At 39.1% G+C, this 72089-nt stretch overlaps 1 pseudogene; it reads right to left on the reverse strand.

The window, feature by feature from the left end:
* Positions 1–14682: 14682 nt before the first annotated feature.
* LOC105745024 (olfactory receptor 1C1-like) lies at positions 14683–40992 on the reverse strand (annotated as a pseudogene).
* Between the last annotated feature and the right edge of the window lie 31097 nt (positions 40993–72089).

The raw sequence follows: 72089 nt of genomic DNA on the forward strand, positions 1-72089 counted from the left end.
CTGTGCTAAATTCCTAATTTATTCCATTCACAGTTATCTATTTGGAAACCTAAGATTTACACAATGAATCTTACCAATGACATGAGGTTAGAAGTGTCTTTCCTGCAGAGAGGTTGAATGAATATAATTTCCACCATTTCTTCCTTTTAAGTTCACTTTTTCTGACTGTAATAGTTGGAAGAACACAATAAATTGTTAGAGTAACATTAGGGGAAGAAAACTTTGGAAAGTTACAAACATCCCTGACCTTATGTTTCAAACATTCACACTTAGCTTGCAAATAATATCAAATTAATGAATACTCGAGGCAGAAGAAAACATTGATACATTAAAATCAGGAAAGAATGTCAGGATTGAAATATGAGAAAAATAAAAAGAAGGTGATATGTCAGTGTGGTAAGAATGAGGGAAAACCTCCCAGGAGTAGGACCAGGACAAGGTTCATTACCTTAAATTTTAATTCTAGTAGCAAATCAATATCCCTTTCCCCAAGCAAAAGACACTTGATTAGAGATTGAGAGGTGTATGGAATAATGACCATGTGTATCAGATGTGTCCCCAGTATGCTCACCTACATTTCAGAAGTCATAACTCATAACTCAAGATCAAGTTGATATTTTTCAGCACCTACTCACTATCGTAGGGGGCATTTCTTCTACTGATGCACAGGCTTTTAGAGCTCACCTGGCCTCTGGTTTTGGGGAAGCCCTATTACTTCTTCTTCTTCTTTTTTTTTTTTTTTTCAAATTCTACTCAATTAAAAAAAATATTACATTAAAAAAATATGAGGTCCCCATTCACCTCCACCTCCCCCACCCCACCACTCCCCCACAGTAACACTCTCACCCATCATCATGACACATCCATTGCATCTGGTGAGTACATCTCTGGGCATCGCTGCACCCCATGGCCTGTGGTCCACACCATAGCCCACACTCTCTCACGTTCCATCCAGTGGGCCATGGGAGGACATACAATGTCCGGCAATTGTCTCTGGAGCACCACCCAGGTCAACTCCAAGTCCCGAAAATGCCTCCACATCTCATCTCTTCCTCCCATTCCCCGCACCCAGCAGCCACCATGGCCACTTTTTCCATACCAATGCCACATTTTCTCGATTATTAACCACAATAGTTCATGAATAGGATATCATTAAGTCCATTCTAATCCTTACTGTATTCCTCCTTCCTGTGGACCTTGGCTTGGTTGTGTCCATTCCACATCTATGTCAAGAGCGGGCTTAGATTCCACATGGATACTGGATGCAATCCTCCTGCTTTCAGTTGTAGGCACTCTAGGCTCCATGGTGTGGTGGTTGACCTTCTTCAACTCCATGTTAGCTGAGTGGGGTAAGTCCAATAAATCAGAGTGTAGGAGATGAAATCTGTTGAGGCTCAGGGCCTGGCTATCATATTGTCAGTCCAGAGATTCAAATCCCCTAAATATATCTTAAACCCCAACACCAACTACAATTCCAGTAAAGTATCATGAAAGTCTTGTGAAAAGAGATCCCATCTGAGTCCAGCTCCACCACGCAGAAACACCAGCCCCAAAGAAGGGCCATCTGACATGGCAGTGAACCCCATCTGCTGTGACCATAGAACCTGTGGGTCTCTTTAGCTCTCAAAGGAACGAACCTGGGGTTGTATCTACTTTATCTGTCTCTGAGACTCTGCTCAGTTGTGCATAAGGGCAATCCTTCTGACAACCTCCAGACTCTTTTTTAAAAACTTGTAGCCATATAAACTCATTTCTCCTTTCCATTTTCCCCTTACATTAGGTCAAACAGCATTTTGAAGTCATGTTATTATATGTAGACAGGGATATTCTGCTGATCCACATTGAACCTTTAATTCAAGGTCATTTTCTAGTTGCATCATCAGTTGGTACTTGGTAGTGATCCCTCAGTGCCAGGGAGGCTCATCCCCGGGTGTCATGTCCCACGCCGGGGGGGAAGGTATTGGATTTACATGCTGAGTTTGGCTTCGAGACTGGCCACATTTGAGTAACATGAAGGCTGTCAGGAGGAAATTTCTAGACACAGTGCTGCTCTAGGCCTTATTCTTATTTCAGGCATATAGGCTACAAGCATAGTCATTAGTATCATGGTCTCACTGTTGGATCCTCATTCCTTCCTGGTCCTTACCATTGCACCTGGGGGACTGCTGATGCTCACCTAGGGACCAAGACAGAGCACCCCCGACCAGGAACCCAGTACCCCCCCCAGCTGTAGTTTTTAATTGTTGCCACAAGAGTATATCCAAACATTACCATGCACCCTGGACATATGCCCTGTCAGCCATATATCACCTGTCAATAGTATCCTATACCAGTATTCCTCCACTGCCATTGTTGAACCACTATGTGACCCAAAACTTCCTGAAAAGTGAAGCCCAATATAATGTCAGGATCCCTTACTAGTAAAATGGAATATAGCAATGAGTTTAAAGGTTAGATATAGAATGCGTAGTGATTTGGAAAAATTCTACATCCTATCTTTTTCTTTTCTTTTTTCCTTATTATTGAGCTTCTCTTCACAAGAGCCTTAGAACACAGTAATTCATATATACAATATACAGTACTCCCACATATCCATTATAAAACATTTTCCCTTCCACAGTGATAATCTTTTAACTTATTCATATCATATTTACTGAAACTGATGTACAGATATTGAGACAATAGCTTTCAAACAAGGTAACATTTGTGTTTACATTGTGGTTTATACTTTAGGCTATACAGTTTTCTAAATTTTTTAGTTATCCTATGTTTTGCATTATGGTTTACATTATTAGTCTGTCATCCCATATATGTTTTTGGTGTAATATTACATGTTTTATATGCATCCTTGTGTACTCTTGTGAAACACTTCTTTTGCCCTCACATTTACTTTGGTTCCATCTATTCAATATCTATTTCCCCCTCCCCTTGGGGCCCACAGTGACAGTCAATCTTCATTTCTTGAGGAGCCATGTTCAGAGATACTTGCAACAGTGTTGACGGCTTGACTTGCTCAACTGCCCAAAATGCCCTGGGAGCCACCCTTTCTCTTGAGAGATACAGTTCCCTCTATTTGATGGCATTAGTCCTCCCTAGGATGTGGGTCTATCTTCACTCTCATTATATGGGTCTCTACCCAATGGTATAACCAACTCTGGCAAAATGAGCATTCAGATATTCCCTAGGAGTCTGTCCTGCATCAGATTATCCCCTTTGAGTACCTTAAACAGGTAACTTTCCTAATTATATTTTGAAAAGGTTTTCTTAGCATTTTACTTTCAACCAACACCTGACACTCTCCTATGTTCGTATGTTGCCCCTCCCTCCCCCCAATTTCTTGGGCAATATTGCCCATCTGCCCATCCCTAGCCCCCCTCAAACCCGCAAAACCCCACCCAAAGGTAACCCTATGCCCCCATTTCATCTCTTCCTTGTGCACATACTTACCTCCAGCTTATCATAGATTTCACCCATGTAGATGTCAGCTTACATCCTTCCTCTACCCCCCGATTTCCTGTAAGCCTATCTTCCAGTCTCTAGCTCTCTGAGGCAGCTTGCTTATTTCATATCATTGAGGTCATGTAGTATTTGTCCTTCAATGCCTGGGTTGCTTCACTCAACATAAGGTTCTCAAGATTCATCCAGGTTATCACATGTGTTTGTACTGTATTTGTTCTTAAAACTGAGTAGTATTCCATTGTATGTATATACCACATTTTATTGATCCACTCATCTGTTGATGAGCATTTGGGTTGATTCCAACTTTTAGCGATAGTGAACAATGCTGCTATGAACATTGATGTGCATATATCGGTTTGTGTCCTTGTTTTCAGTTCTGCTGGGTATATACCCAGTAGTGGTATTGCTGTGTCATGTGGCAAATCTATGGGTAGCTTTTTGAGAAACCGCCAAACTGTCCTCCAGAATGTTTGGATCCTTCTGCATTCCCACCAGCAGTGGATGAGTGTTCCCATTTCTTCACATCCTCTACAGCATTTGTATTCTTTTGTTTTTTTCATAGCTGCCAATCTTATGGGAGTAAGATGGTATCCCATTGCAGTTTTGATTTGCATTTCCCTGATAGCTAAAGATTTGAAGCATTTTTTCATGTGCTTTTTAGCCATTTGTATTTCTTCTTTGGAGAAGTGTCTGTTTAAATCTTTTTCCCATTTTTTAAATGGGTTGTTTATTTTTTTATTTTCAAGATATAGAAGTTCTTTATATATGCAAGTTATAAGTCTCTTATTGGATATATGGTTGTCAAATATTTTCTCCCATTGTGTAGATTCCCTTTTTACTTTCTTGACAAACTCCTTTGAGGTGCAGAAGGTTTTAATTTTAAGGAAGTCCCATTTATCTATTTGTTCTTTTGCTGCTCATGCTTTTGGTGTGATGTTTATGAGGCCATTTCCTATTACAAGGTCTTGTAGATGTTTCCCTACACTGCTTTCCAAGGTCTTTATGATCTTGGCTCTTATATTTAGGTCTTTGATCCATCTTGAGTTGATCTTTGTATAAGGTGTGAGATGGTAATCCTCTTTCATTCTTCTACATATGGAATCCAGTTCTCTAGGCACCATTTGTTGAATAGGCCATTCTCTCCCAGATGAGAGGGTTTGGTGGCTTTATCGAATATTATATGGCTATATATATGAGGTTCTATATCAGAACTTTCAATTCGATTCCATTGGTCTGTGTGCCAATACTATGCTGTTTTCACTACTGTAGCTTTGTAGTATGTTTTGAAGTCAGGAAGTGTGATTCCTCCAATTTCGTTTTTCTTTTTCAATATGTCTTTGGCTATTTGGGGACTCTTTCCTTTCCAAATAAATTTCATAGTTAGTTTTTCTAGTTCCTTAAAGAAGGCTGTGTTGATGTTTATTGGGATTGCATTGAATGTGTAGATCAGTTTGGTAGGATAGACATCTTAATAATATTTAGTCTTCCTATCCATGAACAGGGAATATTCTTCCATTTATTTAGGTCTACTTGGAGTTTTTTGAACAGTCTTGTATAGTTCTTGGTGTATAAGTTTTTTACATCTTTAGTTAAATTTATTCCTAAATATTTGATTTTTTAATTTACTATTGTGAATGGTATTTGTTTCTTGATTTCCTCCTGATCTTGCTCATTATTGGTGTACAGAAATGCTAGTGATTTTTGCGCATTGATCTTATAACCTGCGACTTTACTAAACTCATTTATGAGTTCTAGAAGCTTTGTTGTACCCCTCTCAGGGTTTTCTATCTATAGGATTGTGTCATCTGCCAATAATGAAATTTTGACTTCTTCCTTTCCAGTTTGAATGCCTTTTGTATCTGGTTCTTGCCTCAGTTCTCAAGCAAGTACTTCTAAGATAATGTTAAAATAGGAGGGGAGAGAGTGGGCATCCTTGTCTTGTTCCTGACTTTAGAGGGAAAGATTTTAGGATTTCTCCATTGGAAACAATGTTGGCTGTAGGTTTTTCATATTTACTCTTTATCATGTTCAAAAAATTTCCTTGTATTCTGATCTTTTGGAATGTTTTTATCAAGAAATGGTGCTGTATTTTGTCAAATCCTTTTTCTGCATCTATAGATATAATCATATGATTTTTTCCCTTCAAGCTGTTTATATGGTGTATTACGTTGATTGATTTTCTTATGTTGAACCATCCTTGCATACCTGGAATGAATCCCACTTGGTCATAGTGTTTAATTCATTTAATGTGTTGTTGAATACAATTAGCAAGTATTTTGTTAAGTATTTTGTGTCTAGGTTCATTAGAGAAATTGGTCTGTAATTTTCCTTTCTTGTGGTGTCTTTGCTTGGCTTTGGTACTAGGGTAATGTTGGCATCATAGAAGGAGTTAGACAATGTTCCTTCTGTTTCGATTTTTTGGAAGAGTTTCAGCAGGATTGGTGTTAGTTCTTTCCGGAATGTTTTGTAGAATTCACCTGTGAAGCCGTCTGGCCCTGGGCTCTTCTTAGTAGGGAGGTTTTTAATAACTGATTCTATCTCTTTACTTGTGATTGGTTTGTTAAGATCATCAATTTCTTCTTTTGTCAATATAGGCTGCTTATGTGTTTCTAGGAATTTGTCCATTTCCTCTGAATTGTCATTTTTGTTGGAATATCATTTTTCAAAGTATCCTCTTATGATAGTCTTTATTTCTGTGGGGTCAGTGGTGATATCGCCTTTCTCATTTCTTATTTTGTGTATTTGCATCTTCTCTCTCTTTTTCTTTGTTAGTCTTGTTAAAGGTTTGTCAATTTTGTTGATCGTCTCAAAAAAACAGCTCTTGGTCTTGTTTATCTTTTCAAGTGCTTTCTTATTTTCTATTTCATTTAGTTCTGCTCTAATCTTTGCTATTTCCTTCCTTCTTCACATGTTGGATTACTTTGTTGTTGTTGTTTCTAATTCCTCCAAATGTGCAGTTAGTTCTTAAATTTTTGCTCTTTCTTCATTTTTGATGTATGAATTTATGGCTATAAACTTCCCTCTCAGTACTGCTTTTGTTGCATCCCATAAATTTTGGTATGTTGTGTTATCATTATCATTTGTTTCAAGGTAGTCATTGATTTCTTTTGAGATTTCCTCTTTGACCCACTGTTTTTCTAAGAGTGTGCTGTTTAATTTCCAAATCGTGGTGTGAAATCTGGGTCTCTGGCCCTTGCAGATTTCCAGCTTCACTTCACTGTGGTCAGAGATATTATTTTGTATGATTTTGATCTTTCTGAATTCATTAAGCCTTTCTTTGTGGTCTAGCATATGGTCTATCTTGGAGAATGATCCATGTGCACTTGAGAAGAATGTATATCCTGCTGTGTTTGGGTGCAATGATCTGTATATGTCTATTAGATCCAGCTCCTCTAATACACTGTTCAAAGTTTTTGTTTCTTTAGTGATTCTCTTTTGAGATGTTCTGTCCAGAGTTGGTAGTGGTGTATTAAAATCCCCCACTATAATTGTAGATGTATCTATTCTTTCACTTAGTTTTTCCAGTGTTTGCCTCATGTATTTAGAGGCACCCTTGTTAGGAGCATAAATATTTATGATTGTTCGTTCTTCTTGAGAGATCGTCCCTTTCACTAATATGTAGTATCCTTCTTTGTCTCTCACAATTGTTTCGCATTTAAAGTCTATTTTGTCTGATATTAATATAGCTACTCCTGCCTTTTTTTGTTTATTGTTTGCTTGTAAGATTGTTTTCCAACCATTCACTTTCAGCCTCCATGAGTCTCTGGGTCTAAGATGTGTCTCTTGTAGACAGCATATAGATGGGTCATATTTCCTTATCCAATGTCCCAGTATGAATCTTTTGATAAGTGAGTTTAATCCATTGACATTCAATGTTATTACTTTCAAGGAATTATTTATGTTAGCCATATTTTGATTGGACTTGTGTTTGTCATATTTTGTTTGTTTGTTCATTTTCTTCTCTTTTTGTCTTTTTTGTTGCTCTTACACTGTCCTCCAACTCTGCCTGCCCTGTTTTTTCCTTTCTTCCTGCAGAACTCCCTTTAGAATTTCTTGAAGGGGAGGTTTCTTGTTGGCATACTCTTTCAGTTTCCATTTATCTGTGAATATTTTGAACTCTCCATCATTTTTGAATGCTAGTTTAGCTGGATAGAGTAATCTTGGTTGGAAATTTTTTTCTTTTAGTACCTTGACTATATCATACCACTGCCTTCTTGCCTCCATGGTTTTAGATGAGAAATCAGCACTTAATCTTATGGAGCTTCCCTTGTATGTGATGGTTTTCTTTTCTCTTGCTGCTCTTAGAATTTTCTCTTTGTCTTGAGCATTGGATAATTTGACAAGTATATGTCTTGGGGTGGGCCTGTTGGGGTTTATGATGTTTGGGGTGTGCTGTGCTTCTTGGATATGTGCATCTGTCTCTTTCAGTAGATTTGGGAAGTTTTCAGCCATTATTTCCTGCAACATTCCTTCTCACCCCTTTCCCTTCTCTTCTCTTTCGGGGATGCCTATAATACATATGTTTGTGCGTTTTGCAATGTCATTCCGGTTCCTAAGTCCTAGCTGGATTTTTTCTCTCTTTTTATCGATCAATTCTACTATCTGTTTGATTTCCGTTGTACTGTCTTTCACATCACTAATTCTCTGGTCTGCCTCTTCTAATATGCTGTTATTTGTTACTAGTGTATTTTTGATTTCTTGAACTGTGGTGTTCATTCCCATCATATCTGTTATCTTTTTGCATAGGTCTGCAATTTCCCCTCCAAGTGTTGTCTTCATGTTGTTAACCTCTTCCGTTACTTCATTCAGTTTGTCTGTGATATGTGTTCTGAGATCTTTAATTACTTGTGTGAAGTTCTGCTCCCCTTCCTGTTTTTAGTTTGTTCATTGGATTCAGCCATGTTTTCCTGATAACTGGTTTGGTTTGTAGATTTTTGTTGCTGTCTGGTCATCATTGTATCTTGACAGGTTTAATCAGTTCCTTAGCTTTTTTGTCTAGTCTTGGGGATTAATTACCTGTTGTTTTTGCATAAGTGTTATATCTTCTCTTTGTCACTTTGTTCTTCTTATTCTAATTTCTTATTGCTGGCTGAGTTCACTTTGAAGGAAAGTATTAGGGCCAGGGAAAGGCAATTGTGTAAGGAAGGAAAATGTGTAAAGTAGTATTGGTAATAAATGTTAACAGAGCAATAATATGGGATCTGGGAGGATGGATATTAGATTCATGTAAATTGTGAAGAGTTATAGCAGTAGGTATAGTACCTATAATGAGGTAGTCGACTGAATATGGGAGGAATATGGTATGAATAGGCTGGTGTTTTTGTGAGAGAGGGAAGAGAAAAGAAAGGTAATAGCTTCAAGAGTGGATAAAAGTCAGAAAACAAAACAAAGGTATTAGAAATTAAGAGTTAGACATGTTGTGGATCAAAGAAAGGGAGGTGGAATATAGGAGAGACAGTAGATGATGGAGGATATCAAGATGTGGGGCAAAGGGGATAGTGTAGGTAGCCAAAATCAATTCACACAGAAATGAAGCAACGGAGGATGAGGAAACTCAGCAAATGTGAGTTGTTCCCTACAGGACCTATTGTATAATTAAGATAAAATAAAGTAAGAAGAAAATGAGGGACAAGAGAGAAGAAAAAAAAAGAGAGAGAGAAAAGAAAGAAAGAAAAAAGGGGGTGGGTAAAGGGAGGGGAACAAGTAAGGAAACGAAAAAAAGATATAGAACAACCACAACAGCAACAACAAAAAACCCCCTAAATAACTGGGAGAAAAAAAAAAAGACTTTGGGGGATACGATGGGAGAAAAGACTAGGAGATAATGCAATGTTAGCAATCAGACAATAAAAAGTAAAAGAAAAATAAAAAAACAAAACAAAACAAAAACAAAAAAAGAAATGCAAACATTGAGGGCTAGGACATTCAACGACCTCAGATGGACCTCAAGGCATGATGGATTCAGGGATGGAAAGTCTGTGATATTGCAGACTCAAGAGGTGTGAGTCTCTGGGGTGTGGGCCACCAGGGTTTAGGGGACTCAGACCTGGCATCCTCAAATCTGGTTAACAGGGAGCCTGGGAGCACCGCAGTGCAACACAGCCTTCAGGGATCCCCGCAGCTGGGTGTCAGCTGCGGCGGCTTGCTCGGTCAGTAGAGGTGGGGTCTGGCTGCGGACGAGGGGTCGGTCCAGCTCAGGACGAGGGGTCGGTCCTGCTTGGGACAAGGGGTCGGTCCGGCAGCAGACAAGCGATCGGTCTCACAAGGGGTTGCGCGGTTCGGCTGACGGGGTCGCCCGGCGAAGCCGGCGTCGAAGGGGTCGCCCGGAGAAGCAGGCGATGAACTGGGGACAAGGGAGGCCAGGCCCTTGTCGGGGGCTCTCAGGACTGGAGGGCGCACGGCAGAAGAACTACCGCGGAGACAAGGTAAACACGCAAGTCCACTTTATTGAGGGAGAGGCAACAGTTTTATAGGGACTGGGGAAGGCTGATTGGTCGAAGCCACGCCCTGTTCTGATTGGTTGCCAGCGAAAGGTCAGTGGGCGGTACCGGACGGGGGAGGGGTGGTGGTTAGGGATTGGCTGTCGCTGTTGCTGGGGGAAGGGGCAGGGTTTAGGGATTGGTGGCGGCTGTTGCTGGGGTGGAGGGCAGACTGGAGTTTCCCCGCCCACACCTGGCTGTTGCTGCTGTCGGGGGAGGGGAAAAGGGCAGACTGGAATTTTCCGCCCTGCGCCTGCGCAGGGAGAAGGAAGAAGAAGGGTGCTGCCCCACCAGGCATCGGGTGGCGCCATCTGGGAGGAGGGGTGGCCGCGGAAGCATGGCTGCTGAGAAGGGGAGACCCGAGGGCACTCTGCGCCCATGCCGAGCTTTCTTCAGGGGTGGCGGTGGGCCCGACCAACCACCCTATTATGGGGGCAGCGGAATTAGGCCTACCGCGGCCGCTCCCCTCGCCAGGCCAGCAAACCACACTTCAGCCCGAGGGGTGACCGCAGTCAGCCTTATGGGGGAGGTCACATCCACAAACTCTGACCTATATGTCAGAACCCCGCACTTCATCCTCTCACTCGGGTCTCTTCTGTGGCTGTATCACCAATTCGACTTCAGGACACCTCCCACCCTGTAAGCCCCTGAAACGGCCACCTGGGGGCGCCTCTACACTGCAGCTGATTTAATGACGCTGCATATCAGTAGCCAGGCCCTGGGGGTGGGGCTCCAGCCAGAAACGCAGATATCAGAGTCCAAGACCAAAATTCCCATGCTTCTCAAAATATTCCCTTAATCGGCTTTCAGATGTCTCCCACCCTGCCAGTCCCTGAAACAGCCTCCTGGTGATGTCTCTTTATTGCGAGCAATTTAAGGCTGCTGTAGATAGGCAGCCGGCCTTGGGGGCGGGGCTGTAGCCAGAAGCGCTATTATTTGTGTCCGCAATCAAAACTCCCGTCCGCAATAAAACTCCCGTCTGTCTCCCCAAATTGGTCTGCGAAGGCCTCCTGTCCTGTTAGCCCCCCAATAGCCCGCTCAGGGCTTATGAATTCCCCTGTACCACAGAGCCTCCAGGAATCACCACCACAGCGCCGGTGCCACGGCTCCGCCCACCCCAGGAGGGAGCATCTCGCTGGCAGCCCCCACCTCCACGTAATAGAGCCTCAATTTTATCTTATACACAAATTTTCTCTGTTACCTTCCCACTAGATTGATGTCCAGACACCTCCTGCCCTGCAAAATCCTGAAACAGCCTGGTCCAGAAGAATTTCCAATGCTGCCCAGCCGCTTCTTTGCAGGAGAGATTATCAGGTGCGCTCACTCAGCCACCATCTTGCCCCACCCTGCCCTATTACTTCTTTCCATACTTCTTCTCCTTGTTCCATTTTGGAAATAACATCTTTGCAGAGCTGATATCCTGTTTGGAGGAAAAAAGATACATGGAAATTGAGTTATGCTATTTACAGTGCAAGATTGTCAGTCCATGGCCAACTACCAAAGGAAAATTAAGCACTGAAGGTCAGTAAAGCAACAGTGCCTTTAACACAGAATATTGGCAAGATTTCAAGAGAAAAGTTGTAACTCTTGCCCTTGTGTCCATTTAGGGGGACCACTCACTAGTTGTTGTTGCCCATGGACAAGTTCAAAATAGACTGAAGAATCCTCTCTATTCTAAATTAGGAGAAATTCTGTTTCCACTCAGTTTGATTATTATGTTAAAAACAATCCAATAAGGTATTTTCATCATAGTAGCTTAGTCAGGAGGTAGCTCTTTTATAAAACAGGGAAAAAAGGGCAGAAGTTTTCCAAGGGACCTGATTTAGGGATCTTCACATCAACAGGGTACTGCATGCATCTTCCATGAGGCATTAAGGATCCAGAGACAAAGAGGTCTAAAGCAAAACAATGAGTTGCTAACTCCTATGAGTTAGCAAACAATGAGTTGCTAACTCCTATAACTCCTATGACTGCAGATCCTCCATCCTTGAAGTGATCAGTCTTGCTAAAAACCTGTGGCTGATCAGCAAAAGGAGAGGGGAAAGTACATATTCCTCCCTGGGAAGAGTGAGGGAGAGGCAGAGGACTATGTGTAGATTCTAGTCAGTGAGTTTAAACAGCATAGGCTGGTTTGAATCACTGGGAGAGAAGGTCCAGTCAGTGGGAACTGAAGGATACAGCTCACTGGAAAGGTTTGACAAAGAGTGCAATCTGCAGGACAGCTGTGAAAATAATGGCAGACAATGCTTGCCTCTTTCTTCTCTTTCCCAGGCCCCCTATCCTATTGATCTGATCTGTACACCATAGGTGGCTCTGTGACTCTGTTTTGATCATTTAAACAGGGCAATCTTTTAGAAAAAATTGAACAAAAGTGAAAGAAAAGCTGTGAAATAAAACCATAAGGCAGGAGAGAAAATTTGATCAACACTAAAATAACCATCACAATCAAATGCCTTGATATCAACAAACATTACAAGACATACTAAGAAACAGAAAGATATGACCCAGACAAGGGAGTGAACTAACAGTCCAGATGAGGCACAAGATTTAAGACAAGTCACTGATGTTCACACAAATATTCTAAATCAGTGAAAGGGACTAAGGAAAAGTATGACTAGAGCAATAAAGGATATTAAAACGAAATCGAGCATGAACAAAAATTTGAAGCCTTGAAAGAAAAGTAACAGCTTATAGGACGGAAAGACAGAATGGATGATATTAACAATACATTACGGCATATAGCAACAGATTTGAGTTGGTATAGGACAGAAAAACTGAATTGAAAGCCTTGAAAATGTAGAAAAACAAAGAGAAAAGAATCGAAAAAATTGAATTGTCTCAGGGAATTACATGACAATGGAAAGTGCACAAACATGCATGTTATAGGTGTCTAAGAAGTATAAGAGAACTGAAAAAGTGCAGGTGAGGAAATAATGACAGAAAATTTTCCAACCCTTATAAAAGTCATGAATATCAATATTCAAGAGGAGAAACATATCCAAACAGAATAAACCCAAATTTACTGTCACCTAAAATTCAGAACGCCAGAATGTCAAATGACAGAGATAAAGAGGATTCTGAGTCCAGCAAGAGAAAAGCAACGTATCACTTATAAGGAAACCTCAGTGAGGAAAAATGCCAATAGCTCATCTGACACCGTGGAGGTGAGAAGGTGGTTGTATGATATACCAGGCAACAATTCATTATCCAACAAAACTGTCATTCAGAAATGAAGGTGAGTTTGAAGCCTTTACAGAGAATAAAAACTGAGAAAGTTTGTCAATAAGTGACTGGATTTACAAGAGATTTTAAAGGGGGTAATGCAGCCTGAAAGGAAAAGTCAAGGGTGAGATGCTTGGAGAAGCAGGTAGAAATGCAGCCTATAAATAAGGATAAGTGAAGTTTTACATGACACACAATTTTAAGATATAGTAACAGAAAGCCAAATAATAAAATGGACAAAGTAATATTGCCTTTACAATAATAAAATTATGTTAATAGATTGACTCCACAATGAAATGATATAGATTGACAGAATGGTTAAAAATAAGATCCATCTAGTTAATGTATACAAGAGACTCACATTAGACAAGGAAACAATCAGGCTGAAAGTAAAAGTTTGGAAAAATATATTTCACAAAAATAAGCATCAAAAAAATTCTTGAATAGTGATTCTAAGATTGAATAAAATAGATTTTAATTGCAAAACTGTATTAAGAGAGGAAGGTTACTATATTGATAAAGAAAAAAGAAATTGAGTAATATGACAAACTGTACATAACATGGAGTTATAGAATATTACACTTCAAAACAGCATGGTATATATTCTTCTAAAGTGCTCAGGGTTCTTTTCCCAGGAGAGAACTCATTTTGGGTCAAAAAGCCATATCTCAATAAATTCAGAATTATTGAAATTATAAAAATAACGATCTCATGATAGTGCAATGAAGCTGGATATAAATAACATGTAGAGAAAGGGAAAATTCAAAAATATATTGAGATTAAATTACATACTCATATAATCAGTGGGTCAAAGAAGAAATTGCAAGAGAAATGGGCAAGTATCTTGAGATGAAAGAACATGAGAACACATCAACACTAATAAGATTACAGAGAAGCCAGTGCAGGGAGGAGTGCAGATAGCCCTTAATGCTTACACTGAAAAAACAAGAATGAGCTAAAATCCAAAATGCGCCTGCACACCTGGAGGACCTAGAAAAGAACAGCAAACAAATCCCAAAACAAGCAGAAGGAAAGAAATAATAAAACTTAGAGCAGAAATAAATGAAACGGAGACTAAAAATCAACAGAGTATCAACAGACCCCAAAATTTATTCCTTGACAAGTTTAACAAATCAGCAAATGCTTACCTTGTCTAACAAAGAGAAAAGAGAAGATAAAATCAGAAATGAGAAGGGGAAATTACCACTGACCTCACAGGGATAAAAGAGCTCATAAGAAGATGCCATCTGGACAATTACGGGACATTGTAGATCCCCCCAGGGCCCACTGGATGGAACGTGGGAGAGTGTGGGCTATGAAGTGGACCATTGACCATGAGGTGCAGCGATGCCCAGAGATGTACTTACCAGGTGCAATGGATGTGTCATGATGATGGGAGAGAGTGTTGCTGTGGGGGGAGTGGTGGTGGTGGGGGCGGTGGGGTTGAATGGGACCTCATATTTTTTGAATGTAATATTTTTAAAAAATGAATAATAAAAATAAAAAAAAAAAGAGGATGCCATCAACAATTGCACACCAGCAAGCTAGACCAGACTGAGGACAGGCTGGCAGGGCCTGCGGCGGGCGGGGCGTGCACGTCGTCCGGGAGGCCAGCAAGGTCCACCGCCAGGGCCGCCGGGCCGCCTCGCCTCGCGGGCAGCGAGGAACCGCCGCGGGCACAGAGGCGCTGCTGGCTCCCGGGCGCCGAGCCCAGAGCCGCGGCTCCGCCCGTCCTGCCAGCGTCCAGTCCTGACTGATGATCTGCGATCATGAGATGGAGTAACTAAAGAGGAGCAACCTAAAAGTGATATCAGAAAAAAGTCTTACCAGTAATTCTTGGATTGTGGGACTCTTCGCTCGGCTGGAGAAGGTCGGTACTGAGTCTACAGAATCAGATACTGTCAGACATGGCACATCAAAAATCCTTCATCTGACTCAAAGTCAAGAAAAAACGAGGGAAATGACAGCCAAAGGTTCTACACGGAGGGACGTTCTGCTGTCCCCATTAGGGAACGAGAACGACCTTCAAAGTGCACTTACTATCTTAAGCATTCTTGCTGAGCTGGTGTCAGCTGGTGGTGGTCCAAGATCAAGTTCCTTAGTTGCCAAAGGTGGTTCACAAATATTGTTACAGTTACTTATGAATGCAAGCAAATAATGTCCCCCAAATGAGGAGTTAATGGAGCAGATTCATTCTATTCTTGCAAAGATTGGACCAAAAGACAAAAGTTGGAGTCAAACCTAGAATGAATGGAGTTTTAAACATAACCCTGAATTTGTTCAAACAGAATGTGCAGAATCTTCCCTTAGTTCTGCCTTGTCTTCAGCTTTTACATGTATGTTCAGCCAACTGTAGTATTTTGGAGCAACTTTTAGTTAACTCAGTGTTGTAAAATTACACAAAAAAAAGATTGATGAAATAGACACATTCCTGGAAACACATGAAAAACCCTGACCCTAGAAGAATAGAAGACTTTAACAAACCAATCTCAAGTGAAGAAATTGAAACAGTTATCACAATCATCCCCCAAATGAAAAACCAGATGTCTTCACAAATGAATTCTACCAATCATAAAAAGAATGTCTCATCTCAATCTTGCCCAAAGTTGTCTTATGTCCTTATCTGCAGAATCTGTGAATATGTTATCTTACAGGAGAAAAGTAACTTTGAGTATCCAAGAATAAGGACCTTGGTATAAAAGTATTATATCAGATTATTAAGATGAGCACAGTCTAATAACCTAAGTCTTTCAAAGCAGGGGACCTTTTCCAACTAGTCAGAGGCATGGTAGCATCTGGAGGACGTAACAGGGCATTGCTCAATATGAAGGAGAAAGTGGACCATTATCCAATGAATGCAGGGGACCTCTAGAAGCTGGAAAAAGCAGCAGAACATTCTCCACTGGAGCCTTCAGAAATGTGAAACCCACATCACACTTCTAATGTACAGAACTGTTATAAACGTGCATTGTAATTTGTAGTAATTTTGTTACAACAGCAATAGAGAACTAATAAATTACTTAAAATCTAATGTCTCAATATCGTTGTATAACATTTATGCTGCAGTGAATTTAGGATAGGGCAGAAAAGGGAGAAATATTGCATGTATTTATGCACCAGACACTAGGCACTCTCTAAGCCCCTATTAGCTATAGAGTGATAAAATTGTGACAAAACCAAATAAGCAAGTGCCATAAATATCAGGATGAATGAATAATCTACCACAGTATGGAAAAATATGGGCAAATCTTATGAACATAATATTGAGCAAAAGATGTGGGGCATAAAAAAGTTTACCTTGTATATCCTTTATGTAAGTTTAAGGGCTCAAAGATGCCAGAAGACAGGACATTCATCTTGGGGTTTACAATTGAAAGGAGACATGAAAGGAGTTTTGGGGTGCTCTTAAGATTTATTCCTTTATCTGGATGCTGGTAGTATGGATGAATCCATTGTGTGAAAATGTATAGTCTCCAAAGAGAGAAAAGTCAAGTCATGGGGAAAGGATGGAACCCATTGAGCTCCAGTAATAAGAAAACAGGCTGCTCTTTGGAGCAACCTGGCAATGGATGGAGGGTGTTTCCTCATATGTCTCGGCAAGGAGTCCTTGTGAACCCTGGCAAAGGTCACTATGATTAGGAAACCACAAGAACTGGCTCAGATAACAAACATTTTAGTGATACCTAGGGAGAAGTGAATACTAGTTTAAATGTAGAACCCAAATACTAACTGCAAATCCATTTCCACCTTACTAACATACAAATTGTTGTAGTATTGAAGTTCATATTTCCTTTGATTTAAGGAAACATATGAGGTTCCAGGTTAAATCACTGGCCCTGGTACCTGAAAGAAAGAAAGAAGGAAGGAAGGAAGGGAGGAAGGGAGAAAAGGAGGAAGGGAGGAACAGAGGAAGGGAAGAAAGAAGGAAGGGAGGGAGGGAAGGAGGAAGGAAGGAAGGAAGGGAAAGAGGGAGGGAAGAAGAGAGAAAGGGAGGGAGAGAGGGAGGAAGGGAGAGAGGGAGGAAGGAAGGGAGAGAGAGAGGGAGGAAGGAAGGAAAGAGAAACAGTGTGATATGGAGTTTATTATGTAAAGGACTATAACAAGAACCAGACCTGCTTCACCCATGTGGATGTTACTTGGGTTAATAAATTGCTAATATAGTTATACACATACATTTTTTCTTGATAATATACATTCTTGTTTCAACAATAACACACCTAACACCTGGTAGTTTCCAGTTTCTCATGTGATAATAATTTATATTCTCTATGCCTGTTTTCTGAGTAAGAATTAGAGGGACAAAATTATGAGCGTATGTATTGGGTCATGAGTATGTTGCTCAGTGTTGCTAGGGCAAGACCATACTGCTACACTTCCTGCGATCTGAAGTATGTCTCTATTTCTATGTATAGTGTCCTTCCTATAACCTTATCTGTTAATTTTAGAAGAAAAACTAACTCATTTTAGTAAGAAGAGTTTGGAATCTTTATCTTTATTTACCAAATAAGAGAAACAAAAACAAACCAATATTGTTTGGGAAGGGAAATTTGTAAAACACAGATATGTGACATTTCAAGACATTTTCTTGGTAGTGATAAAACAGGATTTAATTTTCAAAGGTAAGTAAAAGGGAGGTAGAATGGGTTTTGATAAATTATATGTCATATGAGAATTCAAGAAAGTCTACTGCATAATGACAAATTCTAAGTTCTCGAGGTAATTGGGTATAAATGGACAAAGAATGTTATCCATCATAAAGGGGATGGAAGGGAAAATGACGTAAGTGTGATTTAGATCATGTGCAAATATACTGTTCAATAATTTCACGTGAAGCCAAAGTAAATTAAAGAAAACAATGGTGAAGTAAGATTTTGCTCCAAATAATGAGTCAGCTATTTTATTAAATAAAATTTGACATTTCCCTTTTACATATCGCATTTATTACATGCACAATATAGTGTTACATCATCTCCATACATCACGAAAAATTCTACTTACCCTAAACAGAGTTGCTGTAATCATTAAGTAATTACATCCCTTCTTCCCCTCCCTAGCCCTTGGAAACTTCTAATCTACTTTTTATCTCTGTAAATTTTCTTTATTCTAGATAATTCATTTAAGTGAAACTATGAAATATTTGTCCTTGTGTGCCTTGCTAGCTTCTAATCTACTTTCTATCTCTGTAAATTTCCTTATTCTGGATAATTCATATAAGTGAAGCTATGAAACATTTGTCCTTGTGTGCCTTGCTAATGTGCGTGAGCATAATGTTTTCAAGGCTCACACAAATAGTAGTATTATCAGAACTCACTTCATTCTTTATCACAGCTGAATAATATTGCACTGTATTTGCATACTATAGTTTGTTTTTCAATAATTCATCTGGGATGAACACCAGTTGTCACATTTCGGCTATTGGGAATGACGCTAATATAAACTTTGACATATGCGTATCTGAGTGATTCCATGTTTCAAATGTCTTTTGGTGTACACGTGGAAGTTTGATGGCAGTGTTATATGTAATTCTATGCTTAACTTTTTGAGGAACACCAAAAGGCTTTCCACGGCAGCAGCACTATTTTATATTTTCATAAACAGTACAGAAGGGTTTCAATTATACAACCTCTTCTCTAGAATAATTGAATTATTTCCTCCCAAAAGGTATATTGAAGACCTTCTCCCCAGTACCTCAGGATGTTAGTTGTCCTGGCTGAGTCCAGTGAACTGGAGAGTAGGCATTGCCACTCTGTTGAGAATCAGGGCATGACTGAAACATCAAAAGCCCAAAGTTTTAAGTCTCTTGAACATATACTTGTCAACTCTAGCACTACTATAGATTCAAATAGAAGGGGCAGAAGAGCCATGTGTAGGGAAACCACAACTGAGTCCAACTCTGTCACACTGGGGAGCATAAATTTCAAAGTAGGGGCCACTGCCAAGGCACCAAACTCCTGAGCTATCTGCCCTGCCTATAGTGTCTGGATGTCTCCAGAGCCCCCCAGCCCCACTATTTAAGGCAATATTTACTTTGGCATTCAATAACATCCTGCTGAGACATGCATAAGCTTAACCTCTGGAATGATCTCCCAACTCACTTTGAAGTCTCTTAGCCATATAAACTCATTTGTCTTTACCCTTTCCCCCTTTTGGTTAAGCTCTTTTTCCAGTTATATAGCTACTTTTTTAAGTTTACTATTTGTATATCTCCTTTAAAATATGTATGTTCAAATTCTTTGCCTTTTTATTAAATGTGTCTATTTACTTAATTGTGTGAGTTTTGTATATATAAATATACTTGATATAAAGTCCTTATCAATTATTTTCTCTCACTATGGGGTTATTGTTTCACCTTCTTGATAATATCTCTTGGTGCATAGTTGTTGTTTCTTTAAATTATAACATAATCCAATTAATCTTTTTTAAATTGCTTGTGCTTTTGGTTTCATATCCAATAAACCATCGCCACAGCCATGGTTGTGTAAATTTGCTCCTGGATTTTTTTTTCCTTCGATTAATGTTATGATTTTATCTCTAATAAATTGTCTTTGACACATTTTGGGTTAATTTTTGTATGTGATATAAGGTAATGGTTCAGTTTCATTAATTGCATGTGCAACTATAACATATGCCCCAAATTTTTTATTAGAGAAATTTGTGGGTTCACAGAACAATCATGCGTAAAATACAGGATTCTTATATAACACCTTATCATTAATACCTTGCTTTGGTTTGGTTCATTTCTTAGAAATGATGAAAGCACAATTTTACAATTGCACTATTAGCTATAGTCCATGATGTAACTTAGAATTCACTGTTTAGCAACCGAAAGTCATTTTTGAAGAGACTATTCTTTTTTTTTTAAGATTTATTTTATTTATTTATTTCTCTTCCCTTCCCCGCCCCCCACCCCGGCTGTCTGTTCTCTGTGTCTATTAGCTGCATCTTCTTTGTCCGATTCTGTTGTTGTCAGTGGCACAGGAATCTGTTTCTTTTTGTTGCATCATCTTGTAGTGTCTGCTCTCCGTGTGTGTGGCACCATTCCTGGGCAGGCTGCACTTTCTTTCGCTCTGGGCGGCTCTCTTTATGGGGTGTACTCCTTGCTCATGGGGCTCCCCTACGCAGGGACACCCTCGCGTGGCACGGCACTCCTTGCACGCATCAGCACTGTGCATGGGCCAGCTCCACACGGGTCAAGGAGGCCCGGGGTTTGAAACGTGGACCTCCCATATGATAGACGGACGCCCTAACCACTGGGCCAAGTCCACGGCCTAAAGAGACTATTCTTGATTCTTTGGATGAAGTAGACTCCCATGTAAAAAATAAATAAGACATAGGTACATGGGTATATTTCTGGACTCTCAATTATAATCAATTTACCTACATGCCTATCCTTATCTCAGTAAAACATTGTTTTGTCTACTATAGCTTTGTAATGTTTTGTAACTGAGCTGTGTGCATCTTTGAAATTTATTCTTTTTTTCCAATATATATATTTTTTGCTATTCAAGGCCCCTTACGATTACATTTCAATTTGTAGGTAGGCCTCTCATTTTAGCAAAAGGCCCCTGGAGTATTCATAGTGATTATACTGAATCTATAGATTACTTTGGGAAGTACTGATATCTTCACAATATTAAGTCTTCCAGTCAATGAGCATGGGGCATCTTTCAGTATTTTTATGCCTTTAATTTCATTCATTATTGTTTTGTAGTTTTCATTTTACCATTTTTTTCCTCTTTGAGTAAATTACTTGTAATTATTTTACCTTTTTGGATACTGTTGTGAAATGAATTTTTAAAAAATTTCCATCTCAGAATGGTTATTGCTAATGTACATTTTTAAAAACCTAATTTTGGGGGTTTGTTCTTGTACCCAGCAACTTTACCAAATTTATTTACTAGTTCCAGTAGCTTTATGACAGTTCTTTAGTGTTTTTAATAAATTATGTAATGTCATCTGTGAATAGAGATATTTATTTTAATTATTCTTTTCTAAATTTAATGTTATTTACTTCTTTGTGTATGTGTGTCTAAATACTCTAGCTAGAGTATTCAATACAACGTTGGACAGGATGAGTGAAAATGGCCATGCTTGTTTTGTAGCTGATCTTAAGAAGAAATATTTCAGTCTTTTGCCATTAAATATGATGTCAGCTGTGGATTTTTCATAAATTCCCTTTATCACATTGAGGATGATTTTTCAATTCCTAGTTTACTGAGTGTTTTTGTCATGAAAAAGTATGGAAATTTGCTAAATGTCTTTTCTGTGATCTTATGCTTCTTTTCCATGATGTTATTACATAGTGTACTATGTTAATTTATTTGTTATGGTTAACCACCCTTTCATAGCTGGAATAAATACCATTTGGTCTTGGTGAATATTCCTTTTAATGTGCTATTGTATTAATACTTGGTATGCTAGAAGTTAGTTGAGGATTTTTCAACTACCTTCCTAAGGATAATGAAGTCTGTGATTTTCTTTACTTGTGGTCTTTCTATACGATGTTAATAAAATTGAAATTATGGCCTCATGGCCTCCTGGAATGAGTTAGGAAGTGTTCTTTCTTCTTCAGCTTCTTAGGTCACTTGATAAGGATTTCTTTTAATTATTTTAAATGTTTGGTAGAAGTCACCATGGAGCCATCTTGTCCTGTACTTTTTTCCTTTTCTTTCTTTCATTTGTATTGTGGGGTTGGGGAGGATTTAATTACTAATTCAAACTCTTGAGTTTTTATTGGTCTAATGAGATATTCTTTTTTCTTGAATCAGTTTAGATAAGTTACATGTTTCTAGAATTTTAAAAATTTTATCTATATAATGTAATTTGCTGGTATATTCTCCTGTAATTATTCATTTTATTTTTGTGAGGTCAGTAGTAAGTTGTTTACCTTGTTCATGGTTTTAATTATTTTCATCTTGCTTTTCTTCATTGTTAATAAACATTCAGTCTGCTCAAAGTTTTGCCAGCTTTTTTGATCTTATCAAAGCACTAGCTTTTGGTTTTGTTGATTTTCTCAATTGTTTTTCTATCTGTTCCATTTATCACCCTCTAAACTTGACTATTTCCTTCCATCTGAAATTTTATGATTTAGTTTGCTGTACTTCTTCTAGTTCTTCAAGGTGTGACATTAGATTATGATTTGAGATCTTTCTCTTTTAACTGTAGAAATTCTCCATTGTAAATTACTAAGCAATGCTTTCACTAAATCACATACATTTTCACATGTTTTGTTTGTCATTTCACTATAAACATTTTCTAATTTGCCTTTTGGTTCTTCTTTAACACATTGACTGTGATTAATTTTATCATGTTTGTGAATTTTCCAGTGTTCTTTTTGTTATTGATTTCCAGCTTCATTTCACTGGGGTCAGTGAAAATATTTCGTGTGATTTCAAACTTTAAAGATTTATTGAGATTCAGGGCCCAATTGATGTATGGAAAGTCCAAAGATTTAAATATCTTGGACATACATCTATCAACTTTAGTACTAACTGTAAGCTCAAATAGAAAGGGCAGAAGAGCCATGTGTAGGGAAACCACAACTGAGTCCAACTCTGTCACACTGGGGAGCATAAATTCCCAAGTAGGGCCCATTGGCAGGACACCAAACTGCTGAGCTATCTGCCCAGACTATAGTGTCTGGATGTTTTCAGAGCCCTCAGAAGCCCCACAATTTGAAGCAATATTTACTTTGGCCTTCAATGAGATCCTGCTGAGATCTGCAAAAGCATAGACCCTGGAATGATCTGATTCACTTTCAAGTTTCTTAGTTATATAAACTCATTTGTCTTTACCCTTCCCCCCTTTTGGTCAAGGTCTTCTTCCAGTTGCATTGCAAGTTGGTGCTTGGTAGTAATCACTCACTTCCTGGGAGGTTCAACCCTGGGATTCATGCCTCACACTGGGGGAAAGGTAATGCATTTATATGCTGAGTTGGCTAGAGAGAGATCATACTTAAGCAACAAGGAGGCTCTCAGGAGGTAACTCTTACACACCCTATAATACTAGGCTAAGTTTCAATTTCAAAAGCAAATGTTCATAAGTACAGTCATCAATAACACCTACTCCCCAGTTCGTTGGACTCAGCCAAGACAACTAACAAGGAAATGGTGATAGACAATGATCATCCCAAGGAACAGAGAGAGTCTGCAACTTCAAGCAAAATAGTCCCATCCATCTGCCCCATGGGATCTAACACTCCTCTCAATTAGAGATGAAGTGGGCATCATCCCAGAATCCTCAGGATTGGAGAATGAATAATGGGCTAAAGTAGACTTACTGTTATTCTACTATAGACTTATTGTGATGCTAGCAAAGAAAGACCTTTTAGCATTGATGTGAAGGCAGTGGCCCCCTGAGATTTTGAGGGGAGTTAGAAGGAAAATAGGTGTAATAAGGTGGCATTTTGGGGACTTGAAAAATGTCCTGAATGACACTCCAATGACAGATATAGGTTATTATATATCTTGTCATAACTTACAAAATTGTACAGGAGAGAGTGTAAACTACAATGTAAACTAAATGCTCCAAAACGTGTTTATCAATTTTAACAAATGTACCACACTAATGAAGACTATTGTTCATATGGGAAAATGTTGCATGGGTAGGGTGCAGGGAATATGGGAATCCCCTATATTTAAATAACATTTATGTAATCTAAGTATCTTTAAAAAAATAAAAAAGTATATTTTAAAAAAGGATAGATTATAATGTACACACAATGAAAAATAATATTGAGACTTATTTTGTATCCTAACATAATGTTTGTAATGGTGAATGATGCACGTGCACTTGAGAAGAGTCCATCCTGCTTTAAATATATCACTCTACCATCTTTCTGCTGCCTTCTAAGATCTTTGGTTTCTGATGAGATCCTGGAATTTCACCTAATTATTTTAAGTTCCCTTGTCTCCATTGATCATTTCTCTCCTGCTGCCTTTAGGATACTGTATTTGTCTTTGGGTTTTGACAAATTGATATGTTTATCATTCTTGGAAATCATGGAGCATCTTGGATGTGTATATTCATATCTTCCATCATATTTGGAAAGGTTTTGGCTATTTTTTATTCAAATATTTTTTGTACCCTTTATCATTCATTCTCTTCTTCTGGGACCCCTAGGAAAACTGTTGGTAAACTTAATGGTACCCAACAATTTTGTCAGGTGCTATCCATATTTCTTCATTCTTTCACATTCTGCTCCTCAGAGAGGCTGATTTCAATCATCTTAACTTCAAATGAACTAGCATTTTCTTTTGCCAGCTCAAATATGCTGCTGAAGCCCTTTATTAATATGTATATCAGTAATTTATTTTTTGACTACAGAATTTCTACTTGTTTTTTCTTTGTTATTCTTTATTGTAATTCTCATTTTGTTGATATATTGTTTTTCAATTTCCTTGTGCTATTTTTCCAAGGTTTTCTTAAACTATTAATTCTATTTAAGAGGGTTGGTCTAACATCTTTATTTGATAGTTCAGAAATTGGCACTTCTCAGAGATAATTTCTGTCCTTTTCCTGTGATGAGACCATTCTTCCATGTTTCTTGTAAATTTCATAATACTTAGTTAAAAATGGAATATTCTGTGTGCCTGAAATTTGAACTAGGCCTAGAGCTGTAGGGTGCCTAAGAGTTACCTCCTGAGAGCCTCCATGTTGCTCAAAACTGGCCATTCTCTAAGCCAAATTCCCCCCAGCATGGGACATGACTGTCCGGGATGAGACTCACTGCTGCCAAGGGATTACTACCAATCACTAACTGGTGATTGCAACTAGAAAAAGACCTTGAATAAAAGGGGGAGATGGTAAAGACATGTAAGTTTATATGGCCGGAAGCCTTCAAAAATGAGTGAGGAGGTCATTGGAGATGAGTCACACTTACACACACCTCAGCAGGATCCTGGAGACACCCAAATTAGATACAATTCCAGGTACTGGTGCTCCTGAGGGCTATGGAGACACACAGGTTCTATGGTGTGGCATTTGGTCCTGAAGGTCAGTGCCATATCAATGGGCCCTACTTTGGAATTTGTGTTCCTGAGTGTGATGGAATTGGACTCAGATGTGACCTTTTTACAAACACCTCTCCTGTCACTTTTACTGAACCTGTGGTTGGTGTTGGGGTTGGTGTATACCCAGGAGACTTGAATTTCTGGACTGGACATGTGCCAGCTGAGCCCTGAGCCTCAGCAGACTTGCTACTCCTACTCTCCAGTTTGTTAGACTTACAAAGGCCAGCTAACAGGGAGGTGAAGATGGTTAACCACCACACCAAGGAACTGAGGGTTCCTACAACTCCAAACAGGAGAATGGCATCCATCAACCATGCGGGATCTAAGTCCCTCTCAATATAGAGATGGAGGAGATATCACTATGCCGGGGTCCACAGGATGAAGGAATAAAATATGGATTACAGTGAACTTACTGGTATTTTATAGAATTATTGTGATTAGTAATGGAAAAAAGTGTAGCATTGATCTGGAGAAAATGTCCATGGTAGTTGCTGAGGGCAGGGAGAGGGAAGAAGAGATGAGATGTGGTGGAATTTTTGGGACTTAGTGTTGTCCTAAATGATATTGCAGGGACAGATGCTGGACATTATATATCCTGATGTAACCCACTGAACGGCCTGGGGGAGAGTGTAAACTACAATGTAAACTATAATCCATGTGGTGCAGCAGTGTTCCAAAATGCATTCACCAAATACAATGAATGTGCCACAATGATGAAAGAGGCTGTTGATGTGGTTGGAGTGGGGTGAGGTGTGCAGTATGTGGGAACCTCTTATATTTTTTAATGTAACTTTTTTTGTGATCTATGTATCTTTAAAAAAAGACAATTCTGTCAAAATTTTTTAATTAAAAAAAGGAACATTCTGGGTAATATTGTCATAAAACTCCAAATCTGGTTTTCCCATAGACCTTAATACATAATCATTTTCATATTGGTTGGAGCCATTTATTATGACTTTTCCTAACTTCAGAGTATAAGTTCCTTATTTTACTTGGCCATTGAAATTTATTTTCCATTATTTTAGTGGTCAGTGAGTTAGCTGACATAAATTTCATCAATTAAAAGTGTGTGTCATTTGCTGCAGATAAAATAATAAAATCTGATTGTTACCATGTACATAGTGTACATTTGGCTCATATTTTCCATGCTGCCTCAGTATCAACACAGTACATCTTTTGCATAGATGCAAGAATATTATATTATTACTACTAACCACAGTCCATAGGTCACTCCAGCTGCATTTTTCCCATGCTTCTCCATATTCCCAGCACCCTGCAGCAGTGATATACATTTGTTCTAGCAAACAAAGGACACTCTTGCATCTGTATCATCAACCATAATTCTCATCTACCTCCTGGTCCACTGTGCTATCCAGTTCCTAGATTATTCTCTAGCATTCTGTCAATTGGCATTTACATAACTAGACTACCATTTTCAGTCATATCCCCATTTATAAACTAGCTGCTACTCAGTGAGGTTACCATCCACTCTATACATTTCCACACTTTACAGTAAATCTAATTAAAACTTCTACATACACTAAACATCAGTAGTCCACTCAGTCCTTCTCTTCTCTCCCTTAAGAATCCACCACCTACCACGAGGTCTTGAAGATATTTTCCTACAATTTCTTCTAGAAGTTTAATGGTTCTTGCTTTTATTTATTTATTTTTTAAATCCATTTTGAGTTAATTTTTGGATAAGGTGTGAGATAGGGGTCCTCTTTCCTTCTTTCACTATGGATGTCCAATTCTTTCAGCACCTTTTGTTGCCAGAGTTGTGTGAGTTTAACAGGCTAGTCACAAATCATACCTGTAAGGGTCTGTTTCTGAACTATAAATTTGGTTCCACTGGTCTATTGTGTCTGTCTTTAGGCCAGTACCATGCTGTTTTTACCACTATAGGTAGGTATTATGATATGAAGTCTGGAGATGAGGGTTCACTTTTCCTTTTTATGATGTTTCTGGCTATTCAGGACTCCTTATGCTTTCAAATAAATTTAATGATTGTGCTTTCAATTTTTTCTTTAACACTGGTGGAAATTTTATCAGGATTGCATTAAATCTGTATATCAATTTGAGTAGAATTGACATCTTGATGATATTCAGTCTTCCAATCCATGAGCATGGAATGTTCTTCCAGTTATTTAGAGCTTTTGATTTGTTTTAACAGTGAGTTGCAGTTTTCTGAATACAAGTGCTTTACATCATTGGTTAAGTTTATTTTTCACTATTTGAGTTTTATCTGTCATATTTTATTTTTATCACTCTTTTGACACTTTTAGTTACTTTTATTGATATTATCTTCATTTTTAGAGCCTCCTCCAGGCCCCTCTCTCCTATCTTTTCTTTTCAGGCTCTAGCATACCCTTTAGTGTTTCCTGAAAATCTGGCCTCTTGTTTAGAAATTCCCTCAGTTTCTGTTTATCTGGGAATATTCTAATCTCACCCTCAATTTTGAAAGATATTCTTGCTGGATATAATATTCTTGGCTGGAAAATTTTCTCTTGTAGTATTTTAAACATATTAGACCACTGCCTTCTTGCCTCCATGGTTTCTGGTGCTAAATCAACCCTTAATCTAATTGGATATCCCTTATGCATTGCTTTTCTCTTGCTGCTCTCAGAATTTTCTCTTTATGTTTGGCCTTTGACATTTTGATGAGTCCGTGTTTTGGAGTTGGTCTATTTTGATTTTTTTCAGATGGGAGTACATTGTGCTTCTTGGACAGGGATATCTATGTCCTTCAATAGGGTTGGGAAATTTTCTACCACTATTTCTTCAAATATTCCCTCTGTCCCTTTTCCTTCTCTTCTCCTAGGACACCCATGACATGTATGTTTGCATGTCTTTTGCTGTCATTTAGTTCCCTAAGACCTTATTCACGTTTTTCCATTCTTTTCTTCATCTGTTCTTTTGTATGCTCACTTTCAGAGGCCATTTCTTCAAGCTCACCTATCCTTTCTTCTGTCTCCTTATATCTGCTATTATGATTCCAATGCTTTTTTTAAAATATTTCATTCATAACACTTTTCATTCCCATAAATTCTGGGATTTTTCTATGTATGCTTTCAAATTCTTCTTTGTGCTCATCCAGTGTCTTCTTAATATCCTTAATCTCATTAGCCATCTCATTGAATTTATTAAGGAGATTTGTTTGGAAATCTGTAATTAGTTGTCTCAACTCCTTTATGTCATCTGGAGACTTTTCTTCTTCCTTTAACTGGGCCATAGCCTCCTGTTTCTTGGTGTGGATTGTAATTTTTTGTTAGTGTCTTGTCATCTGCCTTAGTAGAGTATTTTTTCTGGGTGCAGTTTTTCTCTTTAGTTTAGGGCTTCCTATCCTTTCTCCCTTGCTTGATGTGCAGTAGGAGCCAAGAATATAGTTGGTGCTGTATGCTCTAGAGGCTCAAGCTGCCCTCATTGTGTAAGGACCAATGAAGCTTCTTCCAACTTTCTCCTCTGCCAGGGATAGGGATAGAGGCACAGCTATGTGGAATAATCCATGTGCAGGCCTAGACGGTAGTTGCACAGAGAGACTGATGAAGCTTCACATTCCTTTCTCTCCTGTCTGGGGTGTGGGGATGGAGCTGCAGGTGTGGACAGCAATCTATGCAGTGCAGGTCCTAAGATGACTGCAGTTGCCCTGGTAGACTTCTGATTTTCAGTCTATGCCAGCCAATGTTCCCTGCAGTTACCTGTATAGGCTGGTGCAGGGCTCCTCATCCTCCTTTCTGCCAGAGGTGGGGCTGAAGCCTAGGCAGGCTGCAGGCTGATCTGCATGAGAGAAACTGGTTCCTGCCCACACTGAGAGTTTCAGTCAGCCCAGCTTCCCCTCAGGCTGGGGACGAAGTCAGAATGGCGGCCACTCGCCTCTTTCTGACTTGGGCTGGTTCACACCCCAGCTGTTCCCAGGGTTATTCCTTAGCCAGCTGAGTCTACCAATCAGTAGCTGAAATTGGCAGCCAACCATCTCCTCCTCCCCCGCCTTGGTAAATGGAGCTTCTAATTACAGTCACAGAACAGCTCCTGGGGTGGCTCATGCTGCCACAGTAGGATAGTCACCTGATTCCGTGGCTTGGCCGGTAATTTCCCAGAGAGGCTGGCACAGGTCCCCACAGCTTCCTCCCTGCCATAGGAGGCACTGGGGCCTAGGCTAGACCTGCAATATGATCCGGATGGGAAGAAGCTGGTTCCCACCAGCACTGGGATTATCAGTCTGCCCCACTTCCCCTCATGCCAGGTGCAGAGTTAAAATGGCAGCTCCCAGCCTCTTTCTGACCTGGACAGGCTCAAAATTTATCTTTTCTTAGAATTATACTGTAGCCCACAGAATTTACTCATCAGTAGCTGAAATTGGTGCTCACCCTTCTCTTCCTCTCTCTTTTTGGGAAGTGGAGCTTTCAGTTCCAGCCATGGAACAGCTTCCAAGGTGGCTTGTGCCTCCAGGCGAGGATGGGCACTGGCCTCCTTGGTGTGGAGCCTCTACTTATGAGTCCTCTCTGCAGATGGGCAGTCTCCTCCTTCCACTCCCCCAAGGACATTGCAGGATGCTCTTCTGGTCTCCTGGAGCCCCCACACAGGTGCTTCCGCTAGCTCCAGAGAGCTCTGGTATTTACTAACTGCCCTGTTGCAGGAGCTGAATCTAGGAGCACCTTAATCTGCAGCCATCTTGCTGGTTGTCTTATGTTTCATTTGTTTTGGTTTGGTTATTAACAAACCAATTTTCTTGCTGAAAATGTAATATCTTGCAGCCATTGCAACATAGAAAATAGGTCATACTCAAGGACAAAAAAATTTTTTTTCTACCACTACTGCCCTGGCAACCTGAATTCAACAGGATTATCTACTCTCAAACCTTTCCTTTCATCCAGCCACACATGCTGTGAAATCACCTATAACATCTACCCTTCTGCATTTGTCCACTTCTTTGAATGGCTAGAAGGAAAGAAATTACAAGGCAGGCTGTGTCTAAACTTTCATACTCTGGTATCAGAGGGAGGAGAAATGATCATATCAAAATACAATTTTCTGCTTATTCCAATGAGTTCTCCTACTGGCAGTTTAGAGGGGAAAGATAACTGAAGGTCTTTATCTATGAAGTGTGTGCAGGAGGATATACTGGGCTTCCTTAGGTAGCTTATGGTGGAATTAACATACACATGGAAATGGCTTGCTAAAACATGTTAAGGCCATCTATATTATTATTGTAGTATAAAATGGAGGTATTTATTGACTGAAATATTGTCCTTTTTGTAAAGTAATGGCCCTCATGTATAATTTGGAGAACCTCTCTTTAAAATCTGAGTTTTATTTGGACAGAAAACATAATTTGACTGATGTGAAAGAAACACACCCTTCCATCTCTGAAAAATGTACTGACATCTCTTCTTCAATTATTGAATCTCTTTAGAATGTGCTTAATCTTGAGGATCTGCTTCCCTCTGCCCTGTGGATATATCTAGGAAAGAGATTCTGAGGGATGTGTGCTACTCTGCTACAAACCATAAAATAGCAAGTTTGAGAGGCACTTGAGTCATAGCATGGAATCCTAGACTATGTTTCAAGTGAGAAGTGGTTATAATAAATATTTTTTAACTTGGGTAAATTTTTTAGAATAGGAGATTAAGTAGTAAAAATGAGACAACTTCCTTATTCCATTAATATGTGGAGGCATTACTTGAATCCATTTATATTTAATTCAAAATTTAAACATGTTAATACTAAGTTACCTTAATTTATCTAATCTATAATGTTTGGGAAATTTTCTTTACAGAGAATCACATTTCATCTCTAAGGTCCGTTGTATGGAATTAGAGATTCTTTCTTTTTATAAGCTGGGCTTTTGGTATGCTCCGACTTAAGATGGTCTTTATTTACCTGAAAGAACGTAAATACATTTACTCAAATGAATTAATGTGTAAATCCATAAAACATGTGTAACATTTTCAAACATAAAGGAGACATTTACCAAAAGGATCAATTTATCTTATTGTCTCTGGGATTCATTTTCTTTTATGACCAAACTAGTATTGTTAATTCATTCATTGAGGACCTTATTGCTGACAAAAGATGTGCACTTACAAAGAATTTTCATGAGCTCTCTCTTCATATCTTTATTCCTTAGACTGTAGATGAAAGGTTTCAGCTTTGGAGCCACTACATTATACATGACAGATGACAGTGTGTCCCTCACAGGATAATAAGATGAAAAAGGGGTGAAGTAGACAGAAATGGCTGTGCCATGGTGCAACATCACCACTGACAGGTTACTGCCACAGGTGGAAAAGGCTCTGTGTTTCCCCTGAATAGAAGTGACCTTGAGAATGGTGAGGAAGATAAACACATAAGATATGAGGATGTAGATAAAAGGTGTGAGAGCCAAGGGAGCTCCTACCATATAACCATCATGTCAAAGAACTTATCAGAGCAGGAGGGCTGCAGGAATGGGTTGAGATCACAGAATAAATGATGGATCACATTGGAAGCACAGAAGGAGAGATGTGCCATTAGGAGAGTGTGTAGAAGGGTATGGAGGTAGGTCACGACCCAGAGCCCGGCCACCAACTGGACATAAAGGAGAGTATTCATTATACTGGTATTAAGGTAAAGGGTGGCAGATTGCCACATACCGATCAGATGCCATCACACAGAGAAGCAAGCTCTCCATATTCACAAAGGAAATGAAGAAGAAAAGCTGTGTGAGGCAGCCTGAAAATGAAATAGTCTTGGTACCTGTCAACATGTTCACTACCATTTGTGGGATTGTTGTGGAAGTATAAAAGATGTCCACAAAGGCCAAGTTGCAATGAAGAAATACATAGGGGAATGGAGCTGAGAGTCACAGCTGATGGCCAAGACAGCGAGCATGTTCCCTGATACGGTGACCAAGTGCATAGAGAAGAAGAGCAGGGTCAGGAGTCTTTGCTCCTCTTCTGTTCGAGATTTGGGCCTGAAAGGTATCAGGAATGAAAGAAAGAGAGAAAGAGAGAGTGAAACAAAGAGAAAAAGAAAGAGAGAGCTGGGATCAGGGGGTCTGCGAGTAGAGACCCCTCAGACAACTTTATTTTCTACAAGTGGCAGTATATATACTCAAGCTATCATGAGCACAAGCAGTGTAGCCACACATTAACAATACTTGTAAATTAAAGAACTTAGAGTACAAAGATTTAGTATTCCTTTCAAACTGCAAAGAGTGTGTGCTCATATTTCTCCCTGCCCCAGATAGCTTTGTCCTGTTGACCGGAAAGGCTTAACTGCTGCATTCCTAAGTTAAAAGCATAGCCATGGATACAGCATGTCTCTCTTTGCAAGACCACTATGCCTCAGTTTCCAACATTTCCCCCTTTTTTAGTTGAGGTGACCATGCCTGTCTTAGGTTGCCCTCCTCTCAAGAATCTTACCCATCAATGACTACCAGGCAAGCTCTTCAACTTGGGGAAATTATTGAAGTGCGTTTGCTAGCACCAGATTATTCACATGTCTCATGGCTGTTATGCTTTGCAATTTTCTTTGAAAGAACTGTCTGGCACAGGTGAAAATCATGAGCAACAGAACAAATAGGATTAGCCCTATTCCTAAAGCTGACAGGAAATTGCTGTGATTTCCACCAATTAACTGGGTTAAATTTTTTAATATGTGAAATCATATCTGAGAAAAATCCTTATCATTTGCTACATGAATTTGATTATGAGATATTTGTAACATTTTTCATTGTAATTCAATTATTTCCAGAGAGATATTTACTTTTATGGCCTAGCAAATGATTCTTAATTTTTTCCCCATTCTGTATTGGATGAATTATAGGCAAGAAAAGTAATACAAAAGTTGCTTTCATTCCAATCACATTCCCATCCTCTTAACAAGTTTAAACTATACAATTGATCTCCAATATGTGAAACAGCAGATTCTAAATCATTAACCCAATTATTTAACTGCTCATCAATGTGCTCTTGGCTATGCCACAAATCACTAGCATTTTTATACCAATCATATATATATTGTTGTGTTTGTACTTTCATGTAAAGCTACCATAGCAGTAACAGCAGCTGTAATGATTCCAATCAGTCCCAAAATGCTTATAATAAGCAGTTCAATAAAGCATCTAGTCCGTTTCAAGAATTCTTGTACCATATGTAGCAATAACTGACTTTCAGGGGATGACTGCCAAATCTGCATCATACTCACAGGTATCCAGATGCCTGTCCTTCTTCTGGCCATTGCTATTGTTTTTCCATCCTGCAAAACACTTTGATAGACTTGTATACAAGGCACCATTTTCATAAAACAATGAGTCATTCTTAACAGTTATCTTACCAGTTATGAAAACAAATGGATCTCTAACACAGGCTTTAAGATGATATGTATGATTAAGGGTCAAATACTGTCTTGTCTTATTTATATTTCCCAACCATTCATAAGTAGGGGCAATTCCAAGAAATATTTTCTGCAAATTCTTTTGTAGGTTGTGACTATGAGTGGCATTAGCCCAAGGGGCTGGTATCCATTTTCCTTTGTAATGTTATGTTAACAGTTTCTGCCACAATAGCGTAAGGAGAGGGCACACAGGGCCAAAGTCCATAGGCAGACACAAGCTGCAAGTTCACAGTTCCAGGATTTGTAAAGTTAATGTGATGCATGGCAGCAATTGCCACAGGTCTCAGTGAAGTTTTTTTTTTTAAGATTTATTTATTTATTTTTCTCCCCTCCCCCCTCCCACCCCTTGCCCCTGTTGTCTGTTCTCTGTGTCTATTTGCTGCGTATTCTTTGTCCGCTTCTGTTGTTGTGAGTGGCACGGGAATCTGTGTTTCTTTTTGTTGTGTCATCTTGTTGTGTCAGCGCTCCGTGTGTGTGACACTATTCCTGGGCAGGCTGCACTTTCACACTGGGCGGCTCTCCTTATGGGGCGCACTCCATGAGCATGGGGCTCCCCTATGCGAGGACACCCCTGCATGGCTTGGCACTCCTTGCACGCATCAGCACTGCACCTGGGCCAGCTCCACACAGGTCAAGGAGGCCCGGGGTTTGAACCATGGACCTCCCATGTGGTAGACGGATGCCCTAACCACTGGGCCAAGTCTGCCACCACAGTGAATTATTGTAACCTCCAGCCATATTTCCACTTTTCCCCCTTTCTGTTTTTGTAAAGTAATGACTACAGGTCAGGTAGTTTTTTGTTGTATTACTCCCCAGAGGGTTTGAACTGTGGATCTGAGGGCTCATTCCTCTCAAGAGCAGAAGGGATCTATCTGATGTAACAGTCATTGGAGTAAGCATGAAGGAAGTTATGGGGGATGTCTATGAGCTGTTGGTGAGTAACAGGCAGCTGGAACTGCTGGGCTAGGCACCACAAGGTTTGGTACTCACGATGTTTGCCTTTTCAGTGGAGCCACTTTGCCTTTTCTCAGGTTTCAGTGGTAGGGCCCTGGATCTTCACAAAGGCATCTGCATCAACAGTCCTAAAAGGGGTGTTAGAGGAGTGGCAGGGACATGAAAGACAGTCACCTGTTACTACTAGCAGGTATCACAGATGTTTTTTCATAGATCTGAGGGTGATTTACAACAGTCCATCATTTCTATCTTGCTTTTAGTATTTGCAATCCACCCCTGGATAGGGATGGCAGTCTTCAGAGTGACCAGACATTATTGGATTAAATCTTTCACTTTTAGCAGGACCTCCTATGCTGCACACAATTGCTTTTTTATATTGAACTTTTGGCCTCCTTCCAGAATTGTGATTAAAACCCAAGGGGTACTTGTTTAGAATTTTGCCTTTTCCACAAACTCTACCCAAAGCCAATATTGGTGTTCGCCACATCCAATTCATAGGCTAAGTTAATGTCACAATTTACCTTCCTTTTATTATTATTATTTAAGGCAGCTTGCTGGAGGTTTTCCTACTTCCATGAAGGACTTTTCCCAATTAATACAAAGAATGGTTTTAATATTTCAGCTAAATGAGGGATAAAAGACTTTTAGTATTTTAACAATATTACAAATTCTATTAACATGAGAAAACATTGTACTTTATCAATTACAGCAGAAAGTAGTTTTACCTTACCCAACCAAACAACATTTAAGAATTTGATAGAGCAGCAGGAACTTTGCAGCCCATCCCAATTGTTTGCCTAGTTCAGGTACTTAAGATATGGTACTGTTGTCTCTGATATTTCTTTTAATTCTGAAAAAAGGATTACTGGTTAATGTAATGTCATCAGTAGGGTTTCAGTCACAGATTTTTTTCTACGCAGCCAGATTATTATCACCATGCCAGGAGAGAAGGTTGGGCTATGCACATAGCCCCAAAAAGCACTGCAAAAGTCCATTGTTGGGTTTTCCACAGATAGGGGAATGCAGGCTGGCTTGACCTGTCTAAGAAGACACTAAAGAAAGTCTTAGCAAGTTTTTTTTAAAAAGTGATAACACAGCTGGACATTAACTTCTTGCAACAAACTGGCAGTATTTGGGATTGCTGCATACTACAGCGTTGTTACTTTAATCTATGATAAGAGGTTGTTTCTGTAATGCGGTCACCCCTCGGGCTGAAGTGTGGTTTGCTGGCCTGGCAGGGGAGCGGCCGCGGTAGGCCTAATTCCGCTGCCCCCATAATAGGGTGGCTGGTCGGACTCACCGCCACCCCCGAAGGAAGCTCGGCATGGGCGCAGAGTGCCCTCGGGTCTCCCCTTCTCGGCAGCCATGCTTCCGCGGCTGCCCCTCCTCCCAGATGGCGCCACCCGATGCCTGTGGGGTGGCACCCTTCTTCTTCCTTCTCCCTGCGCAGGCGCAGGGCAGAAAATTCCAGTCTGCCCTTTTCCCCTCCCCCGACAGCAGCAACAGCCAGGTGTGGGCGGAAAAATCCAGCCTGCCCTTTTCCCCTCCCCCAACAGCAGCAACAGCCAGGTGTGGGCGGAAAAATCCAGCCCGCCCTTTTCCCTTCCCCCGACAGCAGCAACAGCCAGGCGTGGGCGGGAAACTCAAGTCTGCCCTCCACCCCAGCAACAGCAGCCACCATTCCCTAAACCCTGCCCCTTCCCCCAGCAACAGCGACAGCCAATCCCTAACCACCACCCCTCCCCCGTCCAGTACCGCCCACTGACCTTTTGCCGGCAACCAATCAGAACAGGGCGTGGCTTCGACCAATCAGCCTTCCCCAGCCCCTATAAAACTGTTGCCTCTCCCTCAGTAAGGTGGACTTGCGTGTTTACCTTGTCTCCGCGGTAGTTCTTCTGCCGTGCGCCCTCCAGTCCTGAGAGCCCCCGACAAGGGCCTGGCCTCCCTTGTCCCCAGTTCGTCGCCTGCTTCTCCGGGCGACCCCTTCGTCGCCGGCTTCTCCGGGCGACCCCTTCGTCGCCGGCTTCGCCGGGCGACCCCGTCAGCCGAACCGCGCAACCCCTTGTGAGACCGATCCCTCGTCTGCTCCCGGACCGACCCCTCGTCCCAAGTGGGACTGACCCCTCATCCCAAGCGGGACCGACCCCTCGTCCAGAGCTGGACCGACCCCTCGTCCGCAGCCAGACCCCACCTCTACCGACTGAGCAAGCCGCCGCAGCTGGCGCCCAACGTGGGGCAAAGCAACCCCACCACAGCACAACGTGGGGCAAGGCAACCCCACCACAGCCTCACTCCATAACCTGGTGGCCCCCCCCCTTCTCACCTTGGGACTTCTCTCGTGCAACATTGCTGCTACCTGAGCCTTGGCTACCTCATATGATCCACGGCGGTCTGGGAGAATCGCTGGATGGCTTTCTCCTTCCATGTCGGGGGCTTATACCGACCCGCTATGATTAAGAGGAGCCTTGGATTTCTCGGGAGCACGCGCTTGCACGTCTGAAGTAACCCTACCATAGCCCTACGCTCTCCTCTCTTCTCACCCCTATCTTTTCGCTCTGCATTGCTGCTCCTGAACCTTGGCGACCTCATACGATCCATGGCGGTCTGGGAGAATCGCTGGATGGCTTTCTCCTTCCATGTCGGGGGCTTATACCGACCCGCTATGATTAAGAGGCGCCAATAAAACTCTCAGGAGCGCGTGCCTGAGCACCTCCAACCCTGCCTTCACCTCTGCCTCCTCCCCTCTGCCTTGCTCCACTGCTCGTCGTCCCGCCCTCCCCTCGTCGGGGCCTTCTCTTGGCCCGCGACCACCGTCGGAGCCCCACCGGCTCCGACCCCTCGTCTCACCACGCACCTCGGCTCCCATCGCCGCGCTCTCAAGGATGCCGCTCAGCCAATCTGGGTCCCCGGGAGATACGTCAAACCCGCCACCTCAGCAGCAGATGTCCCGCAGGGCACGGCGCCAGATGCGAGTGATCCAGCACCAACTGAGCCAGCTCACCCTCCACCCCGAGAGGCAACCATCCAACCCTGAAGTCCGTTCACTGCTCGCACTCTACCGTCAGTGCAGACGCCGCAACCCTCGCCATGCTGCCGAGCCAATTAACATAGTCTCTCTCCTTCTCCTTATGCTCTCCCTCGCCACCTCTGGCCAAGCTAACCCCTCTCACCAGCCCCGCTAAACGGCCCGCAACCCGCTTTCCCCGGCCCGCAGCTTGCGGAGCTTCCTCCTGTCTCGACCTCACTCCTCTTCTCAGCCATCCAAAGCGTCCTTTCTCGTCCCCCGCCCCCCTCCTTTTTTCGCTTGAACCCCTACTGCGTTGCAGATTGGGCCGCCCCATGTCGGCCCGCCCCATTAACATCGGCCTCTCTCGCGCCCGTGAAGACTTTGGCCTTCTTATTGTCCTCGCCTACGTCTCCACCACTCCCGACGCTGCCGCCACCACCGTTGCTGGTGCCCTGACGCGACTTGTCCTCACCGCTGCGATCCTCCAGACCATCACACAGTCTGCCTCTACCGCTCTTCGCCGCCAAGAAGAGATCAACTACCTGTAACGCGCTGTCATCCTGGACTTTTAACAAGCAGATGGACCTTATAGCCACCGAGATCAACAAGAATTGGACATTGGCCACCCTTGCTTGCAACAGCAAGATACTGCCCCCCAAATTGTACATTTGTATCCCCGTCATACTCACCTCCCTCTTCAGCCCCGCTTCCCTCATTGCTTACTGCCTCTTGGGCCTCAGCTACTTGTTGCTGCTGCCATCCTGGCCCTTATTTGAAAAGAAGGGGGAAATGCGGTCACCCCTCGGGCTGAAGTGTGGTTTGCTGGCCTGGCAGGGGAGCGGCCGCGGTAGGCCTAATTCCGCTGCCCCCATAATAGGGTGGCTGGTCGGACTCACCGCCACCCCCGAAGGAAGCTCGGCATGGGCGCAGAGTGCCCTCGGGTCTCCCCTTCTCGGCAGCCATGCTTCCGCGGCCGCCCCTCCTCCCAGATGGCGCCACCCGATGCCTGTGGGGCGGCACCCTTCTTCTTCCTTCTCCCTGCGCAGGCGCAGGGCAGAAAATTCCAGTCTGCCCTTTTCCCCTCCCCCGACAGCAGCAACAGCCAGGTGTGGGCGGAAAAATCCAGCCTGCCCTTTTCCCCTCCCCCAACAGCAGCAACAGCCAGGTGTGGGCGGAAAAATCCAGCCCGCCCTTTTCCCTTCCCCCGACAGCAGCAACAGCCAGGCGTGGGCGGGAAACTCAAGTCTGCCCTCCACCCCAGCAACAGCAGCCACCATTCCCTAAACCCTGCCCCTTCCCCCAGCAACAGCGACAGCCAATCCCTAACCACCACCCCTCCCCCGTCCAGTACCGCCCACTGACCTTTTGCCGGCAACCAATCAGAACAGGGCGTGGCTTCGACCAATCAGCCTTCCCCAGCCCCTATAAAACTGTTGCCTCTCCCTCAGTAAGGTGGACTTGCGTGTTTACCTTGTCTCCGCGGTAGTTCTTCTGCCGTGCGCCCTCCAGTCCTGAGAGCCCCCGACAAGGGCCTGGCCTCCCTTGTCCCCAGTTCGTCGCCTGCTTCTCCGGGCGACCCCTTCGTCGCCGGCTTCTCCGGGCGACCCCTTCGTCGCCGGCTTCGCCGGGCGACCCCGTCAGCCGAACCGCGCAACCCCTTGTGAGACCGATCCCTCGTCTGCTCCCGGACCGACCCCTCGTCCCAAGTGGGACTGACCCCTCATCCCAAGCGGGACCGACCCCTCGTCCAGAGCTGGACCGACCCCTCGTCCGCAGCCAGACCCCACCTCTACCGACTGAGCAAGCCGCCGCACTGTAACACATACCCTTTTATAATAATTAAAACCATAATTAACCACATTATACTTCTGTTTACTATTATGCTGAAATATGGGTAAATTTATACACTCTTAAGCATTCATATGAACCTTTTACTCATACAATTTTAATTAACAGAGGGTTAAAGAAAAACATCTGTTAATTTTATAACACTTTTAAACACCTTCCATTTGACTTATAGCATATTAAATGGACTCAATTATTACTTTAATTTTTCTTTCAAGGTAAAAGAACAAATCTCTTGTAATTAGTTTGGAATAAAAGGCTACTTTTCAGGATTTGATTTTGAGAAAGCAGGTTTGAATGTTATGTTCCTTTAAAAGAGATAAGACCTTTCCTTCTTGGAACACCAAGGAAATAATGAGGTTAAAGCACAAGAAGTTACTTTGATAAAATAACTTTCTTTGTATACTGATTATTCAGGATAAAAACTTTTCATAAACTTTTATTAAAACAGACTAATGATTTGAGGGACTTTGAGAAAGAACAAAATTTTAACTTAGCATCAGTATACCACTTGATACTAAACCTTTTAAAACTTTATAGACAGACCCATCAAATTTTATTTAATTTTAACCATAAAAATTCTTTTTTCACAAACCTTTTACACTTTCTGTATTTATTCAGGTTTAGTCCCACATTTTACCTTTTATTAGTAACCAATTATTTTATTTTAGGACAAAATTATTTTCTGTTTTCTTAATAATAAAAACACATTCTATACATCCTACATACATAAGTTACCAGGCAAACTTCTTACAACATATAATACCATCAACACTAAACAAGCTTGTTAAAATAATGAACTTTTCTTCACTTTAAATACTTAGTAGTATGCAATACCAGAAACAGTCTCCTAAAAGCAAGTTGGCAGGGGAGGCTGGCCACTGACAAGTTTTCCTGCTATAAAATTACCTTATTATTATTATTATTATTATTATTAATTCAGGTTTGCTTAATAATGACTTTTTGGAATTAGCCATTTAAACACTTTAATTTAAACAATGCTTCTTTAAACTTCTTATAATTATTTATAACCATATAGACTATAATTATATTACTTTAAGACAAATTTTATTTTCACAGAACACATTCTCTTACTTAAAGTTACCACAATATCTTCTACAATTTGCCACATGCATTTAAGTCCCATGAGTTTATGAAAATTAGTCATCCTATTTCAGGACAAAACACAACTTTTTGAAAAAATGTAAATTTCAGTCAGCATTCCCGCAAACTTTTAACTTTCTTTAATATTCATTTAAGTTTTACATCCTTCATTTTATCCTTTAAGGAAAAATATTCATTTCAATCTAGGCAAGAACTATTTTTTATGAAAAGACTTATAGTAATTTTGTTAATCAAGACTTACAATTTTTGTCATTGTAGAGACTTTATTAACATTTAAACTTATGTATTAATATAAGCACTTATTTAATATTTGGACATTTGAATAGAACTCTTTAAAAAATTTTTTATTTACTAATTTATATCACCATCCAGAGGTATCAAAATATACACTGACATTGAACAAACAAACACAATACAATTACAACACACCAACAGAAACATACAGTTTACAATTGACTCATACATAATTCTTACTTTCTTACTTTTTTGGTGTAGCTGTTTTCAAGTTCTCCATTATTTCACATCATAGATTTTACTGTATTTAATATTTCTTCTGAAATCCATGTTGCCTGTAACATGCAAGCTTGTGCTTTGAATCATTTTTATTAGTTATCAGCAATCAGTTAAGATAACTTGAGCAGCATAAATGTAGCTAAGCTCTTAGCTGTTTAGACAGACAGTTAACACACATTTTTTGAACTACTACTCTTTAAGACTACACTGAGACTTGAAGTTCTGGAGTAAACTATTGATTTAAAACTGAAAATTCCTTTTTAAACCTTGATAAAAAATGTTGTATTAATTTTATTATCTTGGTTAAATAGATCAGAACTCGTGTGGAAACAAAACAGAACACCAATGTTGCACTTTTTTTCTCCTTTTCCAGCTGCTTAACTCTACTAACCCCCACTAGCCCACAGCTACATTGTCATGTAGACAGCAGGAGGTTTGCAGAGTTGCTGCCAGAATAGTTTCCTTATCTTAGTTAACACTTAAACAGAGAGTTTTCTTACAAGCCTGATTTCACTAACAAGGACTTTATTTAGTATTTTACCTGTTTTAAATCTTTCCATAGTTTAAAAGGTATTGGTTCAAGATGGAACTCAACACCTCCCTGAAGATTATTAGCATCTGATGGAGTTGGTCATAATATAACCAGAAAAGCTGATAATAATTGCATGGCCTCCGGATCCCTTTGTTGAGATCCTTGCAATAAAGAGGGCACTAAAGGTGTTTGAGGAATGGAGTTGGGAACAACTATCTTATTAATATAGGGTAAAGCATCTGATTGTAAAGGATCTAAGGCAACAGCAATTTGCTGGCACAAAGCCCACACAGATAAAGGAATGGATTCCCCTCTTTGATATGCTCTTCATAAAGCTTTCATTACACATTTCCACTGTTTTGAATTTAAAACATTACACTCCTGAGGTTGAAATCAACCACAATACTTTTGTATTAAAGCAAACAATTCTATTAACTCACAACTTTTTACAGGCACCCCACTAGATTTCAACAAAGTTTTTAACATGTGCAAATATTCTTCCACATGTGCTGTTTGATTACCCATTACCCTGATGGCTTCATGGATATGTTACTTACCAAAAAGAAGACTCAAGTCACACTGCTTTGGATGTCATTCATGACCCTCATAGTGATGTGGGCTATGGGTGGGAGGCTCTTTGTCTCTTCAGAGATCACCTAAGCTGTCTGTCCTGACTTGTGAGGGTGGGACAGTAAGAGGCTGCAGTCCTGCCCTTGGTGACCATGGCATCAACTCCAGTCCCAGGAAAAAATTTAGCAGTGCAAACTATATACATACCAGTCAGTCCAGGGAAACTCTGATGGTGGTGCCGAAATTTAAGAGAACTTGGACTTGGCCTTGAATGGAAAATATAATATAGCCTGTGCATAAATTCTAGAAATCCAGTTAAGTGATATGGGCTTTGAATGTTCAGAAAGGATGTAAGACTGAATGTGTATTCAAAGTTGCATCCAGACAGAATGTGGGCAAGATGCTAATTCAAGCTCACCTGAAATGTGGGCAATATGTTAATTCAAAACTGACCTGGTACTCAGGCAAAGACTTAACTAACAAAGAAAGTAGTTTTCTGTGATAAAAGCACCATTTGACTCCCCACCCTGTATAAAAGGAACTTGAAAGTCTTGTTTGAGGCTTGGGTTTGAAACAGAAATCTCCTGAGTCCTGCCGGCCATCAATAAATCATTTTTCCTTCTCAAAATCATTCCTGAGTCCTGGACTTTCTATCTGCAAATAATTGAACCTCTCTCAACTTCTACAACAGTAGGAGTCCTTTCCATGGTTCCTGATACTGTTTTGGAAGACTCACTTCTTCAGACCCCATGTTGGGCACCAGATATTGGAGATATTGGAGATTTGGCCCCAAAGATTTGGTGCCAGGAATGAAAGAGAGAGAGAAAGAGAGTGAAACAAAGATAGAAAGAAAGAGAAAGAGCTGGGATCAGGGGGTCTGCAAGTAGAGACTCCTCAGACAACTTTATTTTCTACAAGTGGCATTATATATACTCAAGCAATCATGAGCACAAGCAGTGTAGCCACACATTAACAATACTCATAAATTAAAGAACTTATCTCAGAGTACAAAGATTTAGTATTCCTTTCAAACTGCAAAGTGTGTTTGCTCATATCTCTCCCTGCCCAGGTCAGCTTTGTCCTGTTGACCTGAAAGGCTTAATTGCTGCATTCCTATGTTAAAAGTGTAGCCATGCAAACAGCACATCTCTCTTTGCAAGACCACTATGCCTCAGTTTCCAACACTCTTCTAAGTTGGAAAATCCCAGAGGGACTAATTTACTGATGACCATGAAATTTCTTCTCTCCATCTTCCCAACAGTTCTAGAAGAACAAAATACTAAATTTATAGACAAATAGTTTTGATGTGGGCTATGGGTGGGAGGCTTTTTGTCTCTTTGGAGATAACCTTAACCTAAGCTGTCTGTCCTGACTTGTGGGTGTTGGATGGTGAGAGGCTGCAGTCCTGCCCTTGGTAGCCATGGCAATGACTCCAGTCCCAGGAAACAGTTTAGCAATGCAAACTCTATAAACTTTAAATATTCAGGGAAAATGCAAACCAAATGTGCTAAAAGCTTATCTAGAATGTATGAAGTCCATGCTAAAAGCTTACCTAGGATGTGGAAGATATATGCTAATTCAAGCCTTTTGAGAACTGAAACAAAAGGACCATTTGGCCTTTTCTCTCTGTATAAAAAGAACTCAAAAATCTTGTTCAGGGCTTGGGTTCAAAACAGAAAGCTCCTGAGTTGGCTGGCCATCAATAAACTATTTTTCCTTCTCAAAATCATTTCTGAGTCCTGGCCTTTCTATACACAAATAATTGCACCTAGTATCAACTTCTACAGCAATTTCAAACCTCTCATTCACAAGTATATATGTGAATATAAAAGCACCATTGAGACTTTTGTTGCTTCGATGTTTGTCAATTACACCTTGTTTTTATGATAATCACATATTGCATTTATGGATATTCACATAGACATTCTGGTTGTACCAATCTGTTTCTTTGAAGAATAATCATATCTTCTTCCAAACAATTGCAAATTAATTGCACAATAACTCAAATTTTATTGTCCAATTATATTCATTTTAGATATTAATCATTCAAGTATTAAACTTTATAAATATAATTGATTTGTTAATTTTAAATCATACTATTTAATCTGATACACTAAAATTAGATACTTTTTTACTTTAACATTTTTTAAATTTAATTGACTTTTTAAAAAAGATACATAGATCACAAAAAATGTTACATTAAAAAATATGAGATTCCCATATACCTCATACCCCACACACCCACACACTCCTCCCACATCAACAACCTCTTTCATCATTGTGGCACATTCATTGCATTTGGTGAATACAGTTTGGGGCAGTGCTGCACCTCATTAATTATAGTTTACATTATAGTTTACACTCCCACACACCCCCAGTACATTCAGTGAGTTATGACAGCATATATAATGTCCAGCATCTGTCCCTGCAATATCATTCAGAACAACTTCAAGTCCCAGCAATGCCCCCACATCACAACTCTTCTCCCCCACATCACACCTCTTCTTCCCTTTCCCTACCCTCAGCAACTCCCATGGCAACTGTCTCCACATCAATGATACAATTTCTTCCATCACTAGAGTCACAATAGTTCTATAGTAGAATATCAGTAAGTCCACTCTAATCCATATTTTATTCCTCCATCCTGCAGACCCTGGGTTGGTGATGTCCACTCCACCTCTAAATTGGGAGGGGTTTAGATCCCATGTGACTGATGGATGCCATTCTCCTGCTTGCGGTTGTAAGCACTCTCAGTTTCCTGGTGTGGTGGTTGACCATCCCCACCTCCCTGTTAGCTCCTTAAATTAAATACTTTTATATGCTTTTAATGATTAATTATCCCCAGAATCACAATTTTAAATCTATGCTGTCAGCTCTCCTTATTCATCATTCTTTCTACTTGTTAGATTAAATTTTGGTTACTGAGAATCATTTCTGCCTTTCTTCATCAGTTTGCATATTTCTTCTTTGGTTCTCATGCTGATTATTTGATATAGGGTCAGGCTAGCATGATTTGCCATTCATTTCATTTATCATGTAGATGACTTACCCACCAGGTATTTTGTCAAAATAATGTGCCAAAACTATTATCTGCATTTTTTGTTTTGATATTACCTACTATTCTTACCATTAACAATAATAATAATGCAATGATACTTTTGTCATTGGACTATGGATGAAGGAATGAAGTAAAAAATGTTTTCCCATGGACCCTTCTGGCCTAAGGTGACTTACTTACTTGAATTCCTTCTTCTCTTATACATGATGACCTATACTTTTCTTCAAACAACTTTTCTCAAATCTTTGATTTGCTAACATCCAGGAAATTTTTTAAAATTATTAAATATGTTGTCAACCTGGCTCATATTTTTCTTCTTGGTAGCCAATTTTATCAATGACTTACATAAATTCAAAGTTAATCCAAGAGCCCTCATTCACAGGATGACTTTTGGCATTTTTTAATACCTGAGACCTATATCTAGGTTCCATTTCAGAAACATAGTCTAAGGTAACATGTTTAATCTTTTCATCATTTACAATTTCCTTATCTCCCAAACTTTAAAGTTAACATATCTCTTACTCTCCTTGTATAACTGGCCATGCCCTTACTCTCACAATTACCTTCATTTATACTTAACCCTTATCATGAGTTCCACTCCCAAATTTTCTCTTTGTGATCAAAATCTATCTCTGGGTCTGGCATCATTTAATTCCCAGGTTACCCATTTTGGTAACCTTTTCAAATCTTCAGTCACTTTCTTCTACCTCCAAATTCTCACTTCTGCCTCAAGCCAATATTCACCTTGCTTTTATGCTAAATGATCTGAACATTGCTGGTGAACTTAGTACAGTGCGTTTGGGTCCACTACAATACTTTGAAAATCAGTCTCATTGTGGTCCTCATTAATCCTATAAGATTCATCTCCTACTGATTCCCATCAACTTTAATTACTCACCTTGCATCTCATTTTGCCCAATCCCAGGCAGCTCATGGTGAAGGCTGTGTTGACAAAATACATTACATATCCTCATCTATGCAGTCCTTTGAGGAAGGAGCAACCTTTTAACTTGGTTTCCCTCAGCTGCATGCAGCATCAATGCCATTTTTCTCATTCCCATAAATGCAATGTTATTTTCTCAATCCCAAATATGCAGTGTTATTTTCTTAGCCAGCATCACAATTTCTTTTATTGTCTGATACAAGTGGACATTACTATCTTGAGGATAGAGCTTTGATTTATTATGTTGCATCTTTAGGAAATAGTTGGTGCAAAGTAAATTAAATGAATGAACTCAAAATAAATGAAAAATTCTGGAGAAATAATTTGATTCTGCTTATCTCTCATTTTATGCAATGAGATTATATGAATTTGGAAGAGTCCATATTGTATCTTCTCATTTATAGCACATCAAACTAACTCTAGGATTTTATTTATCAAACAGAAGTTTTTGTTTCATTCTGCTCTTGAAATATTTAGAAGAACATTACAAATCATCTTAAAGCTCTAAAGAAATATTTACCTCTCTAAACATATATCTTTTTAATACAATCTTTTCTTTAGGCTCTTCAACCTAATATGTTGTGAGAAAAAAAAAAAGAATAATGGATAAGCAGATATGATAATTCAGCTATTTCCAATAAGACTGAAATATACTGAATTTCAAAAGGGAAAAAAACCTTTCTCTTTCCTCAAAATGTTTTAGTTTTGGAAAATAACATTTTTTGAAATACATTATTGCACTAAAATTTAATGCTTTTTATTCCTAATAATTTAAATATTATACAGATCAGCTTTAACTTCTAATATGGCAATTCCTCTAGATATTAACAAAAGAAATATAAGTTACTCAGGATTTTCAATCATTACTACAGTGCAAAGAGACCCTCAAAGAAAAAAAAACACAAGAATCAATCATTTATATAAATTATATTAAATTATGTTGTCATACTTTTAGAAACCTCAGATAATATAATTTTTGCATGTATTTTTCCTACCTTTACCCTCTTCTCAGTGCTAAATTTCATGAAAATGTTAGTATGTCTTTATTAGATGTCTGGCTATCATTGTCACTCAGTCATCTTTAGATTCCAAACCTGTCAAATACATCAGTGTATTTTGTTTCTCTCTAAATATTCTTGCCATATCAGGGAATTTTTCTTCCTCTAAGAAGCTGAGCAATCCTTCATATATTTGCTTATTTTTGCCCTGAGTATAAATATAAAGACTAAGAAGATGGAGTGATTATAAAAATTGGCAAAGATTTTCTTGGGCTTTGTGAGGTTACCTGGCTCAAATGCCCTATACTAAGTCAGGGAAGATTTCTGATTTCATAGACTTGACTTCTTATCTCTACTCACCACACACTACCTGCCAAATTTCAAAACTGTGTTGAGAACCTGTAAGGGTATTTGGAGACTTTTATTTTGAGCCTTCATTTCCAAGACTTTACTTAGAGTTTCTAGCAATTCCCATGTTCTGATACTCTCCTGACTGGCAACAATTTAAAAGCATTTTTTAGAATGGTGACAAATGGGGTATTTCCTTGTAACCTTGTAACTCACGATCTAATGTTTTTCCTAACATTATTTTCATTGACCATATTCTTTGCCCTCTTCTAATTGCAAGGAGGCACTTTTGGTAAGAGTCTAACTATATGTCACAAATTCTTTTATTTGATTTTTAAAATAATTCATTCTAAAATGATTCCCAATTTTCTTTAATTTAGTAGCTACTGGCCAAACTTGTTTGTTTTTCTTGTTGATTTTTTTAAGTTTTAAAAATTTTATTCAAATATATCATGCATACATGAACATACATAAACAATAAGTGTATAGTAAATGTTGTGAACTTATAAAACAGACATGCATAAGAGCAAAACACTTTCCTTCATGCAGTAATATTTTTATAAGTCCTTAAAATATAATTTTACTGTGGTTCTTGATTTATGGCTACATTGTTATATTAATAAGTTATATTTATGACCTAAGATAAAACTGAAAATGTACCGAATTACAGTAACTGTGAAACATTTTGGGCATACTTCTTGTTTGTTAAGTTTAATAACCAAAAAACTTTGCTAATTTTATTGCTAATAAGCACTATTACAAATTTAACTAATCACAAAAGTATAGTGAAAAGTTCCTCGTCAATAAGGAGTTGAAAGAAAATGGACTCCTCTAAATGGGGGAAATAACCAGATTATGTCTTCTGAGAGATAGACCCATTATGTATTGTTCTAAATAATAACCATGTTTATAAAGAATTTAGAAGCACAGTTGTGTCTATGATTATGCATAAATGTGAGTTTCTTGGAGAAATGACTTGCTTAATTTTAATAAGGGAAGAATGAAGTAAGATCACAGATTTGGTAAAGTCTCTACAATTGTGCAAAATAAATGTTCATATTGCAGAAGATAAAAATGTTTCCTCATTATTCAGGTATATTTGTAAGCCTTAATACAAAAGTTAAAAAAAAATTATCAAAAAATGCACTGAGATAGTTGTGATATGTTTCAAGATCATTATCATAATTATTTCTTACTCATATTATAATATGACACTCATGGAAAACCTGAAAGTTTCTATTCTGGTTTTATTATTGTTTAGTTTTACAAATGATACCTAATGATATATATGTGATTCATAGGCTGCATTCCAATACTGAAATACAATGATTCAAATTACCAAGAAATCAAACTAGTGAAACCACCATACATTAAACACTACTTATTAAAAATAATAAGGAAGGATTACTGGTTTAAGGTGTTGAAAGGGGGCATCTGACACAGGGTTCACCTACGGCAGGCTTCTAGGCAGTGTGTGAGTGCTCATCTTATAATAGTGTACTATATCAGTGGAGCGAGACCCATACAATGAATGGGAAGGTGTTATGCCCCCATCCTGGTAAGGTGTGATGTTCTCAAACAAATGGGAGGGTGTCTTTTAAGAGTATGGGTGGCTCCCAAAGGGGGAGGGCAGACAAGAGTGCCAAGCCCTCAGCATTGTTGCAAATATCTATGAATCTCGTCCTTCAAGCATTGAAATTTGGTTATCACTCTGGGCCTGGAGGGGAAGAGGAGAGAGGAATAGAATAGTTGGAAGAGGGGGCAACTAGGGGGGGCAATGGAAGTGTTCTACATGATCCTGCAATGATGGATACAGGCCATGTTAAATATCACCAAAAATTTATAAGTTGTATAGTCTAAAATGTAAACCATAATGTAACCAAAAATCTATAAAAGTGTACAGTCTAAAATGTAAACCATAGTGTAAACCATAGTGGAACCATGGGTAGTAGCTATGTTTCAATACCTGAACATCAGTTGCAGCAAATGTAACATCCATATGTAAAAAGATCATTGCTGGGGAAGCAGAATAAGGGTTTGATGTTGAGTATAAGAGAGTTCTTTACATTCTATATGTGACTTTACTGTGACCTAAAACTTTTTTGAAGACATGATTTTTTAAAAATGATGTAGTTACTGAAGAAGAAATGGAAGAGTTTGCCTTGTCACTGTATATACAGGGCAACATCTATTACAATGATGAAAGGTAAACCATGAAAAAATTTTATGATATTTTTCCCTTTTTTAATACTCCAATTTATTTTTTATTTTTATTTTTTCTAAATTATTATATATTTCCTTTTGAATCTTTAAGCCTATCATTACTGTTGTAGAATTTGAGAGAAGTTCAATTATTTGAGTATAGAGAGGCCAGGACTCAGGAATGATTTTGAGAAGGAAAAATGGTTTATTGACGGATGGCCGGACTCGGGAACTTTCTGTTTCAATCCCAAGCCCCGAACAAGATTTTTCAGTCCCTTTTATACAGAGAGGAAAGGCCAAATGGTCATTTTGTTTCAGTTCTCAATAGGCTTGAATTAGCATATATTTCCACATCTTAGGTAAGCTTTTAGCATGGACCTCAGGCATTCGATAAACTTTTAGCATATTTGGTTTGCATTTCCCCTGAATACTTAAAGTTTATAGACCTTGCATTGTTAAACTGTTTCCTGCTCACCAAGGGCAGGACTGCAGCCTTTTATCATCCCACACCCACAAGTCACAGATAGCTTAGGTTATCTCTGAAGAGACAAAGAGCCTGCCACCCATAGCCCACATCATTTCCCCCCTTTGCCAAAGTTTAACTTGCTAAGCTTTGGCATAATTATTGTTGGAGCTATGAGGTGGATGGCTGTTTGTTGTTTTGATTGATTATTTATCAATCTTTAGCATAGCATCCAGGACTGTTTTTAAAAGTTTAGAAGTTTTCATTCTGGACAGCAGAATCCTGGGGCGGGGGCCTCCTGCAGTCATCCTGCATCCACCGGCGCTCACGTGGATTTCCATTCAGGTTCCAGATCCATCTATTAATTTTATTTTACCCTTGAAGAGTTTACACCTTTAATTTAAAAGGGGTGCTGAAGGGAGACGATCTCTTTTCTGTAACTGCTTCCTGCTAGCCATGGGCTGTAGTCATTGCCTAGTAAGGTGTAAAACTCTTAATTTATTTTAACTGGAGGAAGATGGATCTGGCATTCTGTACAAAGTTGGATGAAGTTTTCATATGGTTAATAAGATGTTCACTCTGAAAGAAACAAACTTAATTAAAAATTTGGAATACCCGTTTTAAAAAGAGGACATTGGATCACAGAGGTAGACAAGGTTAGGTGCCTATAAAGATGGCACTCCTTAAAAGCTGGTGGGAACAGCATATATATTATTTTTTAAGTTATTCATCTTCAGAGAGAAATTGCAACAGACACTTAGCTTTGTCTGAAGACACATTCCAAGCTGTTCAATGATTGGCACTCATTCGCTCTGTCAGATGCTCCTGGTCAACTGGCACTCCTTGGGCAACTGTCTTCACTCAGGATTAGAACACTAAGTTGGAGATTCTCTTAGTTTTCACCTGTGGGAATGATCAGAACTACAGAATAAAGGTTTTTTACACCTTGGTTTTAATTGTACAATTTCTAGCAATTTTGACTTGTTCAATAGGTGACTCACCATCAGCAAGCAAGCCTCACCTTTGCTACACAGCAGAGTACAGTAGAATATAGAAGTTGACTGAGACTGGCTGAGACTGCCACCTTATTCTATAGACATGTTTATTAACTGTTTAGAAAATGATTTTACCAGGAATTTAACATGTCTAATATACTTCTGCACTTGATCCAAAATAGAAAAGATAACATTATAATTATTAGGCATATATTTAGTACAGGATAAAAGTACAGCCCTTAATATTAACTAATGTATTACTTAATGCATAAGGATTCAGAGTTGCAATTATTAGTTTTGAGTTTCAGGTTTGTAATACTTTACATGTTATCTCTCCATGAGAGCAGGCCATAATGCCAACTGTGTTTAAGTTTCACTTACAGTATCCTGGTATCATGGCTCCACTTAGCATGTTCTTCAATGCAGTGAGCAAGTCACAGCATCCTTGATCTTAGAGAGATTTTCCAGTATTCTACTAGCCTGGTGCATAGTGCTCTCTGGCACTATGGAACAGTGCCAGTCTGGAGGCAATATCCATTGTACACTTGGCTGTACCGAGTCATTATTGGCTGCTGCAGGAGCTTGAAACTGCAATGTAGTTTCCATCAACTTCAGGAGCAGAACCAGAGGCTGATATAGCAAATATTTTTAATTGAGTGGTCAGTGACCAGCCTAGCCAATAACTCACATGGAGAGGCCACCTGTAATGTATTCAAGGCCTGGCTTGAATGCACAAAAGAGTTTGACAATGTTAAAGTTTATTCCTTGTTTTTATATATATTTTAAACAACTTAATGCAACACATATATCAAATGACTGTTTACTTACACAATTTTACTATTAAGATAACAGTAGGTACTTTACTTTAGTAATAGAGGAAAAATATCATTTTTCATTGTTAAAATGAAAACAGAATATTTTCAATAGAATCAAGATAATTTTTATTACCATTTACTTAAATATGTACTTTGCAGTGGCCTTCAGACAGGTTTTATTATCATTAAGTTATTTCTGCTACCAATACCAATCTAAGTTTTAGTTAACAATGACTTCTAGAACTAGAACTATTTAAACATTTTCAGTTCGGCAGATGTTTTACAAACTCCTTACAATTGACTATAACCACATTGACTAGCCACCCCATGTTTAAATAAACTTATTAAATTACAATTACCAAAGAAATTTACTCTATTTATTTAAGAGAGCATATCTACAATCTTTTTCCTTTAGCCTAATTTCACCAATGTGAACTTACAATTTTCATTACTCTAAAGATTTCATACATAATGTTAATTTAGTTTATAAATTAACTATGGGAGATTATACTCAAGTTAAATAAAATTGAAACCATTATAGTTTATGCAATGAATGTTCTCTTTTTCCCTTATAGGAAGTTAAAAACTTCTTTTCTTTGTTTAAGTTATGAAAATTAATAATTTAAAAGCATACTGACTACCAGGTTTTAAATCACATTACACAATTACTTAATTTTTTTAATCATAACCCACAAAAGACCTCTCCACAGTTTTTATGGACTTTCCTTTACTTACTGAAATTTGTTAATAGAGCCACTAATTACCTTTATTTTGTTGGAAAGAAATCTTCTGGAAGAAAGTAAGGCTCACCAGATTGTGGAGAAGAAAAGAATTTATTCTCAATCTTGCGAGAAGGGGCACAGAGCCAGATATGGCTGGTGCCCCGAACAAAGAAAAATGACACAATTTATACCCCTAAATCTAGCATGCAAGCTCTTCCTCTGTTTTTCCATAGATTGGATACTTCAGAAGTTACAGCTTATCTGAGATCTAACTTTCCCATGCAAAAGTTTGTGATTTAACTGCTTCCTCTATCACATTCCAACCATTTTAGTTTTTACCTGCTCCCCTTTGTCAAATAAGGAATAGAATTTAGTGCTGAAATGGCATCGACTTAGCTCCTTCTTGGGCATCCTTCCACTGCCCATAGGACTGGCCTAAACTGGTCTCCTCCACTGCTGTCCAACCTGGGAGTGGGAGACTGAGGCAGCAGGCCACCAGGTTACATCAACTTTTTTTTTCTTATGTGAAAATTAACCTAATCTTTGTTTTTTTTACATTTTATGGCTGACAAAAGGTTTAAACTGGGAAATTACAAGGCAAACTGATTCTTAATTCCCTAGCCTAGTAGATAGGTTTAATCTGCCACACCTAGTCTTGCCTTGAAAGCTCTTGCAAAGAGGAGGCCCTTTCCCAATTGGTTCTATAATCAAATTTCTATGACTTTTTCATCCTGCTTAGTTTAATTTGGGCTTTAAGAATATTTATTTACATATATAACTGCATATTTTATTAACAATTTGAATAGAGCTCTTTTAAGAATTTTCATTTGTTAATTTGATATTATTATCCTGATGTATGAAGACATACACTGAGCAAATGGGCAGACACAAAGAGTTAGACACAGAAACAAAACTCATTGATATTATTTAAAATTTGCATTATTTTATATACTGTTTAGCTTAATTTGGGGTCCCAAAATATATATTACTTATAACTGCATATTTAACCTCAACAATTTGAGCAAATAGGTAGACATGAATAGTTTGACACAACAACATAACTTTAGTTCTAGTTCTTACAAAACAATGTGACTGCAAAACATTTCAAAGACTCCTGAAACTCTTCTTAATTTGCACTATTACTGTGCAGTTTTATACTATGACTATGCAGTTTTACACAAGAATTTTCTTTCTTAATGAATTGTAACCAAAATGTTCTCAATGCTTTAGCACTATTTTTTTGTTTCAGAACTTTATATTTTACTTTGAATATAGCAGAATTTTGGATAAGCAACAAGATTAATTTTATATATATTTACTGAGGCTATTTGAAGCCTCAGGGAGACAGACTGGTTTCTCTGATGAATTACCACTCTTAGGAACACTGATCGTCAAGGCAGGAGACTTCTCCCCCTCCACCCCCCTTTTTGATTTTGGAGATAATAAAACTCCAGTGGTTATGTAATTTTATTCCATTAGGCAGCAATTTACTTAGTTTACACTTGAATTCATGAGAGAAAGGGTTACTAATACCAGGACAGGAGACAGTGATGTCCCAGCTCTTGTCTGGCCTGTAGGGGCAGAAGCTATTATGAAATAACCATAGGCAAAGGCAAGGGGTGAGGTTAGGCTTGAAGTAACCATAAACTAAGGAAAGGTTAAGTTTAGAGTTTACACTTAAATAATAATTTCAGGCTAAATTCACCCAGCTATAATTTCAGTTATTATCTTTCCACTGTTTTATAATATAAATGCATTTATAAATGATTTTAACTTAGTTACAGTTTTTATTAAATTTTTAAAAAACTGTTAATTTTGTAACACCTTTAAACACCTTTTATTCGACTTATAACATATTAAATGAACTTAACTATTACTTTAGTTTTTCTTTTAAGGTAAAAGAATAAATGTCTTGCAGTTAGTTTGAAATAAAAAGCTACTTTTCAGGATTTGATCTCTACAATATAATATTCTTTAAAAGAGAAGACCCTTCTTTTTCAAACACTGAGGAAATGATGAGGTTAAAGCACAAGAAGCTATTTTGATAAAACAGATTTTCTTTGTATACTGATCTTATTCAATTTTAATCATAAAATTTTCCTTCCACAAACCTTCTACACTTTCAGTATTCATTCAGGTTCTGTCCCACACTCTACTCTTTCCAATAATCAATCATTTTATCTTAGGACAAAATCATCTTCTGTTTCCTTAACAATAAAAACACATTCCATATATCCCACATACTAAGTTACCAGGCAAACTTCTTACAACATATAATTGCCATTAATACTAAACAAGCTTGTTAAAATAATGAACTTTTCTTCACTTTAAATACTTAGTAGCATGTAATACCAGAAACAGTTTCTTTGGAAGCAAGTTGGCAGGGGAGGCTGGCTGCCAAATAAATTTGTTATAAAATTACCTTTTATTATCAATTCAGTTTTTTTTTGTTTAATAATGACTTTTTGCAATTAGCCATTTAAATATCTTAATTTAAACAATGCTTTGTAAAACTTTTATAATTATTTATACCTTTAAGACAAATTTTACATTTACAGAACACATTCTCTTACTTAAAGTTACTACAATACCTTCTAAGAACCTGGGCAGAATGCAAAGGTATTTTGGCTTTGACACCCTATGGAGGGAACTTCACTGCATTTATTCTGACTCTGCTTATCACCCCCTTCACTTCCCCCCCCTTCCAGGCAGTCGGATGCACAATAATCAAACAGGAATGCAGCTTATGAATAGAAGGTGTGGACTCACTGGAAAGGGGCAAGCCACTCCCCCCTTTACAGCTTTCAGTCAAAATGGGCAGACAGAACCTACTCAAATTTGGCAACTTTCCCAGGGACCCAGCCACCCTGACTGGGACATCCCCAACAAACTTGGGTGCGTGACATGGACACAGATGGCCTCCAAGCCCTGGCAAAGGGCCAGACCAGAGACAAGACAGCAGAGCATGCACAAACATCTAGACTCTGCAAACATCCAGACTCCTCATTTTTGCCCCATAATCATTTCACCCCCTTGCCAATGGCAAGGGAGGGCTCCAGCTCAGCTGTAATTCTACTTTACATAAGGACACAACTCCAACACTAGCATTGAGCTGACACAGACAGATGCACAAAGGTCACTAATCAGACCCACAAGTTTATATATATATATTTTCACCATGGCTGCCCCCACAGCCATCACAAACCTCAGAACACTTAACATTTGGTATAAAGCGAATTCATTCACAATTTAGCACCATAGCAAAAGATTTCAGCTAGACTTTTTCCACTGTTTAAACTTTACACCCAGACCAAGCTCCACCAGAAAAGCTGATCCATTTTCCTGTAACCAAGTTTTGTTTTTTTTAATCTAGACCAATTTCCAGGGTGTTAGGACTCGAACCTATAAATAGCCCTTTTTATTAAAATCAAGCCTTCACTCCTTTAGTGGATATAAGACTAGTACCAGATTCTAACATGCAGTTAGACAAACCCAAAACACCAGGGCTTTTCCCCAGTTTTTCTCCTTTTCCCAAGCCTAGAGAGAACGGCTTCCCCCCAACTTTCTGGGGCTACTAGGGTTCTCTTGGGAGGTGATCAGCCTCCCCTTCCTAGCAATTAAAGCTAGGGTCTTCCAGACTGTGCTCACCCGGGGAGTCTTACTTTCTTCCATGTTTGGAGTTCTTTTTCATTCCCAGAATCTTTCTCTTCAGACCTTCCATTGCCCTCGATTTTGTCGGGATGATTCTGGTAGAGCCCACATCTTTTCTGGATTAAATTTAATCCAGGGGCACCCAGATTTGGGGTTCACCCAAGTCCTCCCGGCTTCCTTGGGGATTTGGAAGGGGCAGCAAAATGCTACCATCTCTGGCCTTCATTTGCAGTCCTGCTGTGGTCGCCAAAAATGTTGTAGAATTTGAAAGAAGTTCAATTATTTGAATATAGAGAGGCCAGGACTCAGGAATGATTTTGAGAAGGAAAAATGGTTTATTGATGGCTGGCCGGACTCGGGAACTTTCTGTTTGAATCCCAAGCCCTGAACAAGATTTTTCAGTCCCTTTTATACAGAGAGGAAAGGCCAAATGGTCCTTTTGTTTCAGTTCTCAATAGGCTTGAATTAGCATATATTTCCACATCTTAGGTAAGCTTTTAGCATGGACCTCAGGCATTCGATAAGTTTTTAGCATATTTGGTTTGCATTTCCCCTGAATACTTAAAGTTTATAGACCTTGCATTGTTAAACTGTTTCCTGCTCACCAAGGGCAGGACTACAGCCTTTCATCATCCCACACCCACAATTCACAGATAGTTTAGGTTATCTCTGAAGATACAAAGAGCCTGCCACCCAGAGTCCACATCATTACCATTTCATTTTCCTATTTATTGAATTTGGCAATATAGTAGACATCATTTTTTAAGAAATTTTGGATCCCAGATGGGTTCAACTATGGCAGGGGAGGAACACTGATGTGGGGTGTCATTGATGTGGGATGCATGGTTGGGAGGGAGTTCTCCTTGACATGCATATAGGGTATATAGATATGTTTGAATGTTCACTGGGTATTGACATGGGGTAGAGTTTCACACAACAACTGAGGGAGTGCTGACTTCCCATTCTGAGGAACTCTCTCACATTCCCCAGTGGAGCAGCAACAATCCCCCAAGTGCAATGGCAAAGACCAGTGAAGAAGGATGGTCCAGTGATGGGCCCTTGATACTGATGACTATGCTTATGAGCCTGTGTGCTTGAAATTTCAACAAGGCCTAGAGTTGCAGGGTGTCTAAGAGTTACCTCCTGAGAGCTTCCATGTTGCTCAAATGTGGCCACTCTCTAAGCCAAACTCAGCATGTAAATGCATTACCTTCCCCCAGTGTGGGCCATGACTCCTGGTAATGAGCCTCCCTGATGCCAAGGGTGATGGAAGTAGAAAAAGACCTTGAATAAAAGTGGTAAATGGTAAAGACAAATGAGTTTATATGGCTAAGAGACTTCAAAATGAGTCTGGAGGTTACAGAGGGGTTGTGCTTATGCACATCTCAGCAGGGCCTCAGAAACAGTCAAAGTAGATACAGCCCCAAGTAGCAGTGCTCCTGAGGACTACAGAGACATTTAGGCCCTATGGTCATGACAAATGGCTCTGGAGTTCAGTCCTTGCCAGTGGGCCCTACTTTGGAATTTGTGCTCCTGAGTGTGATGGAGTTAGACTCAGATATGATCTCTCTACATGTCTCTCATCACTTTTACTGAGGTTGTGGTTGTTACTGGGGTTGCTGTACTCTCAGAAGACTTGAATCTTTGGACTCTTATGTGACAGCTGGGCCCTGAGCCTCAGCAGAGTTGCAGCACTACTCTCTAGTTCATTGGACTTACCCAGATCAGCTAACAGGGAGGTAAGAATGGTCAACCACCACACCAGGGAACCAAGAGTCTACAGCTGCATGAGGAAAATACCATCCATCAGCCATGTGGGATCTAAGCCCCCTCTTGATTTAGAGGTGGAGTGGACATTGCCATTCCAGGGTCTCCAGGATGGAGGAATAAAATATGGATTAGAGTGGACTTACTGTTATTCTACTATAGAAATATTGTGACTCTAGTAATGGAAGAAATTGTATCATTGATGTGAAAACAGTGGCCACGGGAGTTGCTGAAGCCAGGGAGAGGGAAAAAGAGGTGTGATATTGGGGCATTTTTGGAACTTGGAGTTGTCCTCAAAGATATTGCAGGGGCAGATGCAGAACACTATATATCCCACCATTCCCCACTGAATAGACTGGGAAAGAGTGTAAACTACAACATAAATTATAATCTGTTCAGTGTAGCAATGCTCCAGAATGTACTCATCACATTCACTGAAGGTACCACACTAACAAATATGCAAATAAATAAAAAACTATTTCCTATCTCTATTCATAATAAACATTTGAAAATAAAAAAAATTAAATACTACTTGAACTACATTGTAAAGGAGAACTAACAAATTCAAAGCCAAAAATAAGTTGTCATAGCATTTCATATAAATTCAATGTTCATAAGCAAAATAGTCCTTCATATATGAGTGGATTTGTAAATATATACAGTGAAGTTTAACTATGACCATTTTAAAATTCATTTTAAGTTATTAAGAAATAAGATTTTTATTATGCTGTTGTATTTCATGTTTTTAACAATTGAGGAAGAATAAGAATCTCTCAAATTTTTCCACATTAAAAATTGTGAAGTAAATATTACCTACATATTCCTGAGTTAATAAGGAGCAGGGGAAAGCCATGAACTCTCTCTCACTCTTATGCCTAATGCTGTCACTATACACTTTGAAATATAAAATATATAGTAAATTTAGCTTGGGGAAATTTTAGGAATTTATGGACACATTAGAAAGATGCAATCTGAAGAGAAAAAGGGCAGGATTCACACTTCTGAGGATGAATACACATGTGTGATTTGATAAAGTAAATTTTAAAATCATCTGGAATTTTTGTTATGTCCAATAGCCAATTCTCATGTAAATAGCATCAAATTAATTGTTTTTGGCATCTATTAAAATTTCTCCCAAAAGTAATTTCTCTCACTTTTAAAATTGAGGATATAAGAAATATGCATAATAGAGATTATTATAGTAAGATAATTCATTTAAATGTTTTGCATAAATCCTATGGATCAGTGTGAGTAAATCAACACCATTTATATTACCCACATAAAATACTAGTCATATCATATACTACTTTGAAATTACAAATGGATGGTACATAACAATAATTATTACTAAAAATTATATTTCTAATATTTTGTAGTTATTATGCCTCTATTTAATCATTCCCATTATAAAATTAAATTTTTTTCAAATGAGATCCTCAAGATTATTAGTTTTATCATTGAAAGTATAATTAAGGCCGAAATAGGATTTCTTATGATTTGCTATGCTTCAATTCAAGTAAAAATAAAATTGTGATTTCAATAGTTATGTTGAATGAGAAGATTTCTGTAAAATCTAAAAAAGCATGTAGGCAACATATCTGGTCAGAAAATGAGTCTTTCATCAAAGCTTGGAATTCATGTCTGATGAAAGGAAAGATGCTTTGAGGAAGAATATTAGGTGAGATGGATTTCTTAGACATTGTGTCAATTTCAGAGATAAACTAGAAAGACAACAAGGAAAATTTGGGAGACACCAAAACAGAAACTAGGAAACAAGTAGAATCTCAAAATAGGAAACAAGTAGAATCTCAAGAGAATCTTTTTTTTTTTTTTTAACATTGCTGCAAAGGATGACAGAAAGGACTCGATGAAAAGGCTCAAAGGATGTAAAAGCTTAAAGGATGAAAGAAAGAGTGATGCTGCATAATCCACCTGTTGTCCTTTGGATTAAAACCGCTCTGAGAAGTACCTCAGACTGATCATTAACTGTTACTGAAATCAATTGTTATTCAGCTGGGCAAACCAGGGTGATACTAGCAATCATCCTAGGCACCTGGTACATGAGGAGAATAGTTGTTCAGTGTTCAAACAAAAGGGCTAATGCAGAGGCTTTTTTACTGAGTGTCTGGAATAAAGCTTTGTTAATGCATAAAATGGGAAAATAATCACTGCATGTCTCCTGGCAGAGTTTGAAAAGATAGTTTACTAAACTACTCTAAATAGGAATCACAACTTAAAAGTTTATTGGCCTTGATAACATTTTAAATAATGTGATATATTTAGATTATCTGATTTATAAATGTTGAAACTGCCATATTAGAGCAAAGAAAGCATAAGGGGAAATATGTGAATTCACTGATTTCAAAATACTCTCTTAGATCCATTTCTTCTAAACTGAATTGCTCATGAGATACAAATGCTCATTGATACCCAGGATGTTGGCATTTTCCTTGTGAGTAATGTGGACAATTTCCATTTGATTTTAATACATTACTATCATTTTAATATTTTGACTACAGGGAAATGGCAGCATATTAGAAGAAATGGACAGTCTAATTATCTTCACTGAACTCTACCTTATGGATCTCTCAGCCTCCCCATTGAGCCAAATCCTGGAAGGTCTGCTCTTCTTAGTGATTTTTATCTGGGAGCCCTGACTGGGAATCTTCTATTACTGTCATTGTAACTGACCCTCATCTGTACTCTCCAATGTATGTCTTTCTAGGCAATTTATCCCTCATAGACCTTTGTTGTAGTTCAGCTACTGTTCCCAAAATATTCATGAATTCTCTGTCAGACTATAAACTGATTTCTCTCCCTGCATGTGCTGCTCAGATTTTCATGTCTATCTTGCTTTATTCACAGAGTTTGTGGTAATGTCCTATGATTGCTATGTTGCCATTTGCCACCCTCTGCACTATGGGCTCACCATCACCCCACGTCTGTGCACACAGGCAGCTGGTGGCTTATGGGCAAGTGGGATGGTCCATTCAGCAGTCCACACAGCTATCTTGTTCAGGCTTCCCTTCACAGAGTCAAATGTGATCCATCAATACTTCTGTGATGTACCTCAAATTTTGAAGATCTCATCTCCAAACATTAAGTTTTCTAGGTTTATTGTCATAGCTCTTAGGGCTTGTATTCTATCAGTATGTGCTGCTTTTGTGCTGAAGTCCTCTTTTGATATAACTTCAATGGTTCTTAGGATTCATTGTGTGGAAGTCCATGAAAAAGCCATGTCCACCTGTACCCCACAGTTGGCTATTCTCATTTTCTTTTTAATTTCTGAGTTGATTGCTGCCCATAGCCCTGTTGAAAATAAAGCATCGTATATTATATATATGAATTGCTGTGGTCTAGGGCTCTTGTTAAGAGAAGTTCAATAATTAGGGGGGAAAAAAAGAAAAAGAAAAAGATAAGATGTAGATTTTTTTCCAAGTCAACACGTATTCTATATCTAACCTTTAAACCCATTGCTATATGCCATTTTGCTAGTAAGGGATCCTGACATTATATTGGGCTTCAATTTTCAGGAAGTTCTGGATCACAGAGTGGTTCAACAATGGCAATGGAGGAATACTGGTATAGGATACTATTGACAGGTGATATATGGCTGACAGGGAGCTATACAGGACATATGTCCAGGGTGCATGGTAATGTTTGGATATACTCATAGTGGCAACAATTAAAAACTATAGCTGGGGGGTATTGGGTTCCTGGCCGGTGGTGCTCTGTCGTGGTCCCTAGGGGAGCAGCGACAGTCTCCCAGGTGCAGCAGCAAGGACTGGGAAGGAACGAGGGTCCAACAGTGAGCCCCTGATGCTAATGACTATGCTTGTGAGCTGATATGCCTGAAATAAGAACAAGGCCTAGAGCAGCATTGTGCCTAGGAATTTCCTCCTGACAGCCTTCATGTTACTCAAATGTGGCCAGTCTTGAAACCAAACTCAGCATGTAAATGCAATGCCTTCCCCCCAGCATGGGACATGACACCTGGGGATGAGCCTCCCTGGCACCGAGGGATCACTATCAACTACCAACTGATGATGCAACTGGAGAATGACCTTGAATGGAAGGTTCAATGCGGATCAGTGGAATATCCCTGTCTACATAAAATAACATGACTTTAAAATGCTGTTTGAGGGAAAACGGACTTTGGCCCAGTGGTTAGGGCGTCTGTCTACCATATGGGAGGTCCGCGGTTCAAACCCCGGGCCTCCTTGACCCGTGTGGAGCTGGCCATGCGCAGTGCTGATGCGCGCAAGGAGTGCCGTGCCACGCAAGGGTGTCCCCCGCGTGGGGAAGCCCCATGCGCAAGGAGTGCGCCCGTGAGGAAAAAGCCACCCAGCATGAAAAGAAAGAGCAGCCTGCCCAGGAATGGCGCCGCCCACACTTCCGTGCCGCTGACGACAACAGAAGCGGACAAAGAAACAAGACGCAGCAAATAGACACCAAGAACAGACAACCGGGGGAGGGGGGGAAATTAAATAAATAAAAAAATCTTTAAAAAAATAAAATAAAATAAAATAAAATAAAATAAAATAAAATAAAATAAAATAAAATAAAATGCTGTTTGACCTAATGTAAGGGGGAAAGGGAAAGGAGAAATGACTTTATATGGCTACGAGTCTCTAAAATAGAGTCTGAAGGCTGTCAGAAGGATTGCCCTTATGCACAACTGAGCAGAGTCTAAGAGACAGATAAAGTAGATACAACCCCCAGGTATTGGTTCCTTTGAGGGCTAAAGAGGCCCATGGGTGCTATGGTCATGGCAGATGGGGTTAACTGCCATGTCAGATGGCCCTTCTTTGGAGCTGGTGTTTATGCGTGATGAATCTGGACTCAGATGGGACCTCTCTTCTTAAGACTTTCATGCTACTGTGCTGGAGTTGTAGTTGGTGTCGGGGTTTAAGATATATTTAGGGGATCTGAATCTCTGGACTGACAATGTGATAGCCAGGCCCTGAGCCTCAACAGACTCCAGCACCTACAATCTGATTTATTGGACTCATCTCACTCAGCTAAGATGGAGTTGAAGAAGGACAACCACCACAACATGGAGCCTAGAGTGCCTACAACTGAAAGTGAGAGGATTGCATCCAGTATCCATGAGGAATCTGAGCCTCCTCTTGACATAGAGGTGCAATGGACACAACCAATCCAATGTCCACAGAGAAAAGGTGCATTGGAGTGGGAAAAGTGGACATGGTGGCTAATGGGTATGGGGAATGACAGGAAGAGACACGATGTGGAGGCGTCTTAGGGACTTGGAGCTGCCCTGGATGGTGCTTCAGGGACAATCACTGGACATTGTAAATCCTCACAGGGTCCACTGGATGGAATGGGGGAGAGTATGGGCCATGATGTGGACCATTGACCATGAGGTGCAGAGGTGCCCAGAGATGTACTTACCAAATGCAATGGCTGTGTCATGATGATGGGAATGAGTGTTGCTGGGGGGGGGGGGAGAGGTGGGGTGGAGGTGGTGGGGTTGAAGGGGTCCTCATATATATTTTTTAATGTAATATTTTTACAAAATCAATTAAAAAAATAAAATAAAATAAAATAAAAATAAATTTTAAAAAAAGAAAATAAAGCATCTCTCAGTAATCTTCTCATTGCTAACTTCTATTCCATGGTGCCCCCATTCACAAATCCCATCATATATAGCCTGTGGAATAGAGATTAAAACTGTTCTATGCAGAATGTTGAAAAGATATTTTGAACATCACAGCAGGTTTATCTGTATTAAAAATTCTGAAAATAATAGAATGAAGTAAAATTATATTTGATAAAAGTCCTTAGATTTTAATCTATCCCTATTGAATACCAATATTTTTTGCATCATCTTTTATTGCTTCCATAAATGACAGTGAGCTATGCAACTGTGTTTTAACTTCTAAAATCCATACTTATGTGTAATATACACATTTTTTCAGGAAAAGTTTCTCTACATTTTTATTATTTTGGATGTTGTTTTGATGACTTTTTGGTACAAAGAATTTTATCATATGAAAAGACTATGGATAAGAGTCTTAACAGGTGCATATACATTTCAGAGAACTTCAAAGTAGAGGATCCTTCATGCTGGAAGAATATTGATGGTGTTGAATTAGAATTTTCAATTGAAATTGCCCTCTTTGCATTAATCTTCCTACAAATGGCTGCACAAAGTAATAAAGTGATTTTAATTGAATTCAACAGCAGAATTAAGAACACAGAATAGATCTGACCATGAGATTCCCATTAAAATAGCTTCCCTCATTGAAATTTGAATTACAGACAGCTAACTCTAAACAGACCATATCCTTTCTAAGCTTTTTTCTCTGCCTGTGAGCTGGCTAAATAGGCACATATTAGGCTTGATTCATTTAATCTTTCTGCAGGATGTAGAAGAAATATTTATAAACTGATGTGAGATGTAGCAACAAATGGAATTGGATTTTGCTTGCAGAATATTAGATATTGCTTATACTATATGACATACTTTTCCCATCAATAAATATGAAAATGTATCCATTCAATACAGAAATTGTTTATTCATTTTTAGCAGCAAATGTACTCATTCTGTCAGTAAAATCCTATTATATTTTTGTTATTGGTAATTGTTTTCATTCTCTGTTATTTGTGATAAATCTAGGCAGAAATTCATGAAGCTGGTTTTCTTTTCAAGTAAACATTTTTGTGTTAGTCACAATTTCCTTTTGTTACACTACTTTTATATCATTGTTTTCTATTCTTTACTTTATTATTTTCTTCCTTCTACTTAATTTTGGATCACTTTGCACGTCTCTTCCTGGCTTCTTGAATTGAAAATGTAGGTTATAATTTTTAGACTTTTCTCTTCCCTAATATAATCACTTGTAATTTTTAAACTTCTCTGTGCCTTGCTTTATTTCTATTCTATCCATTTTCATGTTCTCCATTTTCTTTATCATTCAATATAAAATATTTTTTAAAATTCTCCTTTTGCTTTCTTTTTATTTGAAGATTGAATGTGTGCTGTTTAATTTCTAAAAGTTTAGTTTTTGATATCTAATTCATTTTTGTAAAGAACATACTTGATACAATTAAGACTTAAGTTCATGGAGTCTTGTTTAATGGCTAGGTAGCATCCATTTTGCTATATTCTTAAGGAAAATGGTAAATAAAACCATTACAATATTCTGCTACACAATTTCAGAATTTCAGATGTTGTCTCCACCCTTTCCTAAATGTCCATTCTGTGTGCTTAATGTTATATATATATAAATACAATTGCTGCATACATGAATTCTTTTATAATTCCACAGATCACATGATACCCATAATCCCAGGTTTTCTTCCTTTATAAGAAAAGAGTATTTAGGGTCATTAGATTTACAAATATACAAACATGAAAGAAAAGCATTTACACAATTTGATGCATTTTTTCATAGAAAGAACTTTTCATAAAAATTAAGAAGCTAGTTTAAAATACCCCAATTTAACAAACTCAGAGGGATATTGAAGATCATTTATATATACATATATAAAAATCATGCACATGTATACATGTATGTATTTATCATGTTTGTATATACACACATGATGGAAAAACAGAGTGCAGTAAAAATAGAATAATGAGAGAACAATAAATCCTTTAGACCTTACATATATTATGGTTGAAAAAAATCAGAAGAGGGAGAAGAAATTATTGTATATGAAATCTAAACTAAAGGCAAACAAACACCATTTAGAAAGGAGAAGAAAATAGATAAATGCCAAAGAGGACTGATTTAGTAACACCAGCATAAGGAAACAATCAGGAAAACAGAGAAAGAGAGGGAAATATTGCAAAAATTATTACAAAGAATTTGGGAATCATTCTTTAGAATTGAGATATGGAGAAATAACAAATTTGCATACCTAGTCATGATATTTAAAAACAGAAAAATAAAGTGAATTCTTAAAGAGAGGATCTTAATCAGGAAAATACAAATGAGTTTAGGATGACAAAAAGTCAGTGATGTCAAGTATTTCTTTGAGTATAATGTTCTTAAGACACTACATGAATGAAGTGACTGTGAGTGTTCCACTTCAAAAGAACATTGAAGGGGAAGCAGCTGTGGCTCAATCAATTGGGCTCCCATCTACCATATGGGAGGCCCTGGATTTGTGTTCTGGAGCCTCTTTATGAAGGGAGCCACTGGCCCGGGCACTGCAGAGTGCCGCCTGGCCAGTGAGCACCGCAGGTAGCCAACTCAGTAAGGTGACTCAACAAAAAGGGAGACAAGGGAAAAAAAATACGGAAGAGTGTGCAGCGAATGGACACAGAGAGCAGACAGCAAGCAAACCACAAGAGGGAGGGGAAATAAATACAGACACAGAAGAACACACAGTGAATGGATACAGAAAGCAGACAGTACACACACACACAAAGCCTGGAGGGAGGGGGTAAAAAAAAAAAAAGAACATTGAAGGATGCAAGCTCTTCCAAAAAATTGGACAAGAAGGAATGCTACCAAACACATTCTGTGAAGTCAATATCACTCTAATACCAAAGCCCGATAAAGATATTACCAAAAAAAAAGAAGCTTACAGACCCATTTCTCTAATGAATACAAATGCAAAAATCCTCAATGAAATACTTGCTAATCGAATCCAACAACACAGTAAAAGAATTATCCATCATGATAATCGGTTTTTATGCCAGGCATGCAAGGCAGGTTCAACACAAGAAAATTAATCAGTATAATACACCACATTAATAAATCAAAAAAGAAAAACCACATGATCATGTCAATTGATGCAGAAAAGGCATTTGACAAAATACAGCATCCTTTCTTGATAAAAATACTACAAAAAATAGGAATGAAGGAAATTTTCTCAACATGATTAAAGCCATATATGAAAGACCCACAGCTAACATTGTACTCAATGGTGAAAAACTAAGTTTTCCTATTGAGATCAGGGACAAGACAAAGATGCCCACTGTCACCACTGTTGTTAAATATAGTGCTAGAGGTTTTAGCTAGAGCAATCAGGCAAGAAAAATAAATAAAAGACATCCAAATTGGAAAGGAAGAACTAAAACTTTCACTATAGGCAGATCCAGATTACATGGAGACAGCAAAAACTTCCAAAGGATATTCTGTATTTAGAACCAGGATTTTAGTCAACTTTTCAATGAGGAAGACATCTGCTTTGGCACAGATCTCAGTACTAAAACTTTTTTATGTTCTTATTCTGCAGTTATGCTCTATTAATATTTATTCCTTGGTGTAAGCATTTGTATTAAAGATGAATGGAAAAATGAAATTTGGATGGAATTTTCTAACTCAAGACAGTCAATATTTTCTTCCTGGAGACAGTATCCAGGACCTTGAAGTTCTCTCAAATGTATAGGTATCTGTTAATGTAATAATCTATGATGTTCTTCATATGTTATGGTGAACATTAAGTTTAGTTCTGGAATAGATCCTCACATATAAAGAGGGTTTTGGTTTAGGCTATCCTTGGAACTGGGGGAAGTTTGGAGGAATAAGCAAGTGAAATCTGGGGATTTATATGTCTATGGCTAAAACTACAATGGTGGGAATGTACTTTAGGCAAATATGGCATTGTTCACAAAGAACATCAGACTTTGCAAGACTTGGAGCTTCTGGGGAAGTTGAGATATCCATGAGGAGGAATTCTGAGGAGGCAGTGAGATTGTCCATGTTTTATACTATGTTGTAATCTCCTATAACCAAAGTATAATATGATATACTATGCTAAAATGTAAATGGAGAAGATGCTCATATATTGATATCAATATATGGGCTTTCATCCAGAATGCAGCTTAGTGGAATTGGACAAAAGACAGTATTTAGAAATGAATAAATGAACGTATTTCCCTTTTCATTTTACTTCCAAATTTCTTCCAAAATGTTCATTTCCACATTCATTGGATCAGATATTCTAAGTTTATTACATGATTTAATATAAAATCAACATGCATAAACTATTTAAATTATTGAAGCTGAGAGAAATGTTCAAATCAAGACATCATCAAGAGATGCTTTCTCTGGGAAGCCTGGCTGCCAGCGATCCTGGACTATGCCCTGTGGCAAAACTCCTGCTTTTCTGGGTTTAATTTCTCCCAGTTTCTTGATTCTGTGGTTTTCTCTCCTTTAACTCCACATTCACCTTGTTTATAAAGGGCTCCAGTGAAAGGGTTAAGACTCACACTGGACCATGTGAGAACAGAAGCAACCTAATCAAAATATCCTATTTACAATAAGTTTACACACGTAGAAATGGATTAGCTTTAAGAACGTGATTTTCTGGGGTACACGCAATTTGAAAACATCAAAGGGTACCTTCTTATCAAAGAGTGAACACTTGAAGGCAAGATGTATGGCTCAATATCAAGATTATTTTGCATAATGATAGACAAAACGCTAAATTTATATTCACCTATTATCATGGCTCCCTAATATAGAATGTCTAATGTGTTATATCACAAAGTATAACATAAAATAACCAAAATTATACCTGTATATGTAAAAACAATTCAGCCAGTGTAACCATCATGAGACAGCCAGCAGGACAGGCATAAAATTTTGAACAGTATAGTTGCCTAACTCGTAATGGTGTAGAAAGTGCATTCAAGTGTGTGTGTTGAGTAGTTTGAAATTAAAAAGTGTGTTGTCTACTTACAGTTGAATTAAACTGGAAATCAAAGAAAGAGACTTTCTATTTTCCTAAAAACAATAAAAATGATCCAGCTATACCATGATTATAAAGACTAGTTATTACGGTCCTTCCTAATATGAATGCATGCTGTGCCAGGTTCTAGTCTATATGGTTACGTGCTCTGTTTAGTCCTACCCTCAAATGGCACATGAGGGGTGACACTGTTGTTAACATGCTAGCAGGTGAGCTACTGAGTTATCAGAGATAAAGCCACGTGATGAGGATCATCCAGCTCACAGGCCGCTGTGCCGGGCTTCAGCACCGGGCTCAGATGTGCTTTGGGCAGTTTCAGAAAGAATGTTTTGTCACCACTAGCAATACCATGAGTTGCTCTGACCAGTGAAAAATCACTCTGTTCCCAAGAGGAAAACCCTCTGGATGAGCAGGAAACCTCAGTGTCCTGGACTGGGCTGAGGCCCGGCTCTGGGTCTTCTCTGCAACTTGGTCGCTCAGATCCATAGGCACTTCACCTTAGAGCACTGAGAATATTGGGGGAGCTGTGGTTTTCGTTCTGATTACCCATTTAATCTACACCATTTGCTATGTTCAAATACATTAATATATCTTATATACAAGTGCTGTTCATGGGCAGATTTTACTTGGGTCTGTTCCCTAGCCATCTAGAATGGATTATCTCTTTGAAATTACCTGTGGGCACTGGCTATTATTGGTGCCAAAGCCTGTGCTCCCAGGGGTTTCTATGATGCCATTGGAGACCCCTGTTTGGATATAAAACCTAACGTGAAAGCCCTTGTTACCAGAGAAAGCTTCCAGACAGGATGTCAGTCATCTACCAAATATGCCCATTCATATTTGCAAAGCATCAGTGGACACTTATCATAAATCGTGACATGTCTATCCAGCATAAGTAATAAACTAAATTAACTTTTGAGACTTTGTTGTTATTAACTCTTTTTCTCTCTTCCTTCCCTTCCCTCCAAGAATCACCTGCATTTCTTTCCTGCAGTGCTTAGTTGATTTTTTGAGAGAAACTGTCACGGGGAATATGATTAAAAAAAATATGTATAATTATAAAAGGTATCCATCCAATGAGACAAGCCTCTTCTTTGCATTCGATGAAATAAACTCAGTTCCAGCAGTCTTAGCAGAATTCATAGTGTTCATGGAAGCAAAGAGTGAGCTAGTTGCAGCACCAGGTGGAGCAGGGACAAGAGCAGCTCTGCACACTGACCAGAGCTCAGTACACAGAATGCTAAAGTAAATTTATACTTAAACAGATCTAAGTCTGACGGGATGTGTTTTACATTTAAAAAATGTAAACAATGATTTATGTGCATTATTGCAAATCAATTAATTTCAATAATTACTTCATATTATTTTCTCTTTACCCAGCACGTTACTAGATGCAATAGGTAGTACCTAGTGAATAAGTGTCATAAAAGTAAATTGTGGAGAGGGTGGGGCAAGATGGTGGCTGAGTGAACTTGCCTGATAGTATCTCCTGCAGGGAGGTGGCTGGGCGGCGTTGGAGGCTCTTTGGGACCAGGCTGTTTCGGGATTTTTGCGGGTAGGGAGGTATATGGACATCGATTTGGTGGGAAGGTAACAGAGAAAATACGTCTATAAAATATACACAGAGGTCCCAGCTGCATGCGGAAAGTTCCCTCCTTGGGTGGGCGGTTTTTTTTTTTTTGAGGCTCTGCAGTACTGGGGAATTCATAAGCCCTGAGCGGCCTATTGGGGGGTTAATAGGACAGGAGGCGCTTGCAGACAGATTTGGGGAGACAAACGGGAGTTTTATGGCAAAGCGGGGGGAATTTTTGATTGCGGACACAAACAATAGCGCTTCCGTCTAGAGCCACGCCCCCCCCCAAACCCGGCTGCCGATCTACAGTGGTCTTAAAGTGATAGCAATAAAGAGACGCCACCAGGGTCTGCTAGGGTGGGAGACGTTTGGAAGCTGATTAGGGGAATATTTTGTGAAGCATGGGAATTTCGGGTTTGGACTCTGTTATTAGCGTTTCTGGCTGGAGCCCCTCCTCTGGACCTGGCTATTGATCTGAGTCATTAAATTGGCTGCAGCCTAGAGGCGCCCCCAGGTAGCCGTTCTGGGGGATCACAGGGTGGGAGGGGCCCTGAAGTCAATTGGTGATATATCCACAGAATAGATCCCAGTGAGTGAGTGAATTGTGGGGTACAGAACACAGGATAGAGCTTGTGGATGTGACCTCACCCATAGGGCTGGTACCCAGCTGCGGGGATCCCTGAAGGCTGTGATGCACTGTGGTGCTCCCAGGCTTCCTGTTAACTGGGTTTCAGGTTGCCAGGTCTGAGTCCCCTAAACCCTGGTGGCCCACACCCCAGAGACTCACACCTCTTGAGTCCTCAATGTCTCAGACTTTCCATCCCTGAATCCATCATGCCCTGAGGTCCATCTGAGGTCCTTGAATGTCCTAGCCCTCAACATTTGCATTTTCTCTTTTTTGTTTCATTTTGTTTTGTTCTTATTTTTATTCTATTTTTATTTTTTATTTTTTTTAATGTTCTGATTGCTAACATTGCATTATCCCCTAGTCCTTTCTCCCAGCATATCCCCCAAAGTCTTTTTTCTTTTTTTTTCTCTCTCTCTTGTCCCCCATCTTCTTCTTCTTCTATTTTATCTTAACTATACAATAGGTGCTGCAGGAAACACCTCACATTTGCTGGGTTTCCGCATCCTCCACTGCCTCATTTCTGTGTGAATAGATTTTGGCTATCTACACTATCCCCTTTCCCCTACATCTTGATATCTTCCATCATCTACTATCTCTCCTATATTCCACCTCCCTTTCTTTGATCCACAAAGTGTCTAACTCTTAATTTCTAATACATTTGTTTTGTTTTCTGTCTGTTATCCACTCTTGAAACTATTACCTTTCTTTTCTCTTTCGCTCTCTCATGAAAACAATAGCTTTTTAGTTCATACAATATTCCTCCCATATTCAGTCGTCTACCTCATTATAGGTACTCTACCTACTGCTATAACTCTACACAATTTACATGAATCTAACCTCCATCCTCCCAGATCTCATATTGTTGCTTTGTTAACATATATCACCAATACTACTTTACACTTTTTCCTTGCTTACACAATTGTCTTTCTGCGGCACTAATACTTTCCTTTAAAGTAAACTTAACCAGCAATAAGAAATTAGAATAAGAAGAACAAAGTGACAAAGAGAAGATATAACATTTACGCAAAAACAGCAGCTAATTAATCTCCAAGACTAGACAAAGAAGCTAAGGAACTGATTAAACCCGTCAAGAAAAAATGATGACCAGACAGCAACAAAAATCTACAAACCAAACCAGTAATCAGGAAAACATGGCTGAATC

Source organism: Dasypus novemcinctus (genome assembly GCF_030445035.2).
Source record: "Dasypus novemcinctus isolate mDasNov1 chromosome 8 unlocalized genomic scaffold, mDasNov1.1.hap2 SUPER_8_unloc_2, whole genome shotgun sequence".
Classification (NCBI taxonomy): Eukaryota; Metazoa; Chordata; class Mammalia; order Cingulata; family Dasypodidae; genus Dasypus; species Dasypus novemcinctus.